Source organism: Salvelinus sp. IW2-2015, linkage group LG18 (genome assembly GCF_002910315.2).
Source record: "Salvelinus sp. IW2-2015 linkage group LG18, ASM291031v2, whole genome shotgun sequence".
Classification (NCBI taxonomy): Eukaryota; Metazoa; Chordata; class Actinopteri; order Salmoniformes; family Salmonidae; genus Salvelinus; species Salvelinus sp. IW2-2015.
Genome location: NC_036858.1, coordinates 32,627,601 through 32,691,423, shown reverse-complemented (window position 1 = coordinate 32,691,423; position 63,823 = coordinate 32,627,601). Strand labels below are relative to the sequence as shown.

General features: G+C 43.3%; 1 protein-coding gene across 2 annotated transcripts; it reads left to right on the top strand.

The window, feature by feature from the left end:
- Window positions 1–11,217: 11,217 nt before the first annotated feature.
- Window positions 11,218–56,984, top strand: LOC111978155 (ninein-like protein). 2 transcript variants are annotated; one of them, XM_024008038.3, is made up of 28 exons: window positions 11,218–11,626; window positions 20,084–20,292; window positions 23,884–23,980; window positions 29,391–29,590; window positions 32,862–32,928; window positions 33,126–33,316; window positions 33,630–33,782; window positions 35,002–35,169; window positions 35,833–35,969; window positions 42,926–43,066; window positions 43,261–43,435; window positions 43,961–44,071; window positions 44,201–44,290; window positions 44,896–45,040; window positions 45,797–45,865; window positions 45,969–46,093; window positions 46,298–46,665; window positions 46,942–48,384; window positions 49,343–49,447; window positions 49,577–49,646; window positions 49,810–50,094; window positions 51,062–51,175; window positions 51,287–51,433; window positions 51,567–51,716; window positions 54,901–55,014; window positions 55,308–55,517; window positions 55,591–55,704; window positions 55,798–56,984. In XM_024008038.3, the coding sequence occupies exons 2-28, from the start codon at window positions 20,110–20,112 to the stop codon at window positions 55,987–55,989; spliced, it is 5,364 nt and encodes a 1,787-aa protein (XP_023863806.1). In that variant the 5' UTR covers window positions 11,218–11,626; window positions 20,084–20,109; the 3' UTR covers window positions 55,990–56,984. The 2 variants fall into 2 exon arrangements, with proteins under 2 accessions (XP_023863806.1, XP_023863807.1); XM_024008039.3 differs by lacking the exon at window positions 46,942–48,384 and having other exon boundaries at window positions 11,222–11,626.
- Window positions 56,985–63,823: the final 6,839 nt, after the last annotated feature.

Below are 63,823 nucleotides of genomic sequence, written 5' to 3'. Positions count from 1 at the left end.
CCAGCGTCTAGCACTGCACTCAGTTGCTAGAGGTGTCACTACAGACCCTGTTCGATTCCAGCTGTATTCACAACCGGACGTTGATTGGACAGTCCCATAGGGCTGTGAAAAATTGGCCAGCGTCGTCCGTTGTAAAATAACCAGATTTTTCTTAGCTACTTGCCAGTTAAACCAAAGATCAAATAAAAAAATGATCATTTCTGTTTAAAGGCAATGGCTCGGAAGGAACAGAAACAGCCAAATACTCCATCTAGAACACGAAATCATGCTGTTATGGTCCTAGAAAACATTAAATCCCTGCTACTTTCATAGCACACAAAAAATAATTGTCACAAATGCAAAACACATTTTACCACTACACCACAGGTTGCCAATGCACCTTAACTGGGAGGAAGACTCATGGTAGGTCCTTTAAGGCTGAACAGTATAGAGAACACATTAAACACATTTCCATTATACCATTCCATACACTCCATTCCAGACATTATATGAGCAGATACTCCCATATGTAGCCTCGTACGCTGTTTTAATCGTAACACCAGTGCGGCCTACAGTGTTGTTTTAGTGACAGCACATTATTTCATCAGTCTTCCCTTATTCATCTGTTCAGAGATGCTAAAGCCCATTGCACAGTAGTCCACTCGCTCCATCCGTTTTTCAGTTAAACAAGCGCGTTGTAACAGTAAATAAGAACCCGTTTTGTGTGGTCTAGCCTTAACCCTTAGGGTGATCAATTAACACACATATTTTTGATATTATTCTTGCCAATATAAAAAGAACTCCTTATTGCTTTCAAAACGCTACCGCAGAATGCTTAATTTTCAGGCAAAAACACGGCTCTTAAACAAAACTCCCAGAAAAACGCCATCCAATGACTTGTGTAAGTAATAGAACAGAGCGTGATCAAGGGCTAAATTCATTCATCACAGATTGATCAATACTAGGCAGCAGGCTTCCTTGGCTTGAAGTAGCAAGCGTGAGTCGGCTATGCTTCACCATGGAACGGAAAACAGCCATGACGAAACGCAAGATAAGGTAAAATAGAAGAAAAAAAGGCTACAAAGTAGCCTATCCCAAACTATCCAGCTTTTCGCGCACTCTATGAACAAAACCGGTACTATGTAACGTTAGCATATCCTATCCATTTGTAAACAATAATTATTGCATTTTCTGACAGAGTAGGCTAGCCGGAATAATAATTAAATTGTTCTTACCGTGTTTAACAGTAGCCCTACACGAAGCCTCAAGAATAGTCACAGCTGGTCCAAACATGAGCATCGGATTATGTTTTTCTTTATGAAAATATGAAGATGGTTCCGTCTGTTTCGGTGTTGATTTTATGGGAAAACGGGTCATGTTTGCATAGCTCTTGGTCTATGAAGTGACCACAAGTAGATATATGCGTGGGCGGTGGGAAATCTCACTTCTTACGTGGGTTACAGAGGGAAGACTATCTCAATATCCTCTAGCGCCACTGGAGACTGGCACTCAGAAGTACCGAAAGCTAGGCTACGCTGTGCTTTGCTTATGATGCTCAGCGCGAGCCTTGAGGCGTTTGAATAAAAACGTGCGCGTATTTTTGCACAGGCGTGGCTGACGCATGCCAGATCTTACAAGGCATGGATAGGTATTTATGTATCAGCTAACCATATCATATCTTTATAGCAACCTGAATCAGTCCAATGGCGCGGTCGATGACGTGGCACGCAAACCATTGTTGATGCATGCAACGTCTGAGCAGGGGAATGCAACCATTTTCATGCTGGAGGCTCAAGCTCGCACCCCCTGCTGGTCAGACGTTGTCATATTTGTATTTAAGAATCAGAGAGCTGGGGCTGTGTACGAGGCAGGCAACTGCCGACTGAGCTGATCTACAAATCAACTTGGCTTGCCATCACTAAATAACCGACTCATTATTATTTGCAGATCAGTCAATCATTCACAATTTAACCCATCATACATCATGGTTTTGATCCTCTCGAACACTGCCCTAGTTTACATGACTGACTGCTCCAGACTGTAGTGCCAAAATTAATAGTCATTAGCTGTATGCGCTGCACAATAGGCCTCAAAAAGACACCTTTCCCACTTAGTATACTAAAGCATTCTGCTGCTAAAATATAGTGTATTTATTTATTTTATTTCCCTTTATTTAATCAGGTAGGCCAGTTGAGAACAAGTTCTCATTTACAACTGTGACCGCCAAGACAAAACAAAGCAGTGCGACAAAAACAACAGTTACACATGGGATAAACGAACGTACAGCCAAAACACAATAGAAAATCTGTATACATGTGTGCAAAGAAGGAGGTAAGGCCAATAAATAGGCCAATAATGGCGAAGTAATTAACAATTTAGCAATTAACACTGGTGTGATAGAAGTGCAGATGAGGAAGTGCAAGTATACATACTGGTGTGCAAAGGAGCAGAAAATAAAAATATGGGGATGCGGTAGAGTTGGTTGGATGGGCTATTTACAGCTGCACGCATGGGTAAGCTGCTCTGACAGCCAATTGCTTGAAGTTAGTGAGGGAGATATAAGTCTCCAACTTCAGTGATTTTGGCTATTCGTTCCAGTCATGGCAGCAGAGAACTGAAGGAAAGGCGGCCAAAGTAGGTGTTGGCTTTGGGGGATGACACAGTGAAATATACCTGCTGGAGGTGTGCTACGGGTGGGTGTTGCTATGGTAAACCAGTGAGCTGAGATAAAGCGGAGCTTTACCTAGGCAAAGACTTTATGGATGACCTGGAGCCAGTGGGTTTGGCGACGAATATGTAGCGAGGACCACCAACGAAACATACAGTCGCAATGGTAGGTAGTATATGGGGCTTTTGGTGACAAAACAGATGGCACTGTGATAGACTGCATCAAATTGCTGAGTAGAGTGTTGGAGGCTTATTGTAAATGACATCGCCGAAGTCAAGGATCCGGCAGGATAATCGGGTATGTTTGGCAGCATGAGTGAAGGAGGATTTGTTGCGAATAGGAAGCCGATTCTAGATTAATTTTGGATTGGAGGATGCTTAATGCGAGTCTGGAAGGAGAGTTTACAGTCTAGCCAACACCTAGGTATTTATAGTGTCCACATATTCTAAGTCAGAACCGTCCGAGAGTAGTGACGCTGGCGGGCGGCGGGTGCAGGCAGCAACCGGTTAAAGAGCATGCATTTAGCTTTCCTAGCGTTTAAGAGCAGTTGGAGGCCACGAAGGAGTGTATATGGCATTAAGCTCGTTGGAGGTTTGTTAACAGTGTCCAAAGAAGGGCCAGATGTATACAGAATGGTGTCGTCTGCGTAGAGGTGGATCAAGAATCACCTGCAGAAAGAGCGACATTATTGATTATATACAGAAGAAAGGGAATTGAACCCTGTGGCACCCCCATAGAGACTGCCAGAGGTCCGGACAACAGGCCCTCCGATTTGACACACTGAACTCTGTCTGATAAGTAGTTAGTGAACCAGACGAGGCAGTCAGAGAAACCAAGGCTCTTGAGTCTGCCGATAAGAATACGGTGATTGACAGAGTCGAAAGCCTTGGCCAGGTCGATGAAGACGGCTGCCACAGTACTGTTTATTATCGATGGTAGTTATATCGTTTAGGACCTTGAGCGTGGCTGAGGTGCACCCTGACCAGCTCGGAAACCGGATTGCATAAGCAGAGGAAGTACAGTGGGATTCGAGAATGGTCGATGATCTGTTTGTTCACTTGGCTTTCGAAGACTTTAGAAAGGCAGGGCAGGATGGATATAACAGTTGAAGTCAAGTTTACATACACCTTAGCCAAATACATTTAACCCAGTTTTTCACAATTTCTGACATTTAATCCTAGAAAAATTCCCTGTTTAGGTCAGTTAGGATCACCACTTTATTTTAAGAATTGAAAATGTCAGAATAATAGTAGAGAGAATGATTTTATTTCAGATTTTTATTTCTTTCATCAAATTCCCATGGTCAGAAGTTTACATACACTCAAATAGTATTTTGTAGCATTGCCTTTTAATTGGTTAACTTGGTCAAAGTTTCAGGGAGCCTTCCACAAGCTTCCCACAATAAGTTGGGTGAATTTGTCCCATTCCTCCTGACAGAGCTGGTGTAACTGAGTCAGGTTTGTGGGCCTCCTTGCTCGCACACGCTTTTTCAGTTCTGCCCCACAAATTTTTATAGGATTGAGGTCAGGCTTTGTGATGGCCAGTCCAATACCTGACTTTGTTGTCCCTTAAAGCCATTTTGCCACAACTTTGGAAGTATGCTTGGGTCATTGTCCATTTAGAAGACCCATTTGCCACCAAGCTTTAACTTCCTGACTGATGTCTGAGATGTTCCTTCAATATATCCACCATAATTTTACTTCCTCAGGATACCATCTATTTGTGAAGTGCACCAGTCCCTCCTGCAGCAAAGCACCCTGACAACATGATGCTGCTACCCCGTGCTTCACGCTGGCGATGCTGTTCTCGGCTTGCAAGTCTCCCCCTTTTTCCTCCAAACATAACGATGGTCATTTATGACCAAACAGTTCTATTTTTGTTTCATCAGACCAGAAGACATTTCTCCACAAAGTACGATCTTTGTCCCCAAATGCAGTTGCAAACCGTAGTCTGATTTTTAATAGCGGGTTTTGGAGCAGTGGCTTCTTCCTTGCTGAACGGACTTTCAGTTATGATCGATATAGGACTTGTTTACTGTTGAATAGATACTTTTGTACCTGTTTCCGCCGCATCTTCACAAGCGTCCTTTACTGTTGTTCTAGGCTTGATTTGCACTTTTTGCACCAAAGTATGTTCATTTCTAGGAGACTGAACGCATCTCCTTCCTGAGAGGTATGACGCTGCGTGGTCCCATGGTGTTTTATACTTGCGTACTATTGGTTGTACAGATGAACGTGGTACCTTCAGGCATTTGGAAATTGGTCCAAGGATGAACCAGACTTGTGGAGGTCTACATTTTTTTATGAGGTCTTGGCTGATTTCTTTTGATTTTCCCATGATGTCAAGCAAAGAGGCACTGAGTTTGAAGGTAGGCCTTGAAACAGGTACACCTCCAAATGACTCAAATTTTTCAATTAGGCCCATCAGAAGCTTAAGCCATGACATCATTTCTGGAATTTTCCAAGCTGTTTAAAGGCACAGTTATCTGGTGTATGTAAATTCTGACCCACTGGAATTGTGATACAGATACCTAACCGACTTGCCAAAACTATAGTTGTACAGACATTTGTGGGTGGTTGAAAAATGAGTTTAATCTGTAGGTCTGTAACAGTTTGCATCTAGATTGCCTCCCCCTTTGAAGAGGGGGATGACCGCGGCCGCTTTCCAATCTTTAGGAATCTCAGACGATACGAAAGAGAGGTTGAACAGACTAGTAATAGGGGTTGCGACAATGGCGGCAATAATTTTAGGAAAAGAGGGTCCAGATCGTCTAGCCCAGCTGATTTGTAGGGATCCAGATTCTGCAGCTCTTTCAGTACATCAGCTGTCTGGATTTGGGTGAAGGAGAAGCGGGGGGCTTGGGCCAGTAGCTGCGGGTGGTGCCAAAGCTGTTGGGGTAGCCAGGTGGCGGGTAGCCAGGTGGAAAGCGTGGCCAGCCGTAGAAAAATGCTTATTTGAAATTTTCGATTTTCGTGGATTATCGGTGGTGACAGTGTTTCCTAGCCTCAGTGCAGTGGGCAGCTGCGAGGAGGGGCTCTTACTCTCCATGGACTTTACAGTCTCCCAAAACTTTTTGGAGTTAGTGCTGCAGGAATGCACATTTCTATTTGAAAAAGTGTAGCCTTAGCTTTCCTAACTGACTGTGTATATTGGTGTCTGACTTCCCTGAAAAGTTGCATATCGCAGGGACTATTCAAAGCTTGGGCAGTGCGCCACAGGATGTTTTGTGCTGGTCAAAGGCAGTCAAGTCTGGAGTGAACCAAGGGCTATATCTGTCTTTAGAAACTACATTTTGGAAAGGGGCATGCTTATTTAAGATGGTGAGGAAGGCACTTTTGAAGAACAAACCAGGCATCCTCTACTGACGGGATGAGGTCAATATCCTTCCAGGATACCTGGGCTAGGTCGATTAGAAAGGCTGCTTGCAGAAGTGTTTTATGGGCAGCATTTGACAGTGATAAGGGGTGGTCGTTTGGCCGTGGACCCATAACGGACGCAGGCAATGAGGCAGTGATCGCTGAGCATCCTGGTTGAAAACAGCAGAGGTGTAGATTTTGAGAGGGCAAGTTGGTCAGGATGATATCTATGAGGGTGCCCATGTTTACGGATTTGTGGTTGTTACCTGGTAGGTTCCTTGATAATTTGGTGAGATTGGAGGCATCTAGCTTAGGATTGTAGGACGGCCGGGTGGTTAAGCATATCCCAGTTTAGGTCACCTAACAGTACGAACTCTGAAGATAAATGGGGGGGGCAATCAATTCACATATGGTGTCCAGGGCACAGCTGGAAGCTGAGGCGTCCTACAATCTAAGCTAGATGCCCTCAATCTCACACAAATTATCAAGGAACCTACCAGGTACAACCACAAATCCGTAAACATGGGCACCCTCATAGATATCATCCTGACCAACTTGCCCTCTAAATACACCTCTGCTGTTTTCAACCAGGATCTCAGCGATCACTGCCTCATTGCCTGCGTCCGTTATGGGTCCACGGCCAAACGACCACCCCTTATCACTGTCAAATGCTCCCTAAAACACTTCTGCAAGCAGGCCTTTCTAATCGACCTAGCCCAGGTATCCTGGAAGGATATTGACCTCATCCCGTCAGTAGAGGATGCCTGGTTGTTCTTCAAAAGTGCCTTCCTCACCATCTTAAATAAGCATGCCCCTTTCCAAAAATGTAGTTCTAAGAACAGATATAGCCCTTGGTTCACTCCAGACTTGACTGCCTTTGACCAGCACAAAAACATCCTGTGGCGCACTGCCCAAGCTTTGAATAGTCCCTGCGATATGCAACTTTTCAGGGAAGTCAGACACCAATATACACAGTCAGTTAGGAAAGCTAAGGCTAACTTTTTCAAATAGAAATGTGCATCCTGCAGCACTAACTCCAAAAAGTTTTGGGAGACTGTAAAGTCCATGGAGAGTAAGAGCACCTCCTCGCAGCTGCCCACTGCACTGAGGCTAGGAAACACTGTCACCACYGATAAATCCACGAAAATCGAAAATTTCAATAAGCATTTTTCTACGGCTGGCCACGCTTTCCACCTGGCTACCCCAACCTGGCTACCCCAACAGCTTTGCACCACCCGCAGCTACTGGCCCAAGCCCCCCGCTTCTCCTTCACCCAAATCCAGACAGCTGATGTACTGAAAGAGCTGCAGAATCTGGATCCCTACAAATCAGCTGGGCTAGACGATCTGGACCCTCTTTTCCTAAAATTATCTGCCGCCATTGTCGCAACCCCTATTACTAGTCTGTTCAACCTCTCTTTCGTATCGTCTGAGATTCCTAAAGATTGGAAAGCGGCCGCGGTCATCCCCCTCTTCAAAGGGGGAGGCAATCTAGATGCAAACTGTTACAGACCTACAGATTAAAACTCATTTTTCAACCACTCCACAAATGTCTTGTTAACAAACTATAGTTTTGGCAAGTCGGTTAGGTATCTGTATCACAATTCCAGTGGGTCAGAAGTTTACATACACCAAGATAACTGTGCCTTTAAACAGCTTGGAAAATTCCAGAAAATGATGTCATGGCTTTAGAAGCTTCTGATGGGCTAATTGACATCATTTGAGTCATTTGGAGGTGTACCTGTTTCAAGGCCTACCTTCAAACTCAGTGCCTCTTTGCTTGACATCATGGGAAAATCAAAAGAAATCAGCCAAGACCTCATAAAAAAATGTAGACCTCCACAAGTCTGGTTCATCCTTGGGACCAATTTCCAAATGCCTGAAGGTACCACGTTCATCTGTACAAACAATAGTACGCAAGTATAAACACCATGGGACCACGCAGCGTCATACGTTTTTTTTTTGTTGTCATCTCAGGAAGGAGATGCGTTCAGTCTCCTAGAAATGAACATACTTTGGTGCAAAAAGTGCAAATCAAGCCTAGAACAACAGTAAAGGACCTTGTGAAGATGCTGGCGGAAACAGGTACAAAAGTATCTATATCAACAGTAAAACAAGTCCTATATCGACATAACTGAAAGTCCGTTCAGCAAGGAAGAAGCCACTGCTCCAAAACCGCTATTAAAAATCAGACTACGGTTTGCAACTGCATTTGGGGACAAAGATCGTACTTTGTGGAGAAATGTCTTCTGGTCTGATGAAACAAATAGAACTGTTTGGTCATAAATGACCATCGTTATGTTTGGAGGAAAAAGGGGGAGACTTGCAAGCCGAGAACAGCATCGCAGCGTGAAGCACGGGGTAGCAGCATCATGTTGTCAGGGTGCTTTGCTGCAGGAGGGACTGGTGCACTTCACAAAATAGATGGTATCCTGAGGAAGTAAAATTATGTGATATATTGAAGGAACATCTCAGACATCAGTCAGGAAGTTAAAGCTTGGTGCAAATGGGTCTTCTAAATGGACAATGACCCAAGCATACTTCCAAAGTTGTGGCAAAATGGCTTAAGGACAACAAAGTCAAGGTATTGGACTGGCCATCACAAAGCCTGACCTCAATCCTATAGAAAATTTGTGGGGCAGAACTGAAAAAGCGTGTGCGAGCAAGGAGGCCCACAAACCTGACTCAGTTACACCAGCTCTGTCAGGAGGAATGGGACAAATTCACCCAACTTATTGTGGGAAGCTTGTGGAAGGCTCCCTGAAACATTTGACCAAGTTACCATTAAAAGGCAATGCTACAAATACTATTTGAGTGTATGTAAACTTCTTGACCCCATTGGGAATTTGATGAAAGAAATAAAATCTGAAATAAATCATTCTCTCTACTATTATTCTGACATTTCACATTCTTAAAATAAAGTGGTGATCCTAACTGACCTAARACAGGGAATTTTTACTAGGATTAAATGTCAGAAATTGTGAAAAACTGGGTTCAAATGTATTTGGCTAAGGTGTATGTAAACTTCTGACTTCAACTGTATATCCATCCTGCCCTGCCTTTCTAAAGTCTTCGAAAGCCAAGTGAACAAACAGATCATCGACCATCTCRAATCCCACTGTACTTCCTCTGCTATGCAATCCGGTTTCCGAGCTGGTCAGGGTGCACCTCAGCCACGCTCAAGGTCCTAAACGATATAACTACCATCGATAATAAACAGTACTGTGCAGCCGTCTTCATCGACCTGGCCAAGGCTTTCGACTCTGTCAATCACCGTATTCTTATCGGCAGACTCAAGAGCCTTGGTTTCTCTGACTGCCTCGTCTGGTTCACTAACTACTTATCAGACAGAGTTCAGTGTGTCAAATCGGAGGGCCTGTTGTCCGGACCTCTGGCAGTCTCTATGGGGGTGCCACAGGGTTCAATTCCCTTTTCTCTGTATATATCAATAATGTCGCTCTTTCTGCAGGTGATTCTTTGATCCACCTCTACGCAGACGACACCATTCTGTATACATCTGGCCCTTCTTTGGACACTGTTAACAAACCTCCAAACGAGCTTCAATGCCATATAACACTCCTTCGTGGCCTCCAACTGCTCTTAAACGCTAGGAAAGCTAAATGCATGCTCTTTAACCGGTTGCTGCCTGCACCCGCCCGCCCGCCCAGCGTCACTACTCTGGACGGTTCTGACTTAGAATATGTGGACAACTATAAATACCTAGGTGTCTGGCTAGACTGTAAACTCTCCTTCCAGACTCGCATTAAGCATCTCCAATCCAAAATTAAATCTAGAATCGGCTTCCTATTTCGCAACAAATCCTCCTTCACTCATGCTGCCAAACATACCCGATTATCCTGCCGATCCTTGACTTCGGCGATGTCATTTACAAAATAGCCTCCAACACTCTACTCAGCAAATTTGATGCAGTCTATCACAGTGCCATCTGTTTTGTCACCAAAGCCCCATATACTACCTACCATTGCGACCTGTATGTTTCGTTGGCTGGTCCTCGCTACATATTCGTCGCCAAACCCACTGGCTCCAGGTCATCCATAAGTCTTTGCTAGGTAAAGCTCCGCTTTATCTCAGCTCACTGGTTACCATAGCAACACCCACCCGTAGCACACACTCCAGCAGGTATATTTCACTGGTCATCCCCAAAGCCAACACCTACTTTGGCCGCCTTTCCTTCCAGTTCTCTGCTGCCAATGACTGGAACGAATAGCAAAAATCACTGAAGTTGGAGACTTATATCTCCCTCACTAACTTCAAGCATTGGCTGTCAGAGCAGCTTACCCATCGCTGCAGCTGTAAATAGCCCATCCAACCAACTACTTACCGCATCCCCATATTTTTATTTTCTGCTCCTTTGCACACCAGTATGTATACTTGCACTTCCTCATCTGCACTTCTATCACACCAGTGTTAATTGCTAAATTGTAATTACTTCGCCATTATGGCCTATTTATTGCCTTACCTCCTTCTTTTGCACACACTGTATACAGATTTTCTATTGTGTTATTGGCTGTACGTTCGTTTATCCCATGTGTAACTGTGTTGTTTTTGTCGCACTGCTTTGTTTTGTCTTGGCCAGGTCACAGTTGTAAATGAGAACTTGTTCTCAACTGGCCTACCTGATTAAATAAAGGTGAAATAAAATAAATAAATAAACATATATTTAGCACAGAATGCTTTAGTATACCTAAGTGGGAAAGGTGTCTTTTGAAGCCTATTGTGCAGGCATACAGCTAATAGACTATTAATTTGGCACTACAGTCTGGAGCAGTCAGTCATGTAAACTAGGGCAGTGTTCGAGAGGATCAAAACCATGATGTATGATGGGTAAATTGTGAATGATTGACTGATCTGCAAATAATAATGAGTCGTTATTTATGATGCAAGCCAAGTTGATTTGTAGATCAGTCAGTCGGCAGTTGCCTGCACTCGTACAAGCCCCAGCTCTCTGATTCTAAATACAAATAGACAACTGTCTGACCAGCAGGGGGTGCGAGCTTGAGCCTCCAGCATGAAAATGGTTGCATTCCCCTGCTCAGACGTTGCATGCATCAACCAATGGTTTGCGTGCCACGTCATCGACCGCGCCATTGACTGACAGGTTGCTATAAGATATTTACATTTAAGTCATTTAGCAGACGCTCTTATCCAGAGCGACTTACAAGATATGATATGGTTAGCTGATACATAAAATACCTATCCATGCCTTGTAAGATCTGGCATGCGTCAGCCACGCCTGTGCAAAAATAACGCGCACGTTTTATTCAAACGCCTCAAGGCTCGCGCTGAGCATCATAGCAAAGCACAGCGTAGCCTAGCTTTCGGTACTTCTGAGTGCCAGTCTCCAGTGGACGCTAGGAGGATATTGAGATAGATCTTCCCTCTGTAACCCACGTAAGAAGTGAGATTTCCACCCGCCACGCATATATCTACTTGTGGTCACTTCATAGACAAGAGCTATGCAAACATGACCCGTTTTCCATAAAATAACACCGAAACAGACGGAACCATCTTCATATTTTCATAAAGAAAAACATAATCCGATGCTCATGTTGGACCAGCTGTGACTATTCTTAGAGGCTTCGGTGTAGGCTACTGTTAAAACGGTAAGAACAATTTAATTATTATTAGGCTAGCCTACTCTGTCAGAAAATGGCAATAATTATTGTTTACAAATGGATAGGATAATGCTAACGTTACATAGTAACGGTTTTAGTTCATAGAGTGCGCGAAAAGTGGATAGTTTGGATAGGCTACTTTGTAGCCTTTTTTTCTTCTATTTTACCTTATCTTTGTTTCGTCATGGCTGGTTTTCCGTTCCCATGGTGAAGCATAGCCGACTCACGCTTGCTACTTCAAGCCAAGAAGCCTGCTGCCTAGTATTGATCAATCTGTGATAGAATGAATTTAGCCCTTGATCACGCCTCTGTTCTATTACATTACACAAGTCATTGGATGGCGTTTTCTGGGGGAGTTTTGTTAAGAGCCGTGTTTTCTGCCTGAAAATTAAGCATTACTTGCGGTACGGTTTTGAAAGCATAAGGAGGTTCTTTTATATTGGCAAGAAATAATAATGCAAAAAATATGTGTGTTAAATTGATACACACCTAAGGGTTAAGGTTCCCACACGGTCTTATTTCCATGTTACAGCGCTTGTTTACTGAAAACGGATGGAAGACCGAGTGGACTACCTGTGCTAATGGGCTTTATGCATCTCTGAACACGTGTATAAAGGGAAGACTGATGCCACAAATGTGCTGTCACTAAAAAACACTGTAGGCCGCAACTGTGTTAACCGATTAAAACAGCGTACGAGGCTACATATGGGAGTACTGCTCATAATAATGTCTGGAATGGAGTGTATGGAATGGTATCAAACACATGGAAAACATGTGTTTAATGTGTTCTTTACTGTTCCAGCCTTAAGCCTACTATGAGCTCTTCCTCCCCAGTTAAGGTGCCATTGGCAACCTGTGGTGTAGTGTAAATGTGTTTTGCATTTGTGAAATTATTTTTGTGTGATATGAAAGTAGAGGGATTTATGTTTCTAGGACCATACAGCATGATTCGTGTTTAGATGGAGTATTTGGCTGTTTTGTCTTCCAGAGCCAATTAGCCCTTTAAACAGAACATGTATCTTTTTTTATTTGATCTTTGTTTAACTAGGCAAGTCAGCTAAGAACAAATTGTTATTTACAACCCGGACGACGCTGGGCCAATTTTGCACAGCCCTATGGGACTTCCAATCACGKCCGGTTGTGATACAGCCTGGAATCGAACCAGGGTCTGTAGTGACACCTCTAGCACTGAGATGCAGTGCCTTAGACCGCTGCGCAACTCGGGAGCCCATGTAAGGTCCTTGGACTAAGGTGTAACGTTAGGATCCTTTAGTCCAATGCTGGGTTAGAACAAACTATGACTAGTCTGTTAATGCATGACATTAGACAGGCTATATATTTCTTTGCACAGTGGGCAATTATGGGCAACTGCCTTATTCATTCAACGGGGTGATTGGAAACGCATCCATCAATAATGATTGATATTAATTTGTTTATTCCTACTTATAAAGCAAATCAAATAAAAACAAATTGTCACATGCCCTTAATACAACAGGTGTAGACTTGATCGTGAAATGCTTAGTTACGATCCCTTCCTAACAATGCAGAGATGAAATAAGAAAAATATATTTTAAAATACTGTTTTTTTTTTCAATAGCTTTTGTGAAGTTTTCACAAGTAGGCCTATGTGGTACATTTTCACAWMTCTTAGTACAAAACTTAACAGATCATCAAAAGGGCAGAAGTTTATTGACTAAGCACATTTTCAATTAAATCAGTCACTTTTTCACWAAACTTAATCAGTGTTTCATCTTTCAGATTGTAATACATGTTCATATAAAGTAATTGCCTTTTACAATATAATACTTACATCATTTTTTATTTCTACCATGGCGTTGTTGAATAGTCCTTTCTGATTGTCTTGAAGGGTATTCTAGAGCATGCATTGTTTCCCTATAATGCACAGTTATTTGCGCGAAAGAATTCAATGGCTGTAGTTCATGTTTACATGTTTTGTTTGAACCGCTTTTGGAAGCAGAAGTTAAATATAAAACAGTAGGCCTATTGATTTTGTTGAATTCGATTTTCATGATAGCAAAGTAGGACTGATGGTTTGGATAGGTAAACTAGCAAGTCTGTTTGTTTGGTTACAAGTTACAACAGCAAATACTGTAGCTATGTAGTAAACTTGCTAGCTACTTCAGTGGATGTTGAACACATTTCTACCTGCAAATCAACACATTTCTAGTGGAAAATGTGTTAAATTGTAGCCTTAGTTTAAAAGGAATAATCAACGAGGGGCTCTATGCGTTCTCTGGAAAATAATGCAACTCRGTGGAAGGTTGATTATCCCTTAGATAATTCTCTTCTCTTTTGTTAAAATACAGTTTACTATTACTTAAAGCTGCAATATGTAACTTTTTGGGTGACCTGACCAAATTCGCATAGAAATGGGTGTTATAGATCTGTCACTCATTGAAAGCAAGTCTAAGAAGCAGTACATCTGTTCTATGCTTCCCGTTATTAATTTTTGTTATGTACACCAGCTGAAAATTCTATATTTTTGGTTATGGAAAATATATTTAGAAGCGGTTTAGATRGCACAATGATTCTCTATACTATAATTGCTTGTTTTGCACCACAAACTGAAATTAGACAAACTATTACATGCTGACTAGACCGGGCGCATGCTGATTTTGTCCATCCACACCAGACGCAATCATGACACGCAGGTTGAACTATCAAAAAGAACAATGAACCAACTATATTCATTTGGGGACAGGTTGAAACACTTGAAACATTCATGGACATTTAGCTAGTTATCTTGCTGTTGCTAGCTAATTTGTCCTGGAATATAAACACTGGGTTGTTATTTTACCTGAATTGCACAAGGTCCTCCACTCTGACAATTGAATCCACAGATAAAAGGGTCAAACTAGTTTGTTTCTAGTAATCTCTCCTCCTTCGGTCTTCTTCTTTGGACTTTATATGGCAGTTAGCAACCAACTTTAAGGTGCGTTACCACTACCAACTGGAGTGTGGACATCAGTTCATCTTTCAATCACCCACGTGGGTATATGCTCCTACAAACCAATGAGGAGATGGGAGAGGCGGGACATGCAGCGCGTCAGGTGTCAAATAGAACTAAATTCTATTTTAGTGCCTGGCTACGCAGATGTGCGCGAGCAGTTTGGATTAAATGATTGAATAACATGTATGTGTACATTTTGCAATGCTCGCGCACGTAACGCAAGCGGAGTGGTCAGTATGTTAGAATTTTAGCAACCAGGAAATGGCGAAGTGATTTCTGTATAGTGCATCTTTAATTTGACTTTCTTAAATGATAATCACTTAACCGTTTGATAAACCTATAGATTTTAAACTGGCTTGTCTACGACAGATTTTGAGAACTACATAATAAAAATGTATGTCTGTAAAGTAGGAACATATAAAGTATGGTGTGTGTGTGTGTTTATACTCTAATGTACAATTATGATAACGACTATCAAACTGCTCAAAACGGATAACTACTGAACCAAAATTATGTAATGCCTAGTTAACGTACTGTATATAGTTTGATAACTGCTGAGCACTGTACAATTCTATATTTTTACCTCTTAATTTGACATCAATTTATGTTGAAGGTAAAACCAAATCATATATGGATGTGGTTGTAAATACTAGCCTACATCAGGGGTAGGCATCCCTGTTCCTGGAGTGCCGCAGGTACAGCAGGATTTTATTCCAACAGACCCACTCGGCAAAACTGGTTGAATCAACGTTGTTTCCCTGTCATTTCAACCCCCCAAATCAATGTGATGTTGAATCAACGTGGAAAACTAATTGGATTTGCGAAGAGATCAACATAAGGGCATTTCGTCATTTTTTTTCTCCCAACTTTAAACCTAAATCCACTGACATGGTGAAATGTCATTGGATTTGTCAATGTCAATGTTCACATTGAATTCACGTTAGTTGACAACTGAACCAAATGTAAATCTAAATCATTCCAGGACGAGGGCTGCCTACCCATGTACTGCATTCTCCATCAGCCAGTGTGCTTCAATAGGACAAAGTGGAAAGAATCACTCTTATGTACTACCATTAGGAATTATAGTGGAGTGTGCAATGCACTGCTGAAATAGCTGGGTTGTATATAACAATATATTCCACTCATTATCTGAGTTCCGTTGAAACACTTTCAAAGAGAGACAGGCGATACTGTATCAGTTGACAAGTCACGTAGAAAATGTGATCTTGTACAATGTTGCATGGGGCAGAAACGGCATACAACACCGTGCTACATGTTAACATTAGCTAACTACTTTGCAATACCCCTATTTCTGATGATTTGTCCTATGTATGTACTGTATAAGGATAATGAAGCTGTATTTATCAACATGCTCACAACCTGCCATTGGATACAAATTATTTAAATAAAAATGTATGTCAAGTTATAGTCAAATACTGTATAGAAAATAATATTTACCATCTACTATGCTTTCTCTTCAGCACTTCAAAAAGAACAGTTTTGACATTTCTATCTTGTATTTTTTGCTATTGGATTGAAGATGCAATATGCAGAAATCACTCCGCCATTTCCAGGTTGCTAAAATTCTAATAGTTTGCCTAATTTCAGTTTGACAAAACAAGCATGTGGAGAATCATTGTACGATCTAAACCGCTGTGAAATATATCTTCCATAACCAATAATATTGTATTTTTAGCTGTTTGAAGCTGGTGTACAAAACTGAAAGTAAAACAACATTTTAAGAATGGAAAGCATAGAAATGGCGCGCACAGAACAGATCTACCGCTTCTTAAACTTGCTTTCAATGAGAACAGCAGATCTGTAACTCACATTTCTGTCAATTTGGTCAGGTTGCCCAAAAAGTAACACATTGCAGCTTTAAATGCTATTTTAAATGACTTAATAGTGAATAAACAAAATGTTCTCATAGTATTTCATAATTTTTTGTTGTTGCTTGAATGACTTGGAGGTGAAAGATATGTGAAACCCCAATGAAAGCACAATAAAATGTTCTGAAAATAAGATAGGGAGCATGACAAGTGTTATCAGTTTAAAGTTTTGTACTTTTTGAAAATGTACCAATTACATTTGAAAAATGAGTAGCATCAGTATACAGTATAAGTGTGAAAGTTTGTGTGCGCATGACCGGCCGCTTGGTGTTTGCTAAATGACACCTAAAGGACTCTCAGACCATGAGAAACAAGATTCTCTGGTCTGATGWAACCAAGATTGGCCTGAATGCCAAGGGTCACATCTGGAGGAAACCTGGCACCATCCCTGGAGAGACCTGAAAATAGCTGTGTAGCGACGCTCCCGTCCAACCTGACAGAGCTTGAGGGGATATGCAGAGAAGAATGGGAGAAACTCCCCAAATACAGCTGTGCCAAGCTTGTAGCGTCATACTCGAGGCTGTAATCTCTACCAAAGRTGCTTMAACAAAGTACTGAGTAAAGGGTCTGAATACTTATGTAAATGTGATATTTCATTTTTTTTATATATACCTCTGTAAAAAAAATTGTGTCATTATGGGTGTGTGTGTGTGGATTGAGAGGGGGGGAAAAACGTTCATCAATTTTAGAATAAGGCTGTAATGTGGAAAAAGTGAAGGGGTCTGAATACTTTCTCTCAGTGGTGCAGCTGTATAGCTTTTTGAGGATCTGAAGGCTTTTGACAAATCTTTTCAACCTCCTGAGGGGAAAGAGGTGCTGTCGTGCCCTTGTAAAGAGTGTGTGGACCATGTTAAGTCCTTAGTGATGTGGATGCTAAGCAACTTGAAGCTCTCGATTTAGAGGTCGACCGATTTTAATTAGGTAATCGGCATTTTTGGACGCCGATTATGGCCAAATACATTGCATTCCGCRAGGAAACTGCGTGGCAGGCTGACCACCTGTTAGCGAGTGCAGTGTCAAAAGGACCTTGTGGCTGCAAGGAGGTCAGTTGCTAGCTAGCATTAAACCCATCTTTTAAAAGCAATCAATCATCACATAATCGCTAGTTAACTACACATGGTTGATGATATTACTATGTTAACTAGCTTGTCCTGCATTGAATATAATAAATGCGGTGCCTGTTAATTTATCATCGAATCACAGCCTACTACGCCAAACAGTTGATGATTTAACAAAATCACAATCGTTGCACAAATGTACAGTTGAARTCGGAAGTTTACATACACCTTAGCCAAATGCATTTAAACTCAGTTTTCCAAAAAATCCCTGTCTTAGGTTAGTTAGGATTGCCAGATCTCTTCCCTGTAGGCTGTCTCATCACCGTCGGTGATCAAGGCTACCAAAAAGGAAAGGGGATACCTAGTCAGTTGCACAACTGAATGAATTCAACCGAAATGTGTCTTCTGCATTTAACTCAACCCTCTGAATCAAAGTCACCGGTGACTGGAGAGCAGTTGTTGTTGGGGGTTAACTGCCTTGCTCAAGGGCAGAATGGCAACAAAAAAATCCACCTTGCCGGCTCGGTGATTCGAACCAGTAGCCTTTCTGTTACGGGCCCAATGCTCTTAACCGCCGTTATGATGTCAGTAAACTTAATGATTGAGTCGTGCGTGGCCGCGGTCGTGGGTGTACAGGAGGGGACTAAGTACACACCTCTGAGGGGCCCCCCGTGTTGAGGGTCAGTGTGGCGTAAGTGTTGTTGCCTAACCTCACCACCTGGGGGTGGCCCGTCAGGAAGTCCAGGATCCAGTTGCAGAGGGAGGTGTTCAGTCCCAGGGACCCGAGTTTGGAGGGGACTATTGTTGAACGTTGAGCTGTAGTCTTTGAACAGCATTCTCTTCTAGCCTATTCATTGCCAAATGTTGACCCAACCTCAATCCTTTACAACAGCCAGAGTTTATTCAAACTGACATAAATGGACATTCATTGCTGAATATGCTGATATTTATTAAACTGCTGTTACTTGTGCTACTAAACCCGAAGGTCGTAGGCGGTCATATATAGCAAGTTTAGATTTTTTGGTTTGTTGCAAGGGTATGTATAGGGGCCAAACTAAATAATTAGCCTTAAAGATCAGAACAACAATAATGACAGAACTCCCCCCTCCTTACATAATTGATGCCAATCAGGACCAACTCCAGAATTCAGTGCAGGCCATTGCAACCACTGAGGCAGATGTTTTGGGCCTGTGCTGTAATCCAAGGCCAAGGGGGGGGGGGGGGGGAAATCCAAGCCTAACACGGAACCAAAACCGGCTGCGCGCGTGCGCCATCGTGCATAAATGTATTTTGTCCCCCCTACACCAAACGCGATCACGACACATAGGTTAAAATATCAAAACAAACTCTGAACCAATTATATTAATTTGGGGACAGGTTGAAAAGCATTAAACATTTATGGCAATTTAGCTAGTTAGCTTGCACTTGCTAGCTAATTTGTCCTATTTAGCTAGCTTGCTGTTGCTAGCTAATTTGTCCTGGGATATTGTCACGTCCTGACCATAGTAAGCTGTTTTTTCTCTGTGTTGGTTGGGGCGTGATAGTGACTTGGGTGGGTCATCTAGGTGATATTGWATTTCTATGGTGGCCCGATATGATTCCCAATCAGAGGCAGCTGTTTATCGTTGTATCTGATTGGGGATCATATTTAGGTAGCCATTTCCTCATTTGTGTTTGTGGGATCTTGTCTGTTTAGTTGCCTGTCAGCGCTAGTTGTATAGCTTCACGTTTCGTTTGTTCGTTTTGTTGTTTTTGTTCGGTATTCATTTATTAAAGAATAATGTACGCCTACCACGCTGCACCTTGGTCCATTCCTTACGACGATCGTGACAGATATAAACATTGAGTTGTGCATTTCAGGGTAAAATAACAAGGTCCTTTACTCTGCAAATTAATCCACACACAAAATGGGCAACCGAATCGTTTCTAGTCATCTCTCTCCCTTCCAGGTTTTTTCATCTCTTGACTTTATATTGCGATTGGCAACTTTCATAAATTACGTGCATTACCGCCACTGACCTCGTTCATCTTTCAGTCACCCACGTGGGTATAACCAATGAGGAGATGGCACGTGGGTACCTGCTTCTATAAACCAGTGAGGAGATGGGAGAGGCAGGACTTTCAGCGCGATCTGCGTCACAAATAGAACTGACTTCTATTTTAGCCCGTGGCAACGCAGACGTTCGTTGGCGCGCGCAATAATTGAATAATATAGATTTCTAAATTAATTTTGCAACGCTCGTGCACGCGACGTGAGCGGTGTGGGCAGCAAATATATTTAGATGGTCCGTCTCACTAAATCATTTTACCACTGTACGTAGGTCCGTCTCACTAAAACATTTTACCACTGTACGTAGTTCAGGCCTAGTAGTCTATTGCAATGTATAGAGTAGCCTGGATGTAAGACTAATTGAAGTTGCAGTGTGTGTGTGTGGATGGTGCAAGAGTGCAGATGTAGACATATGTGATTGAACGTTTATTGTGCTTACCACTGTCTCTTCCTGTCCTCCATCCAACTTCACTGTAGGTGCAAGCCTTGCAATATGTACTGGGATGGATGAGGAAGAGCAGAACCGCTATGTGGTCCAGCTGAAGGAGGAGTTTCACAGCTGTGACACCACAGGCACTGGTTACCTGGACAAGGAAGAGTTGTCAGCCCTTTGCCACAAGCTATCCTTGGATGCTCACCTTCCCCTACTGTTGGACACCTTGCTAGGACCACACCACTATGCTCGGGTATGAGACCAGACCACTCTAGTAACTTCTCTCTCTCTTGTGGTTTTACCTTAAATTCCCATTACTTTATAACATGTTAAGTTCTGACATGCATAGTTGTGTAATAGCTGTGTTATGACACTTTCCTACCTTTATTCAGTAGTCAAATCAAATTTTATTTGTCACATGCGCCAAATACAACAGGTTTAGACCTTACTGTGAAATGCTTACTTACAAGCCCTTAACCAACAATGCAGTTCAAGAAATAAAGCTAAGAAGATATTTACTAATTAATCTAAAGTAAAAAAAATTATAAAAAGTAACACAAGAAAATAACAATAACGAGGCTACAGTATATACAGGGGGTAACGGTACTGAGTCAATGTGTGGGGGTATAGGTAAATCGAGGTAATTTGCACATGCGGGTAGGGGTAAAGTAACTACGCATAGATGATATAAAGTGTAAATAGTCAGCAGTCTTATGGCTTGGGGGAAGATGCTGTTAAGGAGCCTTTTAGACCTAGACTTGGTGCTCCAAGCCCGCTTGCCATGCGGTAACAGAGAACAATCTATGACTTGGGTGACTGGAGTCTTTGACACCGGCTAGTATATACGCCCTGGATGTCAGGAAGCTTGGCCCCAGTGATGTACTGGGACGTATGCACTACCCTCTGTGGCGCCTTACGGTCGGATGCGGAGCAGTTGCTATTCCAGGCAGTGATGCAACGGGTCAGGATGTTCTCGATGGTGCAGCTGTAGAACTTTTTGAGGATCTAGAGACCCATGCCAAAAATGTTTCATTCTTCTGAGGGGAAATAGGTGGTGTTGTGCCCTCTTCATGACTCTCTTAGTGTGTTTGGACCATGATAGTTCGTTGGTGATGTGGACACCAAGGAACTTGATACTCTAAACTCTTGACCCGCTCCACTGCAGCCCCGTCAGTGTGAATGAGGACGTGTTCGGCCCTCCTTTTACAGGCAGTACAGGATGGGACTAAGCATGCATCCCTGAGGGGGCCCCTGTGTTGAGGATCAGCGTGGAATGTGTGTTGTTGCCTACCCTTACCACCTGGGGGTGGCCTTTCGATTCGAGGCAAGCAACACTGGAGCATGCATGAGAGCACCAGCTGTTCCGGATGACTGTGATCACGCTCTCCGTAGCCGATGTGAGCAAGACCTTAAAACAGGTCACATTCACAGATTGCCAGGACGTGTACACAGAGCAGACGCAGACCAACTGGCAAGTGTCTTCACTGACATTTTCAACATCTCCCCGACTGAGTCTGTAATACCTACAGTTGAGGTCGGAAGTTTACATACACCTTAGCTAAATACATTTAAACTCAGTTTTTCACCAAATTTTTCAATCCTAGTAAGAATTCCCTGTCTTAGGTCAGTTAGGATCACCACTTTATTTTAAGAATGTGAAATGTCAGAATAATAGTAGAGAGAATGATTTATTTCAGATTTTATGTCTTTCATCACATTCCCAGTGGGTCAGAAGTTTACATACACTCAATTAGTATTCGGTAGCATTGCCTTTAAATTGTTTAACTTGGGTCAAATGTTTCGTGTAGCCTTCCACAAGCTTCCCACAATAAGTTGGGTGAATTTTGGACCATTCCTCCTGACAGAGCTGGTGTAACTGAGTCAGGTTTGTAGGCCTCCTTGCTCGCACACGCTTTTTAAGTTCTGCCCACACATTTTCTATAGGATTGAGGTCAGGGCTTTGTGATGGCCACTCCAATACCTTGACTTTGTTGTCCTTAAGCCATTTTGCCACAACTTTGGAAGTATGCTTGGGGTCATTGTCCATTTGTAAGCCCCATTTGCAACCAAGCTTTAACTTCCTGACTGATGTCTTGAGATGTTGCTTCGATATATCCACGCCATCTATTTTGTGAAGTGCACCAGTCCCTCCTGCAGAAAAGCACCCCCACAACATGATGCTGCCACCCCCGTGCTTCACGGTTGGGATGGTGTTCCTTGGCTTTCAAGCCTCCCCCTTTTTCCTCCAAACATAACGATGGTCATTATGGCCAAACAGTTTTATTTTTGTTTCATCAGACCAGAGGACATTCCTCCAAAAAGTACGATCTTTGTCCCTTTGTGCAGTTGCAAACAGTAGTCTGACTTTTATTGCGGTTTTGGAGCAGTGGCTTCTTCCTTGCGGAGCGGACTTTCAGGTTATGTCGATATTGGACTCGTTTTATTGTGGATATAGATACTTTTGTACCCGTTTCCTCCAGCATCTTCACAAGATCCTTTGCTGTTGTTCTGGGATTGATTTGCACTTTTCGCAGAACGTGTCTCCTTCCTGAGCGGTATGACTGCTGCGTGGTCCCAGATTTCAAAACACAAGCCTGAAACTCTTTCTAAAGACTGTTGACATCTAGTGGAAGCCCTAGGAACTGCAATCTGGGAGGTATTCCTTTTATATTCCCATTCCCAGCCATTGTAATCAGTGGTGAGCTGGGGGGGGAAAAATCTGCATGGACTGTTGTCGGGTTTTTGCCTGCCATATCAGTTCTGTTATACTCACAGACATCATGTTAACAGTTTTTTGAAACGTTAGTGTTTTCTATCCAATACTACCAATTATATGCATGTCCTAGCTTCTGGGCCTGATTAACAGGCAGTTTACTTTGGGGACCTCATTCATCCAAACTTCCAAATACTGCCCCCTAGCCCGAAGAAGTTAAGAATGGAGGCAACTGTATTCTTGGGGACCTTCAATGCTGCAGAAATGTTTTGGTACCCTTCCCCAGATCTGTGCCTCGACACAATCCTATCTCGGAGCGCTACGGACAATTCCTTCGACCTCATGGCTTGGTTTTTGCTCTGAAATGCACTGTCAACTGTGGGACCTTCTATAGTCAGGTGTGTGCTTTTCCAAATCATGTCCAATCAATTGAATTTACCACAGGTGGACTCCAGTCAAGTTGTAGAAACATCTCATCTGAGCTCAATTTTGAGTCTCATAGCGATGGTTCTGAATACTTAGGTGAATAAGGTATTCCTGTTTTTTATATGTAATAAATGTGTCATTCATTTGTGTAGATAGATTTCTATTTTATTTAATACATTTTAGAATAAGGCTGTAACATAACAAAGTGGAACAAGTCAAGGGGTTTGAATAGTTTCCAAATGCATTGCATTGTTTGCGAGATCAGACAGGTCACTACAATCAGTGTTCATTTTCATAGGTTGCTTTAATTTCAACGCATCTAATAGTTTCAGCGCATCTCATTTGTAAACATTTAAACAATTTTTCAATTGCACAAAAAATCACCGATGAAGCGTTTTAGCATTCTTATAGATGCAACGTTAAGCCAATGTATTCCATTGAGCCCGTTTCAGCCATAACCAGAGTGTTTGACAGGTCATTACAAACATTTCCACTGTTTTTGTTAACGGAGAAAACGAATGGCACAAGCAAGATTGGGAAGAGCCGCCAGAGTATGAAAGCAATCAGTCCTGCGAGATTTAAGTGACAAGTGGATTTTGCACCCCTCAAACACAGGAAATAGATGGCTAAAAAGAACAGATCCTCAGGTGGGCGGGGCATGCTAATAGTGTACACAATTAATTCACTTCCCATTTTGTTATGCAGGTGAATTTTGAGGAGTTCAAAGAAGGCTTTGTAGCTGTGCTATCACGCTCTCTGGACTTCAGCACCTCTGAAGAGGAGAGCAGCTACCTGGAGCCAGGTAAAACACCCATGCTGGGGAGGTGGGGCTTTACRTTTAGATGTCTGCACAAACACACTGATTGTTTATGTACCTAAGCAGTTCAGATTGCTGTTTKTCCATGTCCACTGGTCCCATGTGGTGAATAAGATGGGTTTATTGATCAGATTCGAGTTACGAATGCCAGGGGAGGGGGGCTCAGCTCCCCTTTTTAATGAGATGTTAGCTCCCCTAAATGCAACAAAAGTCAGACTTTGGAGCGTCTCTAAATAATGCAAATTGAACCATTTGTCATATATTTACCACTGTTAAACAACTCAATATGAGGAAGGATTTCCTTTTATGTTTTGTGTACTCAGTGTCTTTAGCTTGAGTATTTTCTATCAATATTTGTTTTCTTTCCTGGATCAGCTGATGATGGCCAACAATCTCACTAGACATCTAGTCTACAGCTAGACACTGATGCGCATCCAATCCATCCAGCAAGGTGACTCTTTCGGTTAGATGCATTCGATTTTGMAATGGCATAGGCCTACATTATTTTGGATTCGTGTGCCCATGAGAACTGTTTTCACGGCGATACATAACGAAGTGTTAAGTAGACAATAGTTACACTTACAGTGCACTTTCTGTGATCTCCAAGATCCACGATTCGTACAGGATTTAAGGTAAATGTTCTAATTCAATTGTTAAATGCTTAATAGTGATAAATAACACTGTCATAAATGTCATTTCATGTAAAGAAAGAAATGTTTGATGTCACACGAGCTGTGAAGACTCCAACCATTAACTCATGAATAATGGACAACTCATGAACTAGGGTATAAAACATGTTTTGATTCAACTCATGTGTTATATTGAATGTAGGCCACTGCATGTGTAAGATTGATTCAGCCGAGAGGATAGGCTACCGGCAGCGGTGTAGGCCTAGTGGAGGGTTAACACAGTTTACCCACCCTTTTCAGAAAAATGCATTGAAAGTATAGGGAACGATACTTTTGTATTTTACCGTGACCGGTGTGGGAGCTAAACTCATGACTATGATTACATTTCCATTATTAGCAGCATCTAGGCTGTCCACTTTGAAGAAGCTGAGACAGAATGGCTATATAAGGAATGGAACATATATGACCAGGGCCCCGCCACCATTGTAACCTATACAGCTGTCAGATGTGGGCGTTAACAAGCAAGAACTGAGATGGAAAGATGGTGGAGAAAGGTCAAGGGAAGCTATTTTCATATAGAGGGAGGGGACTCTATACGTTATGAAAAGGCAGAATGCTATAAAGGCAGGACTCTGTGATATGAGAATTTAGTCTTTTCCATGGAGGGGCTCGGCTCTGTTACGTTTGTAAAAAAGTATTTCCATGGAAGGGCTCGGCTTTGCTACTTTGTATTAAAGTCTATTTTGAATTCACAAGTTCTAGTAAGAGTGTTATATTTCTGAGTCAATATTCCACCACACCGGCAATCCGAGTTTACCTACCTTTAAAAAAATATATATATATATATATTTTGACCACTACTTCACTGGGCACCGTCATACCTATTTGAAGTTCATGGTAGTACACATTGTAGCCTAGTCTAGTATGTCGACTATATGTGTGTGTGTGTGTGTGTGTGTGTGTATGTTAGGGTGACCATTCAGTTTCAGCCCCATTTACACTTGTCCCAGCTTTTCAGGCTACAAAAAAAATACAATTTGTCAGCAAGACGCATCAATTAATGTAAGCCTAATCAATKGCAATCACTGAATGTCATTGGGTACACTGTTTGGTGGTTTGTAACCGATGTCTATTTCCTTTCATAAAATGGCGTGAGTACACATGCAGTTTGGATGCTGGATTTATTTTGGAGTGGACCAAACATGCCCAGGTAGCCTACTTTTTGATATGATCTGAAATATGACTGGTTGTGTTCATACCACATTAAAAGGTCATTCATTTTTACCATTTTAAATGACATCTTTATTATTAGGCCCATGAAATGAAATTGTGCTACGCAAGCGCAATTGCGTAGCACAATAGAGACCCACCCCCCCACCTGAATGTCATGGTATAATTTGTACTCCGATAAGATTGTTTTAAGTAAACATTGTATCCTTGTGGATAAACGTCTGCTTTTATATAAGATAGTCTGCCTTAGTATGACCTCATCGAAAGCGATCAAAATCATTTTTTAGACTCGTGGTACTTCATTTGGGATATTCTGGTTTGTTGCACAGGGTGGATTGACCGTGAGATCACCTGAATGAGGACTCCTACAGTAAATGATGACAATACTCTTGGAGACATCAAAGGGATAGGCTATATTTAGGATCTTCCCTCCCTACGGTGATGCAGTTGATCCAGTTAATAATCTCTGTCCTGATTTAGCTCCAGGATGGATTTTATTCTGAAACAAATACTGATTTAAACTGTTTTAAACTTCCTGTACCTTTTTTAACAAACCCAAACTCGGTTAAGATATATATTGTACAGCCATTCACTTTATATGATTTCTGAACATTAGTTGACCGTACATTGGTATGTGTTCTTTTATTTTGAAATGTGTTTCTTGAGTTTAGGGTATTGCAGTAGGAGGATCTAGGAGGGCACCAGAGTTCCGTCCTCATTCCCAGAATGTTACAGTATGATTATGTTTATTKCCAAGTCAGTTTCTGGGAACTGATGACCACTGTCCTTTTTTTGAAATGCCCTTTTTTTAAAGGGTTTGTTTGACAACGTTTTGTTGTCAAACAAAATTTGAGATTTGACGACTACTAAGTCTACACTRTAGTTTCTCCCTTGTTTCTTTGTAWCTAAACATTAACAAGCTTTTGTGAGAATATGTTTATAGTAGTAATTGTGGGCAGACAAAATGCCCAGCTGGTCTAAAATGTTTTTTCTTTAGTACTGATACAGTTGATACAAGAAGTGATACTACTTTAATTGATACAGTTACATATTGTGATATTATCTTTGGATGATATTTTATGTGGAAAATATTATATCGATACTTTGACTCCAAGTATATCGATTTGTAAAAAATGTATATACTTTTTTTTTTTTTTGCTAGGTAGTGCTAGTCTGCTGTTTTTTTTGTTTAGTTTAATAGGTTCTCCATTACTCTTCCTGGGGTCCACATAAAAACATACAAATAGTACAGAACAGTTATAGACAAGGACATAAAAAAATAGATATCATAAAAAAATATATATATCTTAGAAAGACAAGGAGACAAACTATTTACACGGTTTTTATACATATTCATATTCTTATATACAGTTAAATGAGATCTTTAGAAAGAGGAGAGGCTCTGTGATACAATGTTTTTTTTWATGTTCTTTCAAAGCTAAACWWTTTTTTTTGCCTGMGTTACCTCTTGTGGCAGAGCATTCCACGAGGACATGGCTCTCTATACATAACTGACGGACGYATTAAATCTKTTTTTGGTTTGGGTACAGTGAAGAAACCCATAGTGGCGTGTCTGGTGGGTTATGTCTGTTTTGAAGTGTAGACAAATAGATTATAGAAGTGGTTGGGCATTTTCAACACATACATGTTTAGTTAGGCTGTACTTGCTCCAAAACACCATAAGACTGCTAAAAATTCAAACAAAATGGCTTCATGGACTATCTGCATTGACCCTTTTTTATTTTTTCCTGTATTACGTTTTTTTTTAATCTTTGCACTGACTATGCACACTCAAAGGACTCTACACACTCACTCCCATACAGTACCATTCAAAAGTTTAGACACACCTGCTCATTCAAGGGTTTTTCTTTATTTTTACTATTTTCTACATTGTAGATTTTCTATATTGTAGAATAATAGTGAAGACATTAAAACATGTGAAATAACACATGGAATCATGTAGTAACCAAAAAAGTGTTAAACAAATCTAAATATATTTTATATTTGAGATTCTTCAAAGTAGCCACCCTTTGCCTTGACAGCTTTGCACACTCTTGGTATTCTCTCAACCAGCTTCACCTGGAATGCTTTTCCAACAGTCTTTAAGGAGTTCCCACATGTGCTGAGCACTTGTTGGCTGYTTTTCCTTCACGCTGCGGTCCAACTCATCCCAAACCATCTCAATTGGGTTGAGGTTGGGGGATTGTGGAGGCCAGGTCATCTGATGCAGCACTCCATCACTCTCTTTCTTGGTCAAATAGCCCGTACACAGCCTGGAGGTGTGTTGGGTCATTGTCTGTTGAAAAACAAATGATAGTCCCACTAAGCTCAAATCAGATGGRATGGCGTATCGCTGCAGAATGCTGTGGTAGCYATRCTGGTTAAGTGTGCCTTGAATTCTAAATAAATCAGACAGTGTCAACAGCAAAGCACCATCACACCTTTCCATGATTCACGGTGGGAACCACACATGCAGAGATCACCCGTTCAGCTACTCTGCATCTCACAAAGACGGCTGTTGGAACCCAAATTTGGACTCATCGGACCAATGGACAGATTTCCACCGGTCTAATGTCCATTGCTCGTGTTTCTTGGTCCAAGCAAGTCTTTCTTCTTATTGTTGTCCTTTTTAGTAGTGGTTTCTTTGCAGCAATTCGACCATGAAGGCCTGATTTCACGCAGTCTCTTCTGAACTGTTGATGTGTCTGCTACTTGAAATCTGTAAAGCATTTATTTGGATTGCAATCTTGAGGTGCAGTTAACTAATGAAATGATCCTCTGCAGCAGAGGTAACTCTGGGTCTTCCTTTCCTGTGGCGGTCCTCATGAGAGCCAGTTTCATCATAACGCTTGATGGTATTTGCGACTGCACTTGAAGAAACGTTCAAAGTTCTTGAAATTTTGCTGATTGACTGACATTCATGTCTTAAAGTAATRGACTGTCATTTCTCTTTGCTTATTTGAGCTGTTATTGCCATAATATGGACTTGGTCTTTTACTAAATAGTGCTATCTTCTGTATACCACCCCTACCTTGTCACAACACAACTGATTGCCTCAAACGCATTAAGAAGGAAAGAAATTCCACAATTTAACAAGGCACACCTGTTAATTGAAATGTATTCCAGGTGACTAACTCATGAAGCTGATTGAGAGAATGCCAAGAGTGTGCAAAGCTGTCATCAAGGCAAAGGGTGACTACTTTGAAGAATCTGAAATATATTTTGATTAGTTTAACACTTTTGGTTACTACATGATTCCATATGTGTTATTTCATAGTTTTGATGTMTTCGCTATTATTCTACAATGTAGARAAWARWAWAAAWAAARWAAARMMMWWYYSMYTKKKACTGKWMMTGTASMTKWMKYWTRYTWWTSTTATTYWTWTTTYTCKYGTTTTTGTTCTACTWTATTTTATAGTACTACTGATATTGATTACTGCATCGTTGGGAAAGAGCTTTCAAGAAAGGCATTTCACTGTAATCTCTCTCTGTCCTTCCCAATCACCATCTCATTCCTCTCCTCCCGGCCCTCCCAGTTGTTCCTGAGGAAGTGAAGCCCAAGTTTGTGAAGGGAACGAAGCGCTACGGCCGGCGGTCCCAGCCGGACAGGCCCGACTCTGAGCTCACAGCTGACTCGGAGGGCTCTCGTCCTTTCAGGACGGAGCAGAAGGAGCCCTCTCCCGCTGGCGTGAGGAGGATAAAACTCAGACGCTCTACTTCTCTAGAGAGTGTGGAGGTAAGAGACGTGCTCCTCCTCCACCCCCTCTCACCTTTTGTCTGCTGTGTTTTATTCTGTGGCTGTGCACTAATTTGAGAGTCGCTGACAAAGATGGCTGACTTTTGACTTCTCAAGCTTGGCGCAGGGCCYAATCTAGATCTGACTGTTTGGAGAGAGATTCCCATTTGTATTTATTTTTTAACTAGGCAAGTCAGTGCTTCACTTCAATTTCCTTCACATCCYTTGAATGGTGCGTTGTGCTGGGTGAGGTCTGAATCAAATATCTCTATGACCTGCAATTTGTTGGCAAGCACAAGTTTTCTAGGATTCCACACCATACTTCTCTTCAGACCACTGTATAACTGAGTGAGAGAGTTGAGTCTCAGAAGTACTTGGGGTTTTGAGCAGACCGCTTCACTCCACACTCAGGAAGTGGGATTATATGGAATGTGCTACTGGCAGCGCTCATGGCTGGTCCCCGCTCCTGCCCCACAACATCCATTCCCCCAGTTTTAGCTTTCGCACTCTCTCGCTCTCTCTCATTGCTTTATTGGCATGAAAAACATTGTGTAAATATTGCCAAAGCATCAATGTATGTGATATACATTGTAATAAAATAATAAGCTCTCTACTAGTCAGGACCTCTACCTTAGGGAGGAGATCTTTGGACCATCTGATTATACTATATATTGTATCTCTCTGCATTGTGTAATATTGTGATTTTTGTTTTTGACTCAGACTGATAATATTGGAATGAGTGAAATCCTCTGTTATGCTGCTGGCTTGGTGCATATGCCATGGCTTTGTCTTTCATTGGTCTCATTAGTCTCATTGCATTTTATTACATTGTTATTAGGTGTGAAATGACAGTAACGAGGCCCAGGAAAAGTCATGGTTGGGGGGGGCGGCTTGTGTGCTTATCTCACATCATGTTTATAGAAGGCCCATTGTTTTGGGCTCTAAATTGTATAACAGTAGAAGACAACTAGTGAAGGAAAGGTCATGGTGGTGGCTGACGGGTATCTGTCAGTGTTAAAGGCTCGGCGTGAAACACTGCTGTGAGTGAAAAGTTTGGCGCCCTTTGCAGTTGACCACCGTTTGCCTGTCTGGTGCGTGTGTGTTTTGAGTCTGGAATGAGTAGGTTAGTTGAAGTAAGAGTTGCATAAATGGTCTGGATAGAGATTTTGATAATGAGGCTATACACTTCTCACATTTTATCTATGAGTATGCATACATAAACCTAGCCGACATAATCATCGAAAAGCAATGGTCGACCTCTGTCGGCCGCTGCCTGTGAACAAAGTGCTCATTTTARAAATCCATCCTGTTATCGCAGATTTTCTCTCTCTCTCTCTYTTTTCAGTTTGAAATATTTAGAGCTTTTATGTAACGCTGCACTGACTATCTCTGATAACTCGTGAGATTACGTCTTTCCAAAGCCCCTCTCTCCCTCGTCAAGCCATAGTGCCAGATAGATCCCTGTGCCATGTTTCTCATTAAGCTCTCCACCAATAATCTATTTTTAAATAGTTAAACATTTCCAGCAGTTAAGGCATTACGTAAGCAGCTTTAAGCCTTGGTGGATCCCTTTTGCTCCTGGAGGATAGAGAGTTGAACTACTGTATAGCATCCCTGTCGTATTGTTGGTTACACAGGATAGGTCACAGCAGTTCACTCAGGTAGAACGTAGTAACAGTCAACTCCTTGGTAACAGGAACATAGTTATCTGGGTGAACTATGTGATTGGAATGGGGGAGGGTGGGATTCATGGGGCTGGGGAGTTGATAGGTCGTTTACCGCTTTTGGGCTGAAACACGGTTTCTTTGTGGAATTTTGGTGGTGGAATGTTGCCGTCAGCTACCCCTTGTTATGTAAATAATTGAACTGGTCCTGTTAAATATTTCACACAAGCTTATCCCTCTTCACATCACTTCATATGACTTATTAAGTTATCATACGCAGCCTACATTTATGTCTACACATCCTTCTACAATGCAGCGTGTCGTCCGGGTTAAGTGCCCGAAGAAGCATTCTCAAGTACATGTTAATGTTGGTGTCCCATTTAGCTGGCATACTTAAGTTAGCATCCGTCTCCATTCACCTTTCTTTCAATAGCTATTTGTTGAGAATTCTGTAACTTTCTCTCTGTTCAGACAGAGGATTCCTTTTGTCTGGTTACAGCGGGTAGTCAACCATCGTCAATCTATTGTTGACTTACGGACATTATGATTATGAMATTATGATTTCACCATCCAGCTGAAATGATTGGTTTTTAATGTTTTTATCCTWTGATATTTTGAGAGGATTAGTCATGTCTTTACCTTCTCAGCTGACTACATCACTGCCCACCATTTTGTGTTTGTTTACATTTCTTAAGCCTCGGGCCACTGTAGTAAGGAGCACAATGGTGTTCTGTGACCCTGAAGTGGTGCCTCTTGTTGTCCCATGATACGTGACCTGTTTCTGATGTGGCTCTGCAGCTTGGGGCCGTGCCCAAATTGATTCCTTATAATGAAGCCATGAAATCAATAGACCAGTCTTCCACATGGGATTGATTTAAAATGATACATTTCAAAGATTTGGAGGGGGAAAATGTGACCTTGGAACCAAGACGGTAGCAGCCAATCCTTCCACAAATATATTCTCTGTTTAAGATGTTGCCAGGATTCATTTGGTTAGATGATTAGGGAAGTTTGTATTACATAATAAACTGAAGTTATGCATTTAATTCTACAAAGTGCTTTGGAACTTGCCTCAGTATACAGTACTCAATAACTGACTTCCGTTACTAGCTTCAGTTAAACTTTGTTATGTAAGACCATAATTAGTGTGTCTGCGTGAGAGCCAACGGCCCCATATGCTGCTGGGGAGTCTAGTCTACTCTTGAGCCTGCTGGAATCACAATTTGCTGGTTGTTCTTGCGCAGTGTAGCAGAAGTAATGTTGAGAAGGGGTGGAATTCCTTATGGTCAGTTAATTGTTCTCTCTCTCTGTTATCATTGCTCATCGCTAACAGGCTAGCACTCGCTTACAGATTTCTCTCTTTCACACTCAGCAGGCACACTTACACGAACACACACCTCATCTTCTATACACTCTCTCACAACACACTTAGTAGTAGGGTAAACTAGCTTTCACAGGGCAGACCTACACACAGACCTACACACTGACTAAACAACATAGACAGATTTATGATACTGTATGTGGACAGGCATACGGGTCAGCATTTTAGGCAGTGTCGTTTTTCAGTTGTGAACACTTGGTGACACTCATCAATGTCTTACTTCCAGAGTCTCAAGTCAGATGAGGACACCGGAAGCCATAAGGACGCCGTCCATCAGACTTTTGAGGCACAAGGTACTTAAATATTTTCATTTCAAGGCGATTTAAACATGTTTTAAGTTTACTTCATTGTACATTCATTCTTCAAGATCAAAGTTTTTCCTGGTTAGGTCATTTGACCAGGAAAGACTCCTGGCCCTATTCATACAGTCTACTGCTATACCCTCTGAGGGACTTCCATCCTGATGTGTGTGTGTGTGTGTGTGTCTCAGGGCAGCAGAAGCGATGGAAGCGGGACAGTTCAGAGAGCACGCTCCACTCCCCTGGGCCGCGGGCCGAGGCGACAGACAGCCGGATAAGGGCAGTGTGGGAGGAGCTGGGGGTAGGAGTAGGTGGCTTTCTGAACAGGCAGGAGCTGTCCCTGGTCTGTGATCACCTTGCCCTGCAGGACCTGAATCCAGAGGTATGGCCAGCCCAACATTCCAGCCAGTGGTTGTGTTTTAATTCCCTAATTCCCGGAAGTGTGCACTTGCTCACTCCCCCTCAAGGGATCATAAGTATTGGATTAGTGTAAACTTGGGCTAAGGGGAGTTTTCACCGTTTCTTCTATCAGTATGTACATCCTTCCATTCCTTTTTAATCCGTGAGGGGGAGTAAGAGTGCACACCAAGGAGACGGGCAGGTAGTCTGACTGCAGTCAGTGGTTACAAGCCAATGATATCTGTGTGAATTTGACTTCGTGTTTTTAACCCCTGACTCTACGTGTTATCACACAGGAGTTGGACACCCTCTTCAGAAAGTTGGACACTGACCTGGATGGCAGGGTCAGCCTCGGGGAGTTCCAGAAGGGTCTCTTCAGAGAGGGGGGTGTCCCAGCTCCCACCTCCTCCACCCCCATACGCCCCAACCCCCAGCGCTCACTCCAGCAGGTGAGCAGACAGACGGACACCCTTTTTAGGGCATGCGTACATGTTTTAACAGTAATTGATTTCTATGGAAACGTATGCGAGTGGGTCTGGGTCAGTAGAGTAAATGTATGTAATTAGGCCAGAACAATGATCCGTGGATAACACAAATGACAATATATTAGCACGTGGAACCTCCATCTGGCTCTAACTGAAGGGAGTTTGAGATTCATTCTATTTATAAGAAATACACTGTCACTTTACTTTAAATGGGTGGCTGATAGGGTGTTTTAAGGAGCCTATTGAGATATTCTCTGTGGCTCATAGTTTAGTATTAAGATAAAGGCGTAATAAAGTATTCCAAATTCTATGATCTATTGATTTATGCATTATCCCTTCAGTATCCGACATACAAAGCCTAATTATACTGGTACAGTTTCTGTGTATAAGTTTGCCGTCTGTCACTCAGACCAATTTCCTGCTGGTCAATTAAGGAACTTTAGGCAGCTGCCGATCAAGTCATTGACTGTTGAGGGCGGAGCTTAGTCTGCCCTTCCTGCATTCCTTTGCAGAATGACCATATCCACACGAGGAGAAAGTCAGTCAGAAATCACGTATTGCATTTCAGGCCTGAAATCTGGCTGTGGTTTGTTAACATGGGCTATGAAAGACATCATCCGTTCTTTCAAAGCTGGGCATGTTGGTGCCTCTCAGGTATTAGGAACAACTKGCAAGTTGTTTTGATAGCTACGTGAACCAGCACCGAGACACCCAGTGTGTTTCTCAGCCTGAAAACTACTGCCACTCCTCCATGTCCTAAACTGGTGGGTGTAGTGGTAGATGTACAGTATGTCATGTGCAAATAGGGAATGGAAAATAGGCTAAGCCAGATTAAGTGTTACGACACCAAAAAAGCGTTTATTAGCGGCGTGTGAAACACATATGTGTGTGTGGCACTGAGGCTCTTTTGTCTGTGGGAGCCTGGATTAAACAATGCACAGTGGGGGAGGTCAGGTTATTCTTGGAGAGAGCAGCATGACCGATGGAGGTGTTCCTGCGACAATGCCATGCCTCTCAAGGACTTCTTTCTGTTTCTATGGCATTGTGGGAACAGCAGTGAGGCTACACAAGCACGTCCGCACTGCACGGTGGTCTGCGGCGGTGTTCTGCGGCGGAGGAACTGAATCGGGCCATCCGCTAGCCTGTTCCTGTAGCTCTCATGTCTTCCTCTGTTTTCTCCCAGGCCTTCGAGGAGCGGACGGTGCGCTCCACCTCTCCCTCTCTCCTGTCTGCCACCGTGGGTCAGAGGCTGCTGACCAGGCTGGACGAAGGGTCGGGCTGCACCAGTCCAGAGAGGGTCATCGCCCTCTGGACCGGCGAGGGCATACGGAACAGCAGGGACATCCTACAGGTTAGTCCCAGACTAGTTTTGAACCAATGCACGTGTTCATCCAACTACTTTTTTATTTTTTTWWTTTTTTTACCTCCTGCTGTCACATGCTCATTGCTTGTGCCAGTTATTTATCAGAAGTAGCCTTGAAATGTTGAGTACTCTGCCTTTTACGGCTGCTTGAATTGATATGTTGTTGAAGAGCCTTGGTGTTAGTTGGTTTGTACGGGATAAAGAAAGCTGCAGGGTTTCTAGGGGCATCTCCTTCCTGTGTGTGAAAAGTGTAATGGGAGTAGAATTGAAATTGTCGTTTCCAGTTCCATGTAGCTGATGCTCTTTTGCTTTCGATTAGATGCTTTAGTGTGGAACTATAATCTATGTAACGCAGCCTACAAAAGCCCCTAGCTAGACACGCTCTGATTTTTATATTAAGTGTTACCGAGATAATAATTGTGTAATCTGACACATTTTTAGTACAGTAGAGTGTAAACATGAGGACGAGCTGAATTTTGACCTGCATTTATATTTACCATACACCAGTTGTCAAAACACCTAGTCCACGAGAGCTACAGGGATGGAGGCTGGCACTAAAACACCAAATTGCACTCCAGGACCGGGGTTGGTGATTTAAGTTACCACTGCCATGCGTTCATAAATTGACCCGTGCTGTTTGGTCCCCGCCAGACTCTGGACTTCCCCCTGGAAGAGCGGGTCAGTCTGGCGGAGCTCACCCTGGCCCTGGACAATGAGCTGCTGGTCAGCGGCAACGGCATCCACCAGGCCGCCCTCGTCTCCTACAAGAACGAGATCCAGTTCCTCCAGTGAGTCTTTGGTTTGATACTGTATACTTTGGTACTGCACCCTTCCATTGGATTCTAGAATGAAGGTCATGGCCAAAGAGAGTCCATAGAGAGCAATAGTAATGGTGTCCTTTTTGTAGGCACTAACTCCGGCCTGGCTCATTGGCTAAAGCATAATGGGGGAAATGAATGTGTTTTTGGATAAACGCCCGAAAATAAGGTCAGTGGTAAACGAAGGCTTAGGGGATCTTATAAGTTTTGTTCAAAGCATTTTGAAGCATTTATGTAATCAAAACGAGCACATAAAGGCTTCATAATTCATAAAGGTCATGTAAACTGACTGCTATTATCTCATAGAACAAACCATGTAATATTTCCTAAGCCTGTGTTAACTTCAGAGCTTATTTTCTGCACTCATCCCAAAACCCCAGTCATTTCCCCCCCATAGGAATGACTGAACGAACCATTGGTAACTAATTTCCTTTTTTTTTTAGGACTACAAGCTGGCGAGCTCTGTTGCATCCCCTGGGTTAATTTCATGTATGAGCCAGTGACCCTTAATTAATTTACATCAACTGTTTATTGATTTCATGGTCAGGCATTGCTTTAAGGGGAATCATTGGTTCAACTTCACTAATGTGCAGAGAAACTGTAGCCCACAAAATGGATTTTACTACGACTCCGCCGAGAGATGTTGACGATGCTTTTATATTGATGATTGTAAAAGTCATTGCTTTGTCAATTTAATGACCAACTTTGGAACCAAAATACAGCACTCTTTCATTTAAGTATTAATTTGCCAGTATTCAACTGCCGTGGTAAGCCCATTTGGATTCTATATGCTTAATGTAGATATGATTTTTTTGCTGAGTTGATATTATATCAACTCTTCTTTCAAAGATAATTCGTAAAAATCCAAATAACTTCACAGATCTTCACTGTAAAGGGTTTAAACACTTTTTCCCATGTTTGTTCATTGAACCATAAACAATTAATGAACAGGCACATGTGGAACGGTCGTTAAGACACTAACAGCTTACAGACGGTAGGCAATTAAAGGTCACAGTTATGAAAACGTAGGACACTAAAGAGGCCTGTCTACTGACTCTGAAAAACACCAAAAGAAAGATGCCCAGGGTCCCTGCTCATCTGCGTGAACGTGCCTTCGGCATGCTGCAAGGAGGCATGAGGACTGCAGATGTGGCCCGGGCAATAAATTGAAATGTCCGTGCTGTGAGACGCCTAAGACAGCGCTACAGGGAGACAGGACGGACAGCTGATCATCCTAATAGTGGCAGACTACATGTAACAACACCTTTATTTTTATTTATTTATTTAACCTTTATTTAACCAGGTAGGCAAATTGAGAACACGTTCTCATTTACAATTGCGACCTGGCCAAGATAAAGCAAAGCAGTTCGACACATACAACAACACATAGTTACACATGGAGTAAAACAAACATATAGTCAATGATACAGTGAAAAAAAAAATAAGTCTATATACAATGTGAGCAAGTGAGGTGAGATAAGGGAGGTGAAGGCAAACAAATATATGTATAAATAAATAAAAATATAAAAGCCATGGTGGCGAAGTAAATACAACACAGCAAGTAAAATAAAAACTAAAAACACTGGATGGTTGGTTTGCAGTGGAAGAAAGCGCAAAGTAGAGAACAGAAATAATGGGTGCAAAGGAGCAAAATAAATAAATAAATACAGTAGGTAAAGAGGTAGTTGTTGGGCTAAATTATAGATGGGCTATGTACAGGTGCAGTAATCTATGAGCTGCTCTGACAGCTGGTGCTTAAAGCTAGTGAGGGAGATAAGTGTTTCCAGTTCAGAGATTTTGTAGTTCGTTCCAGTCATTGGCAGCAGAGAACTGGAAGGAGAGGCGGCCAAAGGAAGAATTGGTTTTGGGGGTGACCAGAGAGATAAACCTGCTGGAGCGCGTGCTACAGGTAGGTGTTGCATGGTGACCAGCGAGCTGAGATAAGGGGGACTTTACCTAGCAGGTCTTGTAGATGACCTGGAACCAGTGGGTTTGGCGACGAGTATGAAGCGAGGCCAGCCAACGAGAGTGTACAGGTCGCATGGTGGGTAGTATATGGGGCTTTGGTGACAAAACGGATGGCACTGTGATAACTGCATCCATTTATTGAGTAGGTTTTGGGGCTATTTTGTAAATGAATCACCGAAGTCGAGGATGTAGGATGGTCAGTTTACAAGGGATGTTGGCAGCATGAGTGAAGGATGCTTTGTTGCGGAATAGGAAGCCAATTCTAGATTTAACTTTGGATTGGAGATGTTTGATGTGAGTCTGGAAGGAGAGTTTACAGTCTAACCAGACACCTAGGTTTGTAGTTGTCCAACATATTCTAAGTCAGAGCCGTCCAGAGTAGTGATGTTGGACGGCGGGCAGGTGCAGGCAGCGATCGGTTGAAGAGCATGCATTTAGTTTTACTTGTATTTTTAGAGCAATTGGAGGCCACGGAAGAGAGTTGTATGGCATTGAAGCTCGCCTGGAGGGTTGTTAACACAGTGTCAAAAGAAGGGCCAGAAGTATACAGAATATGTGTCTTGCGTAGAGGTGGATCAGAGAATCACCAGCAGCAGAGCACATCATTGATGTATACAGAGAAGAGAGTCGGTCCAAGAATTGAACCCTGTGGCACCCCATGGAGACTGCCAGAGGCCGGACAACAGACCCTCCGATTTGACACACTGAACTCGATCAGAGAAGTAGTTGGTGAACCAGGCGAGGCAATCATTAGAGAAACCAAGGCTGTCGAGTCTGCCGATGAGGATGTGGTGATTGACAGAGTCAAAAGCCTTGGCCAGGTCAATGAATACGGCTGCACAGTATTGTTTCCTATCGATGGCGGTAAGATATCGTTTATGACCTTGAGCGTGGTAGGTGCACCCATGACCAGCTCTTGAACCAGATTGCACTAGCGGAGAAGTATGGTGGATTCGAAATGGTCCGGTAATCTGTTTGTTGACCTGGCTTCGAAGACCTTAGAAAGGCAGGGTAGGATAGATATAGGTCTGTAGCTGTTAGGGTCAAGAGTGTCCCCCCTTTGAAGAGGGATAACCGCAGCTGCTTTCCAATCTTTGGAATCTCAGACGACCAGAAAGAGAGGTTGAAAAGGCTAGTAATAGGGGTGGCAACAATTTCAGCAGATAGTTTTAAAAGAAAGGGTCCAGATTTTCTAGCCCGGCTGATTTGTAAGGGTCCAGATTTTGCAGCTCTTTTAGAACATCAGCTGACTGTATTTGGGAGAAGAGAAATGGGGGAAGGCTTGGGCGAGTAGCAGAGGGGAGGCAGTGCTGTTGTCCGGGGTAGGGAGCCAGGTGGAAAGCAATGGCCACCGTAGAAAAATGCTTATTGAAATTCTCAATTATAGTGATTTGTCGGTGGTGACAGTGTTTCCTATCTTCAGAGCAGTTGGAAGCTGGAGGAGGTGTTCTTATTCTCCATGACTTTACAGTGTCCCAGAACTTTTTTGAATTTGTGTTGCAGGAAGCAATTTTTGCTGAAAAAGCTAGCCTTGGCTTTTCTAACTGCCTGTGTATACTGGTTTCTAGCTTCCCTGAAAAGTTGCATATCACGGGGGCTGTTCGATGCTAATGCAGAACGCCATAGAGTTTTCTGTTGGTTAAGGGCAGTCAGGTCAGGAGAGAACCAGGGCTATATCTGTTCCTGTTCTAAATTTCTGAATGGGGCATGCTTATTCAAGATGGTGAGGAAGGCATTTTTTAAAAATGTCCAGGCATCCTCTACTGACGGGATGAGATCAATATCCTTCCAGGATACCTCGGCCAGGCTCGATTAGAAGGCCTGCTCGCTGAAGTGTTTCAGGAGCGTTTGAGCAGTGATGAGTGGAGGTCGTTGACCGCTGACCCATTACGGATGCAGGCAATGAGCAGTGATCGCTGAGAATCTTGGTTGAAACAGCAAGGTGTATTGGAGGGCAAGTTGTTAGGATGATACTATGAGGGTAACCGTGTGTTACGAATTGGGGTGGTACCTGGTAGGTTCATTGATAATTTGTGTGAGATTGAGGGCATCAAGCTTAGATTGTAGGGTGGCTGGGGTGTTAAGCATGTTCAAATTAGGTCGCCTAGCAGCACGAGCTCTGAAGATAGATGGGGGGCAATCAGTTCACATATAGTGTCCAGAGCACAGCTGGGGCAGAGGGTGGTCTATAGAGGCAGGCAACGGTGAGAGACTTGTTTTAGAGAGGTGGATTTTTTAAAAGTAGAAGTTCAAATTGTTTGGGACAGACCTGAGTAGTAAACAGAACTCTGCAGGCAATCTTTGCAATAGATTGCAACACCGCCCCCTTGGCCGTTCTATCTTGTCTGAAATCTTGTAGTTGGGGATGAAAATGTCAGAATTTTTGGTGGTCTTTCTAAGCCAGGATCAGACACGGCTAAAACATCGGGGTGCAGAGTGTGCTAAAGCAGTGAACAAAAAACTTAGGGAGGAGGCTTCTAATGTTAACATGCATGAAGCCAAGGCTATTACGGTTACAGAAGTCATCAAAAGAGAGCGCCTGGGGAATAGGAGTGGAGCTAGGTACTGCAGGGCCTGGATTCACCTCTACATCACCAGAGGAACAGAGGAGGAGTAGGATAAGGGTACGGCTAAAAGCTATGAGAATTGGTTGTCTAGAACTTCTAGAGCAGAGAGTAAAAGAAGTTTCTGGGGCGATAAATAGCTTAAAGGAATAATGTACAGACAAAGTATGGTAGGATGTGAATACAGTGGAGTAAACCTAGGTATTGAGTGTGATGAAGAGATATGTCTCTAGAAACATCATTGAAACCAGGTGATCATCGCATATGTGGTGGTGGAACTGTGAGGTTGGATATGTATAGTGAGCAGGGCTAGAGGCTCTACAGTGAAATAGCCAATAAACACTAACCAGAACAGCAATGGACAAGGCATATTTACATTAAGGAGAGCATGCTTAATCGAGTGATCAATAAGGGTCCAGTGAGTAGAGGTTGGTTGGGGTCACGGCGATCCAGACAGCTGGCCGGTAGATGGCTATCGGTAGCAAAATAGCATAGTATGGAAGTCTATTTGTAGATACCTTGTGCGTTTCCGTCGGGTAGTTAGTGGGTTCCGTGTGGTAGAGGGGATCAATCCAAATTGGCAAAATAGATATAGTGACCCAAGAAAAAATAAAAAATAATAATAAATATAATTGTCCGATATACTTATTCAGAAGCAGCCGATAAGACAGCTAACGGTTAGCGGGCCCCAGATGAGCGTTCAGGTAACGTCGGACGGAGTGCCAGTTGGATAACTCCCTCGGCAGATAACTCGGCAGTCAGGTCGTGAAGGCCGGTGGTGCTCCGTATCTGCAGCAACAACAAAAACAAAAAAACAAAAACGGGTCCGGATAGGTGACTGTAGCCCAGGAATGGCTGATGGAATCCTCAGTGGCTAGCTCCGGAATGATTTGATTTTGCTCCGGGATCGACGTAAGCCAATAGTCACACGTTTGCTAGCTAGCTAGCTGCAAATGTCCAGAGCCTGCGGCTGAAATCCGGGAAACTGAGAGAAAAAAAAGTCCCGGAATGCTCCGGTCCGAGTCGCGTTGCACAAAAGTGCCGGTAGATTATCGAGCTAAAGGAATAGCTGATGACCACAAAACGTGGGCAGCTGAAACACCAACGCTAGCCAGAGACCGGCTAATGTGGGCAGCTACAGATTAGCTTCTGGCTAGCTATCGGATAGCTTCTGGTTAGCTTTCTGGCTAGCTTCTGAATTAGCCCCTGGCTAGCTTCCACGGTGGATTTTCAGACCTGCACAGGATCGGTACATCCGAACATCACACCTGCGAGACAGGTACAGGATGACAACAACAACTGCCCGCATTACACCAGGAAAGCACAACCCCTCCATCAGTGCTCAGACTGTCCGCAATAGACTGAGAGCGGCTTGACTAAGGGCTTGTAGGCCTGTTGTAAGGCAGGTCCTCACCAGACATCACCGGCAACAACGCCGCCTATGGGCACAAACCCACCGTCACTGGATCAGACAGGACTGGCAAAAAGTGCTCTTCACTGACGAGTCGAGGTTTTGTGTCATCAGGAGTGATGGTCGGATTCGCGTTTTTCGTCGAAGGAATAAGCGTTACACCGAGGCCTGTACTCTGGAGCGGGATCGATTATGTTGAGTGGCCGTCATTGGCCTGGGGCGGTGTGTCACAGCATCATCGGACTGAGCTTGTTGTCATTGCAGGCAATCTCAACGCTGTGTGTTACAGGGAAGACATCCTCCTCCCTCATGTGGTACCCTTCCTGCAGGCTCATCCTGACATAACCCTCCAGCATGACAATGCCACCAACCATACTGCTCGTTCTGTGCGTGATTTCCTACAAGACAGGAATGTCAGTGTTCTGCCATGGCCAGCCAAGAGCCCGGATCTCAATCGCATTGAAGCACGTCTGGGACCTGTTGGATCGGAGGGTGAGGGCTAGGGCCATTCCCCCCCAAAAATGTCTGGGAACTTGCAGGTGCCTTGGTGGAAGAGTGGGGTAACATCTCACAGCAAGAACTGGCAAATCTKGTGCAGTCCATGAGGGGGAGTTGCACTGCAGTACTTAATGCAGCTGGTGGCCACACCAGATACTGACTGTTAATTTTTATTTTGACCCCCCCCCTCCCTCCCTTTGTTCAGGGACACATTATTTCATTTCTGTTAGTCACATGTCTGTGGAACTTGTTCAGTTTGTTTCAGTTGAAGAATCTTATGTTCATACAAATATTTACACATGTTAAGTTTGCTGAAAATCAACGCCGTTGACAGTGAGAGGACGTTTCTTTTTTTGCTGAGTTATATATATGTGTGTGTGTGCTGTTAAAGTTAGTCCTTCGTGATGTACTGCGCTATTGGGTCATTCTGGTGAGTGATGTGGTAAGGTCCATGCTGAAATGTTTGTCCACTGGCTGTCCCTCAGGGTCCTAGCAGACCAGGCATGTCGGGAGAGGGACAAGGTAAAGGCCAACCTGGAGTGGGCCGACAGAAGGAACCTCCAGCTGGTCAGCGAGGTGGATGACAGACACGCTGCCATTGAGTCACTGAATGAAACCAAAATCAAGTAAGACCTGTTCTTCCTTCTCGTTATAGATTACAGACTGATCTGGTGGTTGGAAAATCTTGCTTGACTGGTTGTGATTTGTCATGATCTGAGTGTGACCTGTTGACCTTGTTGAATGTACTATCATGTACTGTAAAGTAGCTCCTGTTGAATGGAGGAGAGGCAATGTAGTCAAACTTCTCTCTGATTGGCAGGGGTCTGGAGCAGGAGTTCCGGGATAGGCTTACGGCCCTGCGTTGTGAATCTGCGCAGGAGAGCGAGGTCCTGCTGCAGCAGGTGGAGCGTGAGCGGGCCAAGCTCAAAGAGGAAGTGGAGGTCCTACGGGCACATGATGCCAGTCTGCACGAGGAAGTCTGCAATGCCACCCAGGTGCCTGGCCCTATAGAGATGCCCCATGAGGTTTTTACAATGAGAAAAGCGTGCTAATAAGACAGGCAATTGTTTGACCACCCCTCCTACAAGATTCCTTGAGCTTAACCTCCTATTTTTGATTTCATTGCTTTAGGCTCCTTAAGCTTTTGAATACACTTTTGTGTGAGTATAAACTGGTTAACGTTCTGCAAGGAATTTTTCATCTCCCTCCCAGTCTCTTCTTTAGACTAGAGAACTCAAAGGAGAGGATTAGATTAGCCCATGTGATTTTTTGTTGTTGTTTGTTTTGTCTTGGCCTTCCTGCTTGCAACATCCACCATCAGACACAGACACGCTCTATTCACACTCCAACTAGACCCACCCGCTCACAGACAACCAACCAATGGCAGACTGTTGCTTAGCTTCTTAACAATCCGCCCGTTGTTAGTACCCCTATTGTTCTCTATTGTGGGGTGATTATACTGTGTTGGATATCTTAAAGCGTTATCGTATCACTAAGTAACCCTCCCTCTGGGCTAACAGGAGAATGGCCGTTTGGAGGAGGAGGGCAGTGTTCTGAAGGGGAAGCTGTCAGAGACCGAGAGAACCATCTCTAAACTGCAGAGAGACCTGGACCAGCTCCTACTAGACAAGGTGAGAGGGAGCTATGTGAGGATGGGCGTGATGATGTCATTCTGTGGTAACTCATCCCTCTGGTAAAACTGCATAGCTCACTCCCTATGAATGATTGATGGCGGTTTCCGTTTTGGTTGGCTGACGTAGTTTGGGAGCCTGGATCCAAACAACACGGAACTGCTTAACCAGGAGGAGCGCTTCTCTGAGATCATCAAGGAGTACGAGCTGCAGTGCCGGGTAAGCGAGAGAGGGAGCCAGAGAAAGTGTGCGTGTGTATGTGTGCTTGAGTCTGTGTTTTAAAGAATCATGCCTTGCGTGGAAGCCCCGAGGGGGCTTGACCTAGCCTGGTTACCAGACTTTTTAGCGAACATTCCACTAATTTGTCAAAGGACAGGAGTGGCAAGGAGTGGATTGTAAGCTAAAAAGACTGTTACCAAGACTAGGCTTGACCTGGTTTACCTTTCACAATTTTCCAAAGCCTAGCAATTGGTTATACACGGCATGCATAACATTCATGATTCATGGCAAACATTTTTTTTTCTCACTTGCCTGTACAGAGTTGAGATCTGTTTTTGAGTGTATCATGACAAGCCTCTTAATTTATCCAAATGCCTCCCATTTTTGGGAACCTAGAAAGTGAAGGTGAGCGTGTGTTATTCTGGGTTCACAGAATGAGTGTTGCTGTGTGGCTTTACTAGCATGTGCACGTGGCAGTTGGTGAGGACATTGTTGACTGGTGCTGCTCTATCTCTATAGTAAGTCTGCTGTGTTTTGCTGGAAGTGCTATTTATGTTTGTCTGAAGTGTCACCACTCTGCTAAATGACAAGTTTGTGTGTCACAGGCGCTGCGGGACCGGAATGACGAGTTGAACTCGGAGGTGGATTTTTTAAAGAGTCAGGGGATGGGGAGGAGATCCAGACAGGAAAGGGACACATCCACACACGCCTGGTCCAGCCGACGATCACTGACTACTGAGTCAGACTCTGGTAAATCCCTGTTTTCAMCCGATTTTTGTCTTTAGAATCTATATTTGTGTTAAACAATATTTAAATATGTTCTTTTCTCGTTTTCAGTTTTTACTTTGAAATGTATACTGAACAAAAATATAAAYGCAACATGCAACAATTTCAGTTAGTTCATATAAGGAAATCAGTCAATTGAAATAAATTCATTAGGCYCTAATCTAGGGATTTCACGATTGGGCAKGGGTGCAGACATGGGTGGTCCTTGGAGGGCCCCCCACACGAGGTGAAGGAGCCGGATTTGGAGGTCCTGAGCTGGCGTGGTTACTCCCTCAACTTGACATCTGTGGCATTATTGTGTGACACARCTGCACATTTTTWAAGTGGCCTTTTGTCCCYAGCACAAGGTGCACCTGTGTAATGATCATGCTGTTTAATCAGCTTCTTGATATGCCACACCTGTCAAGTAAATGGATTATCTTGGCAAAATAGAAATGCTTACTAACCGGGATGTAAACACATTTGTGCACAAAATTTGAGAGAAATACGCTTTGTGCGTATGGAAAATGTCTGGAATTTTTTACATGTTGCGTTTCTTTTTTGTTCAGTATATTTATTTAAACATACTGTATACTAAAGTTTTAACTGAACATTTTATAAAATGTTGTTCTCTAATGCACTTACACACACCTTTTCATTCCTCAACTCAGTCTCTCCAGTTACAGTTTAGCTTAAGTCACTTAACTACTCTTTACTGTAATCTTGTCCATTGTGCTTCAGATGACCCTGAGATGAAGAGAGGCATTTCTCCCATGGCTAGGAAAAAGCTTCAAGTGGCTGATAAGAATGGTAAGAATTGGAAACGTCAATATTTATTTATTTTTTTCCCCTCTGTAAAAGCCTGTTGGGTGTGACTTGCACAACCTTGGTTATTTTGTTTCTGTTCCCTCAGGCCTGGGTTCTCTGGAGAGTCTGCCAGGTCTTGTTGTGAGCATTGAGACTGAGATGGCCATGGGACAGCTTAAGGAGAGGCACAGCCAAGAGGTGCAGGACCTGAAGATTGAGTTAGAGACCAAGGTAGAGAGGAGGCGTTGTGACACACAGGCTCACGCATTTTTGTATAGTTTTAATTATCGTCTCCTATTTTTTTGTCGCGAAAATAAGAGGTCCAATTGTAGGTAATTTGAGTGAAACGATGTAAAAAAAGGAAGTTCAGTACATGGGAAGTGTATTTTTCAAATTCTGGGATATCCCTGACCCCTCATCATTCTCGCCACAAAGGTGAACTTCTACGAGCGCAGCCTGGAGCTGATGCGGCAGAACATGGAGGTGGAGAGGAAGGACATCTCTCAGGGCTTCAAGGTGGAGATCAGTGATCTGGAGGAGCAGAAGGCCCAGGTGGAGGAGCAGGTTAAGAGGCTCAGGGAGGAAGTGGAGAAGCTGCAGGCCCAGCTACAGCGCAGCTCCGGGGGCCTGGGAGGGCTAGGCTGGGGCACTGACCAGGAGAGAAGGGCCCAGCGCGAACAGGCAGAGCTGGAGCAGAACTATGCCCGGGAGATCAGTAACCTGGTCCAGAGGCTGACCTCAGAGAAAGACCAGCTGGAGGCTGAGCTGAAGCTCAGAATGGACCAGGAAGTGCTGCTCGTAAGGTGGGTGTGGCCAWCTTATCTTACTCCCATGGCCTGTATTTTGTAATTCAACTCAATTCATTTCAAGTTTACATTGTTGTATAGGTTGGCTACCTGTTTCTCTTCTTTTTAAATAATTTTTTTGTGGCAACCGTAGTCCCTACAACTTCATCCCTTTAACTCATAACACATACAAAACAATGGTGTATATGTGAACTGGGAATGGTGTACTGTGTGTATGTACAGTTTAAGTATCTGTTTGTGTGCCTAAGTGAACAGTCTGTGCTATGTAATCAGGCAAGAGGCAGARCAGCAGGTGTCTCAGATGAAGACACAGCAAGACCAGGCCCAGCACAGCCTCATGCACCAGCTACGCTGTGAGCGCCTGCTGCTGCAGGAACCAGAGCAGGAGAGGCACAGGGAGAGGCTCCACAGCACAGAGAGGGCGAGTGAGGAGCAGGCCAGGATCTGCAGCCGGGCCGCTGTGGAAAGGAAGAGGCTGGAGGAGGAGCACCAGGAGGAAGTTCAGCAGCTGAAGGAGCACATAGCCAGTCTGCAAAAGCAGGCTGATCTGGCCTCCGAGTCACACATACAGCACAGTCAGTCAGAGGCTGAACTGGAAGAGACTTGCAGTCAACTGCAGGCCAGACTGGAGGTGGTTTGTGCCCAGCTAGAGGAAAACACTGTGTCTCTGGCGTTTCATGAGGCTTTGACCGAGCGCCTGACCTCTGAACAGCAAGCTGTAGAGGAGCTGGGGTTGGTGAGGGATAGAGAGGGAGTGCTCTTCAGTGAGGTGTCTCAGCTAAGCGAGGAGCTGCGTATTCTACGGTCTGAATCTGAGAYACTTCTTCAGGACAAAGAAATGGTGGCAGAGAATTGCAGCCGTCTGTCCTGTGCTTTCATRCAACAGCAAGTTCAACTGAGGGCCAAAGAGGAAGACACGGAGACCCTGAGGGGRGRGTTGGAGACGGCACGGGAGGCCTTAATAAACGAAGTTGAGCRACGCTCAAGGCAGACTGCTGAGCTGGTCTCCCTGAAGACGGACCGAGCAAAGCTGATGGAGGAGCTGAGAAAACGCACGACTACCATTGACCGTCTGCAGTCAGATCTTGACTGTGTCACTGAGGAGTTAGACCAATGGAAGAGGGCAGAGGAGAATCTACAGGAAGCCTTGAGGCAGGAACGAACCAAGGTCACACAGATCCAATCCACCCTGGACCTGGAGAGGGAAGAGACGGGCAGTCTGAGCCAGGAGAACGCCCACTACATCCACCTGGCAGACCAACTCTCCAACCAGATCGTMGAAATGGAAACTGAATCATCCAAACTCCGAGACCACATCCAAGAGCTGAAAGCCCAACTGAGTGAAACGTTCAACCTGGTTTCTAATCTAAGGACCCAGCTAGAGGCCAAATCCACAGAGGTACACCACCTTGTATCAGATATGAAGCAGATGGCAGGTCTGTTAGAGATGACGGAAGCCCTGTCTAATAAGCACTATTGGGAAGAGGAGCTGCGGAACTCCCAGCTGGAGACCAAGGAGAGTGAGCTGCGCTCCCTCAGAGGAAAAGCTGGCAGAACTGTCCAGCTCCAGCAGGCTCTGCTGTCCTCTCGGGCAGAGGTCCACRGGTTGGAGGAGGCCTTTGAGAAGGAGAAGGGCAGGATGAAGGAGCAGCTGGTGGAGATGGAGAAGCTGKTCATGGCTCTGGAGATGGTGATGGACCCTGCCAGTCCACACAGGTTTGTGACGTGCAGGCCGGTCACCAGAAATCAAACCTACATTCGAATGACTAACCTTCAGCTGCCTGATTGCAATGTTTTCTTCCCCAAATATGAGATTTGAATGACTAATTGCAACCGACCAGCTCTCATCTGAAAGAGATCCTCACCTTTTTCTCTTCAGAAACCTTCTGTCTTGGGCCTCCCGAGTGGCGCAGCGGTCTAAGGCATTACATCGCAGTGCTAGAGGCGTCACTACAGATCCGGGTTTGATCCTGGGCTGTGTCGCAGTCGGCCGCGACTGGGAGACCCATGAGGCGGCGCACAATTGGCCCAGCATCGTCCGGGTTAGGGGAGGGTTTGGCCGGCTGAGATGTCCTTGTCCCATCGCGCTCTAGCGACTCCTAGTGGCGGCTGGGTGCATGCACGCTGACTTCAGGTTGCCAGCTGTACAGTGTTTCCTCCGACACATTGGTGCGGCTGGCTTCCGGGAGCAGTGTGTCAAGAAGCAGTGCGGCTTGGCGGGTCGTGTTTCGGGGGACGCATGGCTCTCGACCTTCGCCTCTCCCAAGTCCGTACAGGAGTTGCAGCGATGGGACAAGACCGTACCAATTGGATACCATAAAATTGGGGAGAAAAAAGTGGTAAAAAGTACAATTTCAACAAMMAAAAAAMTGTCTTCAACCATTTCTACACCTCCAACATCGAACTGTCTGGAATGCATTAACAATTTACTGTCTCTCTCTAATGGAATGGTTTTCACCTAGGTGTGCATGCTAGTAGATTTAATTTGTGTGAATAACATTTGTATCATTTGAATGTTTACCTGTCTAATTCCGTGTCCATTTTACTTCACCACAGAAGTGCATTGATTTCACCCAGTTTTATTTGGAACTCAAATGTTAGCGTCAAATTGTAAATGATTACCCAGAAAAATGCATTTGAGGAGAAACTCATATCTCAACTATTTCAACGCTAGATCTCAGCTAGACAAAGTCAACTGTGAGAACAGTGCACTGAAGGACAGATTGGCCATGTTACAGCAGGATGTCCAGAGACTTGAGGTGGAGGTTATCCAGAAGAAGTAAGTTGATCCGTCAGTAATGTTGCTGTGAGAAAATGCTCAATTCAGATAGGGCTTACAAATGTCATATTTAAACTTTATCCTGTCTACACGGCAATGAATCATTCGTTCCATCTTTGATTCCATCAGAAAGAAACTGGACAAAGTGGAGCAGGAACATGAGAAGAACAGGGAGGAGCAGGAGAGGCATTGCAACGAGGTTTGTTTTCAAAGTTTTTTTTTCCATTTTACCATAATCACCCTGCATAGTTCAACTGACCCTGTCAGCCTTATAGATTTTCATTTGATCAATGGACACATGAACATTTTCAATGACMCAAGACCCAGTCTGATGAGCCCTTCCTCGATCCCCTCCCTCTCAGAACGCCAAATACCGTGAGGAGGTCCTGGTCATGAGCGCCCGGAACCTGCAGCTGAGCGACCAAAACGCTGAGTTGAGCTCCCGTCTCCGTGGCGACCAGGGGGCAGTCCAGATGCTGACAGAGCGGCTGGCGCAGGTGTCCCGGGAGCAGGAGGAGGGGGCGGCCGCAGCCAGGCAGCTCCAGGAGACCTCCACCCAGCAGGAGAGGGAGAGGCTCCACCTGCAGGCAGCCTGGCAGCATGACAAGGAGCTGCTGGAGAGAGAGCTCAACACCACCAAGGAAAAGGTATATATGGGGGACCTTTTGGACAGAATAATAATAATAATATAACTATATATATATACTGCTCAAAAAAATAAAGGGAACACTTAAACAACACAATGTAACTCCAAGTCAATCACACTTTTGTGAAATCAAACTGTCCACTTAGGAAGCAACACTGATTGACAATAAATTTCACATGCTGTTGTGCAAATGGAATAGACAAAAGGTGGAAATTATAGGCAATTAGCAAGACACCCCCAAAAAAGGAGTGATTCTGCAGGTGGTGACCACAGACAACTTCTCAGTTCCTATGTTTCCTGGCTGATGTTTTGGTCACTTTTGAATGCTGGCGGTGCTCTCACTCTAGTGGTAGCATGAGACGGAGTCTACAACCCACACAAGTGGCTCAGGTAGTGCAGTTCATCCAGGATGGCACATCAATGCGAGCTGTGGCAAAAAGGTTTGCTGTGTCTGTCAGCGTAGTGTCCAGAGCATGGAGGCGCTACCAGGAGACAGGCCAGTACATCAGGAGACGTGGAGGAGGCCGTAGGAGGGCAACAACCCAGCAGCAGGACCGTACCTCCGCCTTTTGTGCAAGGAGGTGCACTGCCAGAGCCCTGCAAAATGACCTCCAGCAGGCCACAAACATTTGCCTCCACCCAATGACAAAATGTGTAGAATTGCATGAAATGTACTTAAATGTTCTCTTTGTTGTCACAAAGGGGCTAGCTGAAATGTTTTGCTCACGGGGGGGGGGGGGGTATAGATGTGGGTACGCAGACCCACGAGCCATTGCGACCCCTCGTGATGTGTTCCGTTTGAGTTTCTCCCATCAAAGTTGCCCATCCCTGGTCTTGATACTAAGTTTGGTCTAAATTGTAAAGAATGTAAGACAATTTATTGTTCAGCTTTTTGAAAAAAAATGTATCGTCTATCTAACGGGACTCATTAATGAACCTTGGTTCTTGAATGTTTTGTTTGTTCTTAGCTCCAACATTTGTCAGAGGTGGAGTCCTCGCTGACCAGCTTGACCCTGAAACACCAGTGGCTGGAGCAGGATAAGGAGAGGCTGCTGAGGGAGGCYGAGGAGAGGACCCATAAAGTGAGAGAAGGATCTACTTGGCTATAGCAGCTCTGTTGGGGTGGGGGCTTGTCATCTTCCAAGTACTAAATGCTAGGTTTCCTCTGACTATGTATGCATGTTTGTTTACAGGTTGAGATGCTCCACGATTCTCTTCGCTCCGTGGACTCCCAGACAGAGCTGCTTCGTTCCAAACTCCAGGCTGTGGGTCAGGAGAAGACTGATCAGGCCCAGGAAGTTGCCAACCACCAGAGGATGCTGCAGGAGGCCCAGGACAAGGTGGGTGACATCCTGACGATGAAAACATTGGAAATTTCGCCTAACTTTTTGCTGCTCCTGAATTTGCTCTTTAATATAGAGTATTGATACAACAGCTCTTTGACTGACTTCATTGTTGTGTGCTGATCATCAGGTAAAGGAGCTGGAGGCCAGCATGGGCAGGCTGAGTAGGGAGAAGGAGCAGCTGCGTCTGGCCCAGAAACAACATGAGGAGGAGGCCACCATGGCCCTACAGGAGGAGTGCCAGAGCCTGCGCCTTCAAAACCAGGAGCTGCTCCACGAGGTAGGACTACGTCACTTGCTCCTGAAGCTATTGTTCTTCCTTGTTCAACAACATATAACACTGAGGCAGTTGATGTGATGGGCAGTAAGTTAACATAGTAGCACAGATAGGAGACAGATGTCTCACCGGATGTATGAATCTGAAGCATCGGTTTAGCACTTCTTCTCGCCACCAAATATGGCGATTTGAGGGGAAGTCCAGTGGGTGAAGATGGAGCTAGATGGGACTTGGCCAACATTCTGCAAATGTTCTCATTGATGAAACATTCGATCTCAATGCATTTCTGCTCCCAAAACTAGAATCTGTTAATAAGAGTGCGGCAAGTTTTGTAGACTTTACCATTTCTAAAAGTAAAAAAAAAAATTGCATTGTTTAGAAGGAGTGCAAGGGCGAATTGAGTTATTGCACATGCACACTTCATAGTAGGCGTTCCCTAATGACAATATGCAAATGCCTGCTAGTACACACCAATAAGATCTTGCTAGCTCGTGCTTGGCTTTCCACCTCCTTGCTTTTTCAGCCCACTATGCTTCATTTGCGCTCAATTGGAAACAACACCGGAGGTGTGTCTTGGGTTAGTTACCAGTAATGTTCCCTGGAAGCTGCGCGCGACCAYGCACCTCCTCCAGGACTGCTGTGCAGAAGAAATGCCGGGCCACGCAAGAGCTTGAACTTCACTGAGTTTGCCCCATTCGTTTTCACTATATAGATAAAAACTAATTCTGTGATCGAATCAACATTATATCAGTCCCTTTTCAATGCAACAAACCAAAGCAAATGAGTCTGATTTTGTTGTTGGCAGAGGCAGAGCACAACGGGGTAGCCCACGAGCTGTCTTTCAATCCCCCGCGAGTGAATGCACATTTCAGATCAGTTCAGATGTGCACATTTGTTGATATTCTTTGCTAGTTAGCGAGTTATTAGCTCAGTTATAGATGAGTATAGGTCAGCAATGGGGAGTTACTGCTTCCTACAAGAGCGCAAAACATGTAGGCTACATTTCAAACTGTCTTTGAAAAGCCAGTCCGGTAAGAAGCATATGTCTTAATAAAAAGGGGCAATAAGCCAATATGGAGGCTAGCCCTCTGCTTTGTCTAATTCTCTGTATAGTAATAATAATACTTTTTATTTTATTTTGTAAAGTGGTTTCTTGCATCATATAACACAATGCAATTGACAGTCACCTATTTGTCCCATGGTGTTAAAGACCAAGTAAAAACTCATGAATTAATGTCAAGTCCTTCGTAATGTACTTTTTTAAGTCTCATGCAATGTAGGCTTGCATTGAACACCACATTTAGGCTACTGACCTACAGTGGGGAGAACAAGTATTTGATACACTGCCGATTTTGCAGGTTTTCCTACTTTTTTTATCATAGGTACACTTCAACTGTGAGAGACAGAATCTAAAACAAAAATCCAGAAAATCACATTGTATGATTTTTAAGTAATTAATTTGCATTTTATTGCATACAATAAGCTATTGATCACCTACCAACCAGTAAGAATTCCGGCTCTCACAGACCTGTTAGTTTTTCTTTAAGAAGCCCTCCTGTTCTCCACTCATTACCTGTATTAACTGCACCTGTTTGAACTCGTTACCTGTATAAAAGACACCTGTCCACACACTCAAACAGACTCCAACCTCTCCACAATGGCCAAGACCAGAGAGCTGTGTAAGGACATCAGGGGAAAAAATTGTAGAACTGCACAAGGCTGGGATGGCTACAGGACAATAGGCAAGCAGCTTGGTGAGAAGGCAACAACTGTTGGCGCAATTATTAGAAAATGGAAGAAGTTCAAGATGACGGTCAATCACCCCGGTCTGGGGCTCCATGCAAGATCTCACCTCGTGGGGCATCAATGATCATGAGGAAGGTGAGGGATCAGCCCAGAACTACACAGCAGGACCTGGTCAATGACCTGAAGAGAGCTGGGACCACAGTCTCAAAGAAAAACATTAGTAACACACTACGCCGTCATGGATTAAAATCCTGCAGCGCACGCAAGGTCCCCTGCTCAAGCCAGCGCATGTCCAGGCCTGTCTGAAGTTTGCCAATGACCATTTGGATGATCCAGAGGAGCAATGGGAGAAGGTCATGTGGTCTGATGAGACAAAAATAGAGCTTTTTGGTCTAAACTCCACTCGCCGTGTTTGGAGGAAGAAGAAGGATGAGTACAACCCAAGAACACCATCCCAACCGTGAAGCATGGAGGTGGAAACATCATTCTTTGGGGATGTTTCTGCAAAGGGGACAGGACGACTGCACCGTATTGAGGGGAGGATGGATGGGGCCATGTATCGCGAGATCTTGGCCAACAACCTCCTTCCCTCAGTAAGAGCATTATAGCTGAGTCTTCCAGCATGACAACGACCCGAAACACACAGACAGGGCAACTAAGGAGTGGCTCCGTAAGAAGCATCTCAAGGTCCTGGAGTGGCCTAGCCAGTCTCCAGACCTGAACCCAATAGAAAATCTTTGGAGGGAGCTGAAAGTCCGTATTGCCCAGCAACAGCCCCGAAACCTGAAGGATCTGGAGAAGGTCTGTATGGAGGAGTGGGCCAAAATCCCTGCTGCAGTGTGTGCAAACCTGGTCAAGAACTACAGGAAACGTATGATCTCTGTAATTGCAAACAAAGGTTTCTGTACCAAATATTAAGTTCTGCTTTTCTGATGTATCAAATACTATGTCATGCAATAAAATGCTAATAATTACTTAAAAATCATACAATGTGATTTTCTGGATTTTTGTTTTAGATTCCGTCTCTCACAGTTGAAGTGTACCTATGATAAAAAATTACAGACCTCTACATGATTTGTAAGTAGGAAAACCTGCAAAATTGGCAGTGTATCCAATACTTGTTCTCCCCACTGTATATCATAGAAATCAATCTATTTGTTATGGGAAAATGTTATGGGATTTGCTCTTTTGTTTTGTTGGTAGGCCTACATTATGTCTATTGGCTACTGTCTAAAACTGTAAGGGTACATACAGCCTCAGTGTTCACTATAAATGCACGCCGGAAGTTGTACCAAATTCTCACAACGTTCAAGTTTCCTCTAACAAGACCTAAAAGTTTCTCAGTGCCCCAAAAAATGTGAGGGAACATTGGTTACCAATGTCTTTGATAGTCTTTCTGAAATGTAGGTTGAAGTTCACGGTTGTGCTCTGTTTCCTTCAGGTGTGTCAGCTGCAGGGCCAAGACTTCGAGGTACAGAGTCTGACCCAGGAGTGCCTGACTATGAAGAGCAAACAGGCACAACTGGAGGCTGCTTGGGCGGAGGCACAGGACCAGGTRATTACGCCACACATTTTGGTCAAATAATTGATCAATTTACTTTTGCTGAGGCACCAAATCTCTAAACTGAAAGCAGATTTGCTTTTGCATGGTCCAAGTTTGTACTAATCCTCCCCCTAAGGCTTGTGAAAGTTTAGGCTAATTCCTTTCATGAAAATGTCCAAACTCCATTCTTATGTCCTATTGAGTCTATCAGCATGTTTGAGGGGATCAGTTAGAGCTAGAATAGTTTGGGATGCAAATCTGACTACAATGTAGTCGATGCTCAAGCACACTGTTTTTTTGTGCAGGCACTGCGGGCAGAGACAGCCTTGACCCTGGCCCATGCCCAGCATGCCCAGCAGCTGCAGCAGTTCAGGGAGCAGGCAGGACTGGGGTCTAGGGAGCAGCTGGCACACCTCCAGGCCCAGCTGGCAGAGGAGCGGCGCAGGGGGCAGCAGCTGGAGGAGACGCTCCGCACACAGGCCCAGCAAGCCAGTGCCCAGATGGGCCTGCAGCAGGTACTTTACTGCACCACAGGAAATGTGTATGATGTTGACATGGTCTAAATGCTCTCTTTCTGTTGGCGCTCAGGAGCAATATGAAAAGGTGATGGGGGACATGCAGGAGAGGATGGAGGAGGTGGAGACCAAGCTGAGGAGTGTGCGCATGATGCTGCAGGAGAAGGTCAACCAGCTGAAGGAGCAGGTGAGTTTGCTGTTTGCCTCATATGAACGGTAGAGTCAGAGAAACATGTCCTGAAAATCGGATTATTTAATTGTGTCCCTTTCCCTCCCACAGCTTGCGAAGAATGCCAAGTCGGACATCATGCTGAAGGACCTGTATGTGGAGAACTCCCAGCTGATGAAGGCACTGCAGGTCACTGAGCAGCGGCAGAAGAGTGCTGAGAAAAAGAACTTCATCTTAGAGGAGAAGATTACAGCCCTCAACAAGCTCCTTCGTAAGATCGCCCCTGCCTCCCTCTCGGCGTAGGAGTTCCCTACTACTCAGAACAATGCTACTCCCCAAAATACATTGACATTTGTGAAACAGTTTCCTTCCCTTAACCTTAGTATAGGGATGACCGTCCCAATGACATGTTTATGCTTAATGTGGCAAGTGGTCCACAATATGATTTTGTACAATCTATAACAAAATCACTGTGTTACACCTTCCTCTTGGGATGGCGGGTTTGACTGCACACAATTGGCACAGGTTGTGGGTAAGTGGAACAGAACATTAAGTGTTTTCAGCTACCGGGGTAATATGCATGACTTTTGTGTATATAAAATATATTTTTTTATTTTAATTATATTGAGATTAACGCGAGACCCCTTTTTTTTTTTTTGTGATGGTCGATCAGAAGTTTCWATGAAGTATTCTCTGTAGAGGCAGGTAGTCTGTTAGTCTGTTCGTAACCTTCTAATAACCTATCCTCCAGCATCATGCTGTGTTGGTAGGTCTGAGAGTCAATTAGATGTTTAATGTATAAATAACATTCCAGTTTGATCACCAAACACACTCCATTATTAAGGTACTTAACTTTACGTTTTGGTCTGTCTGCGATGAATGGTACTGTAAGTGAAAAGCTGAAACCTCTCTTAATCACACAAAATTAATCTAAGAAATGGTTTAGCTACTTGTTTAATAAAGTTATTTATGGTATTTTAAAGTATCAACCAAAAGCGCAGTACAGTATTTACAAATGTAAAGTTTTGATACACATGCCCTTTTTTATAAAATCAGCACAATTTTCAACCCTGATGCACTGCTATACAGTCAACCTTTTGAGTACTAAAAAATGTTATTGGGACAATGTATTGTCAGTCGAGCAATGTGTTTAGGTCATTATTGTAAAAACACTAACATGCAAGCTGTGGATTTGTCATGCACTACACAATCAATGTAAAACAAAACTGACCAAGTAATACATGTCCTCGAGCTAAGCATGAATTCATTCTTGTTTTTAAAGCACTTTTTCAAAACGGCATGACCTGAAGCATTGTATCACTCCAGTGGATAATCTTCTCTGCCGAAACAAAGGTATGGTATTTGATCCAAGACATGATATGCTCCAAGACCCCCTGGCGTATCAACTGCTCACACTTCCATTTTTGGCAAAGTGCTGTTGAGTTTGAGTGTTAGTCATGTTTATTGCCTTACAAAACACATATACACAGAGCAAAAATGTAAACGCAACATGGAAAGTGTTGGTTTCATGCGCTGAAAAAGCTTCATGCACAAAATRTGTATTTCTCCAATTTTGTGCACAAGTGTGTTTACATTCCTGTTAGTGAGCATTTCTCCTTTGCCAAGATAATCCATCCACCTGACGGGTGGCATGTCAAGAAGCTGATTAAACAGCGTGATCACTACGTCTGAGACCAGCCATCCGAACAGCTGATGAAATTGGGTTTGCATAACTGAAGAATTTTTACACGGTCAGAAACCATCTCAGGGAAGCTCATCATCGTGCATGTTGTCCTCGTCAGGGTCTTGACCCGACTGCAGTTCGGCGTTGTAACCGATTTCAGTGGGCAAATACCTTCAATGGCCACTGGTATGGTGGAGAAGTGTGCTCTTCACAGATTAATCCCGATTTCAACTGTACTGGGCAGAAGGCAGACAGTGTGTATGTCGTTGTGTGGGTTTGCTAATGTCATTGGTATAAAGTACTTTTAAGTATTTTTACTTAAGTAGTTTTGGGGGGTGTCTGTACTTTACTATTTCTAACTTTTACCTTACTACATTCATAAAAAAATGTACTTTTTACTCCATACATTTTCCCTTGCACCCAAAAGTACTCATTACATTTTGAATGCAGGACAGGAAAATGGTCTAAATCACACACTTATCAAGAGAACATCCCTCGTCATCCCTACTGCCTCTGATCTGGCAGACTCACTAAACACATGCTTCGTTTGTAAATGTCTTGAGTGTTGGAGCATGCTCCTGGCTATCCGTAAATAAAAAAGAGAAAAAAAGAAAATGGTGCCGTCTGGTTAGCTTAATATAAGGAATTAGAAATTATTTATACTTTTACTTTTGATACTTGAGTATATTTTAGCAATTACATTTACTTTTGATACTTAAGTATATTCAAAACCAAATACTTTTAGACTTTTACTCAAGTAGGATTTTACTGGGCTACTTTCACTTTCTAAGGTATCTTTACTTTTACACGGGTATGACAATTGGGTACATTTTCCACCACTGGCTAATGTCAATGTTGTGAACAGAGTGCCCAATGGTGGCAGTGGGGTTATGGTATGGGCAGGCATAAACTATGGACAACAAACACAATTGCATTTATTATCGATGGCAATTTCATTGCACAGAAATACCGTGACGAGATCCTAAGGCCCATTGTGGTGCCATTCATCCGTCGCCATCACCTCATATTCGAGAATGATAATGACACAAGGATCTGTACACAATTCCTGGAAGCTGAAAATGTCCCAGTTCTTCCATGGCCTGTATACTCACCAGACATGTCACCCATTGAGCATGTTTGGGATGCTCTGTATCRACGTGTACGACAGCATGTTCCAGTTCCCGCCAATATCCAGAAACTTCGCACACCCATTGAAGAGGAGTGAGACAACATTCCTTAGGCCACAATCAACAGCCTGATCAACTTATGCGAAGGAGATGTGTCGAGCTACATTAGGCAAATGGTGGTCACACCAGATACTGACTGGTTTTCTGATCCCCTACCATTTTTAAGGCGTCTGTGACCAACAGATTCCCAGTCATGTGAAATCCATAGACTAGGGCCCAATGAATTTATTTCAATTCTGATTTCCTAATATGAAATGTAACTCTGAAATTGTTGCATTTATATTTTTGTTCAGTGTATATAGTGATGGTTTTCACATGTATAGTAAGGTTATGGGTTTTGAACATACCTGACTGTTTTTCTTCAAAAGAATGACAATCCCGTCATCTATTTCAAACTCGACCATGATATTTTAAACAGCGCACCTATGGGGAGAAATACATTTGGTGATCAACAACCTAAATGGCAAGAGGGTAAAAACGATAGAACATTCCAATACCTACAACTAGCAAAATAAAGACCAAAGCAAGGAAAATCATCTATGTTGATCAAGAGAGTGTGTGTGTGTGCTATAGATTGATACAGTTGATGACTAAGGGCCCGATTCAGATTTAGGAAATGTACACCTTTTCTAGGCACTTCTCAGTAGTTGGTATTCAGACTTCCTAATGCAGGCACGTAATGCCTTGCAAGCACTGAATAAATGTATTTCAACCTCTGAAACCCTCCCACTAGCTGTCCAACAGATTTGTGGCGTTTTCATTCAATTGGGTTTTCAGTACATTTATTTTAAGCCGTCCCATTAAATACGGTGTACCTTTAATTCGAATTTTGTCGACAGATTCACTAGAATATGTATAGAAAATGGGGTCAGAATATAGTGATCAATGAAAGAAATCCATTTAAATGTATGCATATTCGTCTCTGTTTCAGCACTAATTGGTAGATTACATTTTTTAAATCTTGTAGGTTATTTAGGCAAATATTAGGGTTAGGAAAATATGTATGAATCATAAAAACAGGTTTGGAGAGCCTTTACAGCACAAAATATATTGAGGAATCAAAATAGTGGTTTGGTTCATCCTGAAAGTTGACATTCAAGTTCAATCCATGGGGGGAAAAAAGTGTACAATAGGGGTTGAACAATAGTCCAATTAATCTATCCTAATCCTTATTTATCATGGAACTGTACGGTCCAGTCATTGTGAACCGTGCTCCAGGTTTAAACTGCTATGTGTGGACTGAGTTCCATAATGATTCAAATAGGCTACATGTCCCAAAATGTTAGCCTAATATGATCCACTGATGCTAGCGACCCTCAGGAACTACTACATGGATGTGACCGAGGAAAGAAAGGTAAACGGAATTGAATGGAATGATGCAAAATGTAGGCTACAAATTGAAGGAAACTAACACTAAAGGGCCAGTTATAAAAGGTATGTGGGTTACTGACGGTTGTTCCCGATAGTGGCTAATGCTACACAAATTGTAAAATTAAACTGAGATTTAAACATTCTAAAGCGCATACATTAACTCAGCAGATTCGGACCTACATACAGTGCCTTCGGAAAGTATTCAGACCCCTTGACCTTTTCCAAATTTTCCTATGTTACAGCCTTATTCAAAAAATGGATTAACTTAAAAAAATGTCCTCTGCAATCTACACACAATACCTCACAATGACAAAGCAAAAACAGGTTTTTAGACATTTTAGCAAATGTATTAAAAATAAAAAACAGATACCTTATTTACGTAAGTATTATGGGGGTCTGTATGAGACTCGAAATTGAGCTCAGGTGCATCCTGTTTCCATTGATCATCCTTGTTTCTACAACTTGATTGGAGTCCACCTGTGGTAAATTGAGTTGATTGGACATGATTTGGAAATTAAAAAGGCTTTTTTGTGTGTCATTTTTACACCTTTTTTCTCCCCAATTTCATGATACGATCTTGTCTCATCGCTGCAACTCCCGGAGAGGCGAAGGTTGAGCCATGCATTCTCCGAAACATGACCCGCCAAGTCACGCTTCTTTAAAAAAACAAAAAACATTATTTTATTTTAAAGGATTTTCTTTTGCAATTTAGTACAGAACAAAAGCACACAAAAAAAATAACAAAAAAACAGCTGCCAGACATATGAAATTAAGTATTGCTTAAGCAAGACATGGGCCAAGAATAGAGCAACAATGACAGTTGCAACAATAAGCGTTGTGGAAAAAGTATCCAACTGTCATACTTGAGTAAAAATAAAAATACCTTTAATCGAAAATGTCTCAAGTAAAAGTCACCCAGTAAAATTCTACTAGACTAAATGTCTAAAAGTATTTGGTTTAAAATCATTTCAAATTCCTTATATTAAGCAAACCAGGTGGCACCATTTTCTAGTTTTTTTAATTTACGGAAAGCCACGGCACACTCCAACATTCAGACATCATTTACAAACGAAGCATGTGTGTTTAGTGAGTCTGCCAGATCAGAGGCAGTAGGGATGACCAGGGATGTTCAGTTGATAAGTGCTTGAATTTGACTGTTTTCCTGTCCTGCTAAGTATTCAAATTGTAATGAGTACTTTTGGGTGTCAAGGAAAATGTATGGAATAAAAAGTACAATATTTTCTTAAGGAATGTAGTAAAGTAAAAGTAGTCAAAAACATAAATAGTAGAGGACAGATACCTCAAAAAACAACTTAAGTAGTACTTTAAAGTATTTTTACTTAAGTAATATATAACACTGCCAGAAACGGACCCCAAATCTTGAGAAATCTGCTGGAGCAGTTAGTCCTGAAAAAATTAATATTTTCCAAATTAATGGTGTTAATAATTTCTGCGAGCCCTCTACAGAAGCAAGAGGGGTGGGTGACTTCCATTCTGTGAGGAATATTTTTTTTTTTTCCTCATAGGACAAGCCACACTTCTTAATACACCCGCTCATCCCACAAGAGCTTTATTACAGACATAAATATTCCTCAGTTTCATCAGCTGTCCGGGTGGCTGGTCTCAGACGATCCCGCAGGTGAAGAAGTCGGATGTGGAGGTCCTGGCCTGGCGTGGTTACACGTGGTCTGCGGTTGTGTGGCTGGTTGGACGTACTGCCAAATTCTTTAAAATGATGTTGGAGGCGGCTTATGAACATTCACATCTCTGGCAACCGCTCTGGTGGACATTACTGCAGTCAGCATGCCAATTGCATGCTCCCTCAACTTGAGACATCGGGCGTCCCAAGTGGAACAGCGGTCTAAGGCACTGCATCGCAGTTAGGGGAGGGTTTGGCCAGCTGGGATTTCCTTGTCCCATCGCGCTCTAGTGACTCCTTGTGGCGGGCCGGGCGCCTGCAAGCTGACTCTGGTCGCCARCTGGACGGTGTTTCCTACGACACATTTGTGCGGCTGGCTTCCGAGTTAAGCAACCTGTGTGTCAAGAAGCAGTGCCGCTTGGCAGGGTCGTGTTTTGGAGGGTGCATGGCTCTCAACCTTTACCTCTCCCAAGTCCGTAGGGGTGGAACAAGCCTGTAACTACCAATTGGATATTACGAAAAGGGGAARAAAAAAAAACTTGAGACATCTGTGGCATTGTTTTGTAACAAAAAAAGTGGCCTTTTATTGTCCCCAGCACAAAGTGCACCTGTGTAATGATCATGCGCTGTTTAATCAGCTTCTTAATATGCTACACCTGCACGGTGGATGTATTATCTTGGTAAAGGACAAACGCTCACTAACAGGGATATAAACACATTTGTGCACAACATTTTAGAGAAATAAGCTTTTTGTGTATGGAAAATTTCCGTGATCTTTTATTTTAGCTTATGAAACATGGGGCCAACACTTTACATGTTGCATTTATATTTCTGTTCTGTGTATGCTGGACATATTTCAATAACTTTTGGGGGCCCTTAATTCTGCTTTCCAGCTCTTTCCTTGTAACTTCATTCTTTATGGTGGGGCGTTTGCCCAGGTTGAAGTTGAGGATCGACGGCACCTCACAGACAACTAAAAGGACAACAAGTCAGTTAAGAACTAATTTTTATTTACAATGACATCCTAGGAACAGTGGGTTAACTGCCTTGTTCAGAACGACACATTTTTACCTTGTCAGCTGGTGGTATGATCTAGCAACCTTTTGGTTACTGGCCCAATGCTCCAACCACTAGGCTACCTGCCGCCCTATCATCCTCCAACAGTAACTAAACTTTGCATACTACATACTACCTGTGGTCTGAAATAAGCATTTTGAAGCTGAGCTCTGCTTATCACCAGGGGAATGGAGCCAGCTATTGGAGCTAGTGGACATTTTGGACCTTTTTGTCCAGGCCACCGCCCTTACTCAGGGGGAGAAAGKGGTGACTCAGTGCTGCCCTTCCTTGTGTACTGTCACTCAACTATCATCTGCAAAGTATACTGAGCACAAGTCGTCACCTAGTCAGTCTAGTAAAAGCACTGCAGCAGTCACTCAAACGCCGATTCCAGGGGTTGTTTGTGAATGTCAGAATGGAGCACTCGGATGAACAGGCAACAAAACTTCCATTTGGTGACAATGTATTCATAATGGCTGCACTGCTGGACCTTTCTTTCCACCTGTTCTGRCTTGATCATGATGCCCTCCTCATACCATATGAAGATCAAGCTGAATTGAAGGAGAGTGTGATTGGTAGGTACAATGCATCACTGTTAGAGAGTAGTAGTGGAGAGGAACAACCACCGCAACAAGATCAGCAAGAAGAAAGGAGACAAAGTAATTGTCAGAGCAGAGATTTGCTAAATTCAAGTATCTTCTGATGAAAATTAAGCTGATTGCTTGGATTTTTGGAGTATACATGCAAAAGACTTTCCAAGGCTCAAGCAGGTAGCAATGACAGTGTTGGCTGTGCCTGCCACCAGTGCCCCAGTGGAGGGAGTGTTTGGTCATGGAGGCCTCATCATGCGCCCTCATTGTGCCAGGCGCCGTGCAAGAACGCTGACAAACTTGATCTTTCTGAAACATAACCTCTCTTAGGGCGCAGGATGTAATTCACTACTTGTTACAGGAAGTTGTATTTCTGTTCAGGGTCCAGGTCAGGGAGTATATTTTAGGGATAAAGGTCATTACGTTTGATATATAGGACACTTTAGTAGTGCAGTTATTGAACAGTTGTCAGTCATTTTGGTTTACATTCATACTTGTCATTTATCTTCCCTCACCTACAGATGTTCTGTTTGTGCGACAGAATGAAGTGAAATATAGACTGGTCTGCCACAAAATACCATGCACTTTAAAATGTTATGTTTGCTTTTTT